General features: G+C 42.2%; 1 protein-coding gene and 6 long non-coding RNA genes across 15 annotated transcripts; 3 read left to right on the forward strand and 4 right to left on the reverse strand.

The window, feature by feature from the left end:
• Positions 1–1,539: 1,539 nt before the first annotated feature.
• On the forward strand, positions 1,540–3,373 carry LOC143482619 (uncharacterized). The gene is made up of 3 exons (XR_013122270.1): positions 1,540–1,660; positions 2,970–3,075; positions 3,237–3,373. It is a non-coding gene; the product is annotated as an uncharacterized LOC143482619 (long non-coding RNA).
• A 3,364-nt stretch (positions 3,374–6,737) lies between these two features.
• On the reverse strand, positions 6,738–16,658 carry LOC143483187 (uncharacterized). Of its 6 annotated transcripts, none has more exons than XR_013122434.1 (5): positions 15,334–16,658; positions 15,103–15,245; positions 8,261–15,014; positions 8,030–8,172; positions 6,738–7,588 (listed from the first exon to the last, which is right to left on the reverse strand). It is a non-coding gene; the product is annotated as an uncharacterized LOC143483187 (long non-coding RNA). The 6 variants fall into 6 exon arrangements; XR_013122433.1 differs by lacking the exon at positions 6,738–7,588 and adding an exon at positions 7,658–7,941; XR_013122435.1 differs by lacking the exon at positions 6,738–7,588 and having other exon boundaries at positions 7,949–8,172; positions 15,334–15,465; positions 15,539–16,658.
• Positions 16,659–21,101: 4,443 nt separating this feature from the next.
• LOC143483124 (uncharacterized) lies at positions 21,102–22,748 on the reverse strand. 3 transcript variants are annotated; one of them, XR_013122398.1, is made up of 3 exons: positions 22,404–22,748; positions 22,180–22,322; positions 21,102–21,737 (listed from the first exon to the last, which is right to left on the reverse strand). It is a non-coding gene; the product is annotated as an uncharacterized LOC143483124 (long non-coding RNA). The 3 variants fall into 3 exon arrangements; XR_013122397.1 differs by lacking the exon at positions 21,102–21,737 and adding an exon at positions 21,772–22,091; XR_013122399.1 differs by lacking the exon at positions 21,102–21,737 and having other exon boundaries at positions 22,099–22,322; positions 22,404–22,535; positions 22,609–22,706.
• A 2,023-nt stretch (positions 22,749–24,771) lies between these two features.
• On the reverse strand, positions 24,772–27,973 carry LOC143483241 (uncharacterized). Of its 2 annotated transcripts, none has more exons than XR_013122447.1 (3): positions 27,895–27,973; positions 27,441–27,522; positions 24,772–26,372 (listed from the first exon to the last, which is right to left on the reverse strand). It is a non-coding gene; the product is annotated as an uncharacterized LOC143483241 (long non-coding RNA). The 2 variants fall into 2 exon arrangements; XR_013122448.1 differs by lacking the exon at positions 24,772–26,372 and adding an exon at positions 26,422–26,796.
• Positions 27,974–37,360: 9,387 nt separating this feature from the next.
• On the reverse strand, positions 37,361–39,194 carry LOC143482632 (uncharacterized). The gene is made up of 3 exons (XR_013122272.1): positions 39,074–39,194; positions 37,659–37,764; positions 37,361–37,497 (listed from the first exon to the last, which is right to left on the reverse strand). It is a non-coding gene; the product is annotated as an uncharacterized LOC143482632 (long non-coding RNA).
• Positions 39,195–49,909: 10,715 nt separating this feature from the next.
• Positions 49,910–51,082, forward strand: LOC143483414 (uncharacterized). The gene is made up of 3 exons (XR_013122503.1): positions 49,910–50,049; positions 50,557–50,614; positions 50,796–51,082. It is a non-coding gene; the product is annotated as an uncharacterized LOC143483414 (long non-coding RNA).
• A 7,960-nt stretch (positions 51,083–59,042) lies between these two features.
• LOC143483372 (serine/threonine-protein kinase pim-3-like) lies at positions 59,043–60,576 on the forward strand. The gene is made up of 3 exons (XM_076982210.1): positions 59,043–59,412; positions 59,524–59,700; positions 60,446–60,576. Exons 1-3 carry the CDS (start codon positions 59,076–59,078, stop codon positions 60,574–60,576), a joined length of 645 nt encoding a protein of 214 aa, XP_076838325.1. The 5' UTR covers positions 59,043–59,075.
• Positions 60,577–62,480: the final 1,904 nt, after the last annotated feature.

The raw sequence follows: 62,480 nt of genomic DNA on the forward strand, positions 1-62,480 counted from the left end.
TACGTTAATTCTATTTTAGTTTATTATAAATCTTGGTTGCCTAATTGTCACACTGATATAACAAAGTTGGGGATTCACCTCACTTTAGTGATGCTAGTGAAATGCCAAATTATCCCCTTGAAAATTATAACCCTTGCAAATATAAATATATCTAGCTTTGGGATTATTAATAAGGCTAAATCGAGGTTAATGGTTATTGTAACTCTGTTAGTCCTCGACGACGTCTTGATGCTGATTCTAAATCAATATAACTATATAAAACACAAATATGGAATGGCGCTTTTAATTAATAGCGGTCCTTAAACTGTGGTGGTATAACGTTATATGCCATATCATATGATATAGGTAAATGACGGACGTAGTATGTTCGAGGTTATGAAAACTGCCCAGTCGCCTACTGAAAGAACGCACTGCTTTAAGATTTGAGCAGAACGTAATGCATTGAAATCTAATGCCTACTGCACGGCATTTCGGACGGAGCCACGGATCCTCCAACGTTAGAGCCTTAATATGAGGTTATCCGAATTGAGCATTTGGAACAGGTGAAGTGCACAGGTTTCTCCATGTAATCTGTCTGCGCAGTCCAAATACGATGTTAACGCAGTCTAGAACCGATATAGACCATAAAATCTACAGTATTAATGCTGGAAGCATGTTTGGACTAACATATGTTTGAACTTTACTGACCTTTTATTTGAAACTTGGAGGGACTTCTGAGATTTTGCCTCTGTGATTTGTTGAAGCTCTTTGGGTATGTCCCCTTTATCAGAAACAGGTATCGTGTCCCACTTCTCCTCAATTGCACGTTTAACTGAGTATCGCAGAAATGACTGCGATGAGTGCAAGCGTCATTACCATTTCATGGTTATTTACTTGTATTTAATAAAATTGATTCAAAATGTAAAATAGCCCAACTGAACGAACGTCGAAGTGCTATTTTCAAGGTCAGTCAACTAAAACCATTTAGGATGGAATGATAAAAGAGAGCACAGTTATTTACTGGCAAGGATAAAACAAACTGATTAGCAGACATTTGGAACCTCCACGTATTAGAAACAAAGCAGTAGTGATATTTCTCAGGTCTTTCCGAGGATATTCACAAAAATATTTAATAATTGTTGACAAAAAAGTAAATTGGCAAAATAAATGGACAGTCCTCATTGTGAATTCAAGAGAAAAAAATGCTGACAACGAAAAATTATAGGTGTACGTTGTACACTGACATGAAAATACCTAAGTAGGACATTCGATGGGTAGCACAGATTTTTATAACACCGGAGTGGATCTGATACACGTCCAGGGCCAGAGTGGGTGTGATAAATGTCCCAGCCCAAACTACTGAGATTAACATGGGCCAGCTCAATGTGATTTGCACTTGAAGACTCGGCCAATTAGTAGCTTTAGTTATTATCTAACTGTCACTATGACAACACGGCCAATTAGTAGTTTTAGTTATTATCTAACTGCGTCCCTACGACAACACGGCATATGAAGTCACAATGCAGGAGACCTATAAAAGTCGCCACAGACAGTGTTTAATTTAACCACAGATGGTTTGATCGTCACCGAGGTTGAAGTAGCTAGTAGAGCGGTTCAGCGATATCTTGTGCGAGTAAAGGAGTGAAGATTCCAAGTGATCATGTTTAAACAAATGATGAGGGTAAGTTCATGTTCCTTTGAGCTTTTTCCATAATCTCACTTTAGTCCGAGTAAGTTCGAGAGAGCCGCTTCTCAGTCTATTTATTGAAAATGACATTCCTCGTCGAGACAGTTCTCTAAAGTTGCTTTGTAGCAACAGTGATTGTAGAATATTGCACAAAAATAGAACTAAATTGCTTTCGACCACAAATGGCGACTCAGATTAACATTAATTATCCGGTTACATCCCAGTTACTTCATTTTACGGCCTCTTATCACATTTAAGATGTGTAACCAATTAATATTGGTTATTAACCATCTGAGGTCATTAAGATAGATCAATATTCTCTCCTTGAGAGTCCAGCGGTGTTGAGAAAAAAAAATCAAATTATGAAATGTTCGTATTCCCCCTATCCTGTCTGCGCGTATGTCCGCAGCCTGTATTTTCACAGAAACGTGTTTAATGCATAATGTAGCTTACTTTATAATTATTTCACTCGCCACTGGCGACAGCATTATTTTTTTATGGGTAAGGATTTTTTGTAATTGGAAAAATATCCATCCTTTTCTTTTGAGTTTGTATTTTAAAAGTTAAACGATAGACTCCAGCTCCCGCTCACGTGTTCGTCTCTGCCCATCAACAAATGCAGGAATCCGATCACCAGCATGACTCGCAAAACGGAGCTGAAACTTTAGCACTAAGCGTTGAAAATGGCCAAGCGAAAAATATCGCATTTTTTCCCACACAGTCTACATCTCTGTCGGACCCAAAGAGGACACACTTCTTTATAACTGTACATAATTTTAAATTAATTTTAATGGGATCAAAAGTCACTCGTATGCATACTAGGAAACTTCAGTAAAGTTTGTTTCACGTTCGAGTATTCGGAATTTTCTTCAATAACTAAGACAGTATTGGCAAAAGTGCTATAATAAAATTCTTGTTTCTGGCAACCAAGATAAACATCTACAACTTTATTTACGTCAGGAATAGACGTATTTTAAATGTGCAACTTTCACCACTGCAACGTCTAAGGCACCGTCTACAAATGACCTTAACACAGACGCAAGTGGCGGTCGTGAAGGCCCCAGAGCACTACACACTGTTTTTTGTAATAATTTCAATAGCTTATAAACGGTCCTTCATAAGACCACCAAACAAGTTGTATTACATAAAGTGCATGGTGTACGGCAACTGACAACTTTTTTAAAAAAGTGGGTCGCGACTTAATGACAATGGGGGGAAAAAGTGGGTCCCGGGCTGAGACCAGTTGAGAACCCCTGCGATAGTCATCATGAAACTCATTTTTTCTTCATTTTCTCTACTACAGTCTAAGAAAGCTGGGCCAGCAGAAGAGCTTCCTGAGGGCTGTGATGTGTCTGCCCCCAGCGTGAAAAACAAGCAGGCAAAGAAAGACCGTAGCAGATGGTTTTCAGGTGAGATTTAGCGTGATTACATGTTACCAAAACGTGATGCATTATGAGGTTATTTATTCATAACTATAATTTTCCACAATTTGTTTTTAGTGACATTTGCTTATGTGCATCATTAGTCTCTGCCTCATAGATGCTTAAAGTAAATGTTTCTTTCACCACAGCTATTTGCTGTACTAGAGTGGAGGAGGCAGTGATTGAGGATCTCAACACTCCTCCATGTGGGAAAAGTGGTGGAGTCGTATCCACCTCTGGGATTAATCCAGCTGTTCTAACTGAAGAGCTGAGGAATACACTGCCAAGCAATGTGAGTACGAATCTCTGTATCTGTCTTCCTATCTGCCTGTGTGTCTGAGTTACCATAGCAACATGAGCCTTTGGCCATGTCTGGTCAGACCTTCACAACAGTAGATGTTCTTTACATTAGCATTTTACTTCTTAAAGAAATAATCAGCTTAAGGTTAAAAAAAGTAATAATTAAAAATCATTAAGCTTTTGGATACTGATTAACTTTTTACACTTTCCTTTAACCTAACTAGATGAAAATGGAGGATTTGATTGAAGTGCTGGAAAAAATCTCAGCATGGGTCAAAGTGGCAGTGAAGGAGGTGGTTGCTCAGGACCTCATCCCTATAGTGAGGAACCTGATGCTGGAAAGGATTGCGGCTCTGGACCGAGTAAAGGCACAAATGAGCTGCAGGGAGACTCGGTCAGTGCTGTCTGACCTTTCTGAGGAGGCACTCCAGTCGGGCATCGTGAGGAGATTTGTGAAGACTGCTTCAGAAACTTTTCTCCAAGAACGCCTTGGGTTGACATCCTGGACCAAGCCTGACACTGATCACTACGGTTCTAGAAGCGCATCTGTGACGGAGGCTGACGTGGAAGTGAAGCTGTCACTACAGAGATGCTGCTCTGAGCTGTCAGCTCTGATTGCCCTCACTCTGTTCGGTGATGTCGCTGGCATCACCATCTCTCGGACAGAACAGGACCATACAGGCTCCGCTCTGCAGAGTGCAGCACAGACAGTGGACGTGGGGCTGGAGAAGAAATCTTGGTGGTTCAGGTTTCCAAGATTTCTGAAGCGGAGATTCAAGGTATCTGTTTTTAAAATGTATTTATTCCCAGTCACACCATTAGCTTTAGACTCTGCTCTTCTGAATGATTTTCAACCATACATTTATGCTACCATCAATCATATTTTGAATGATTTTTTAATATCAAATTGTCTGCTCTTTTTAAAGAAACGGACAAACTAAGTGCATGTTCACACGGAGGACCAGGTGGTGGACAAACATATTCCAGATGGTACGCATTTTAGTATTTCATGAAGTTTAATTCATGACAGTATTATTTATAAAGAACCGAGTCTTCCATGGTTTAGTAGTCTTCCATGGTTTAGTAGTCTTCCATGGTTTAGTAGTCTTTCCTGCTGCACAACTAATAGGGCATGAACAACAATAATGACAACAGCATGGAAGACTACACACAGCATCCCTCTCACGCCGTCTATTTGCTTTGACTTTGCAGGTTTCCAGTCTACCAGTGCTGAAGCACCATCCACCTCTGACAAGACCATCCCTAAGCTCAGGAGAAAGTCGATGCTGTCACGGTGAGGCGGCCCCCTACCGGCCGTCTCTGTCCACAGCGGCTGTTGTTGTTATTGTCTGGTGACGTCATGTGTGTCCCTCAGGTGGGCGGAGCCCGTGATCCGTCTCACCTGAGGGTCGTTTGTTTGCCTATATATGTCTTGTCTTTGTACCAGTTGACCGCTGGTCATTATATCCTTAATTTGGATCTATTGCACGGGTTTTAGGTTTTGCACACTTTATATTAAACCACCCTTTTTCCCTGAGACTTGGCGTGATCGCTTCCTTTTTGTTGCTCACACCTGCCCGTCACAGATGCGTTCCAGATTGGCAACGGCTTTCTCCAAGATCTGCAGAAAATGAGGGGAAAACACCTACTTGGGTGACATTGCTGGAAGTAGAAAATGTGTTATTCAATTAAAATGAAGAAAAAAAAGAGAACCAGACTGCTTCATTGTGATACCTGCATGACAGAAGGCAATATGCATTGTGTCCTGGTCCACAAATTGCATTACTCCTCTTCTCCTGGAAGTCTGGGTGAAGATCAGGTTGCACAGCTGTCTGTGGTCTCTACTCCAGGAAGAAGCACTGGAGACCTACATGATGGAGAGGAAGAAAGAGACAGAAAAGCAAAATAAAGACTTTGATGGGGTCAGAGACCTGACCCATCACCTGGACTGTGTATGTGTATATATAAGAGGAATAACTCACTAGAGGTCCTTCGTCCTCAGGGGAGGAGGGTCGTCTTCCAGGGCTTCCCTGGTGCTGGCCGGTAGAGCCCACGGTCATCGGCAGAAGGGGGGGAGGCAGGTCCTACTGAACCTGTAGGAGGAGGACAGGAAAAGTTGTAATGCTGAATGTGATGTTTAGCAAACAATAGCATACAGTTATGTTTGTGTATGTTGTACATGTTTCAATGGCGACGTATGTAGTCCTGCTCCAACGTAGGTGGTAGAGTCTAACAAAGTTGGGGCCGGGGCTACTCATTTAAATGCCGAGCATAGGATCTTTCAAGGGAGAACTTCACGGGGGCAGCGAGTGTGGCCAGACATGCCGCTAAGCTTTTACTGCACAGTTTTACCAATGTTTTATCCAGTTTAAGGGACTATGTTCATGTGTGTGCTGCACAAATTAAAAAACAATGGGTGAAGTCTATCGTTGGAGTTAAGTCATGTTTTCGGGGAAAACCCTGGCCTTTTCAGTGTATACATTGTTGTGAAGCCGCATCTTTTCTTCAGCTTACTTCTGACTCGCCATTTCTGTCTCTTCTCCGTTTGTGTCGTGTCACTGGAGTGCTTCGGCACGCGTGTAAAAACACTGGCTCTGATTGGCTACCATAACGCTGCCTTAGCCAATCGCTTACTGACTTGTTAAGTTAAACAGGTGTTACACCGAGAACTTGTGACCTATCGAGATCTGTTACTCCTCACTAGCCTGGGCAGCGGTCCGCTCGCATTACTGTTAGTATATCAATATATAGTAACGCACCGCTTTTAATGACCAGTAACGTCAACGGCGTTGTAACGACAGGAAAAGTAATTAATTATATTATCCCTTTACTGACAAAATGACGCCATTACCTAACACTGTTAAAAATAATGCATTATTATTATAATAATAATTATATTATAAATAATTATTGTTATTTGCAACACTGTATATGAATAACTGATGATTGATTGATTGATTGATTATTATTAGTTCCATGTAATTTTTTGTAATGAGTTTACTGGTCTGGCCCCCTTGAGGTCCGATTAAGTTGTATTCGGCCCCCAGACCAAAATGAGTTTTTTGCTACTTTGACGATGCAAAACCCATAAAATGCAGGTGGTGGAGGTGAAGCTTCAGCACAAGTCCATCTACAGTGGGTGGCAGAGTGAGCACTGGTGGGTGCTCAACAATTCTACTGGATAGATGCAGAGGTGAGTCATGGGAACAGGTTCACAATTTCAGTAAGAATGGACATGCTACTGTCAACGTCCCTTCAACCTAATCTTTTCTTTGTATTTGTAGCTTACCCTTCACCACTTTGCCAGCGCTAGTGCCGTGGCCTGCATCAAAGTAACGAAGAGTCTTGACTATAAGTATCAAGACCAGAGGACTTAACAACATCAAGAACTGATCGTCGGGATTATTAGAACAATCACCATTGTCAGTGTGCAAGGAACTGTGAGGAAAGCCAGAAAGAATCACCATCCGTGGACTATTCATCATCACCGTGGACAACCATCAGGATTTCAGATTCGACCGTTATGGGATTTTTGGTTATCAGCAGCTGATTATCAGTGCTCCTGTCACCCTCATCAGACCTCTACAACTAATTCAGAATGCTGCAGCATGACTGGTCTTCAATCTCCCCAAGTTCTCACATGTGACTCCTCTGCTACGCTCTCTTCACTGGCTTCCAGTAGCGGCACGCATCAGATATAAAACCTTGATGCTTGTGTGACCCTTGTTAAGGTGAGCTGTAAGCTCGACTACGCCACCTGGGGAGTTTCACCCCAGGAAATATAACCCAAAAGCACACAGGTTCATTTAAAGAAAAGGGCAGAGACGTAAAATTTGGTTCAGTGTACAACTTTTTACTTAAAGGTAAAATTGGAAATAACACTAAAATGCACAGCTTTATTAATAACTTGGTTTTAAGAAAATCACAATTTAGAATAAAGTAAAAATTGTTAAAATACCAACACAGGGGTACTGGCAGTGCTAGGTCTCATTGTAGTATTATCATACATATACTTAAAACTGGCTTCAGACCTTCAATGATTATCCTGGTAACGACTGTACCACACACACACACACACACACACAGCTTCCAAAAACCTCAAAAGGTGATGACTCCAACCACAGCAGACCAAGTGTAAAAGTGAATGATTATCCCCGAAGGGTAACCAGCCATCCAGGAAACACCCGTGCACAGAAGTATTCTGACGAACAGATAAAACACATGAATGATTAATACACTATTATAACTTTAAAACTCACTGCAGCCAGTATCCCTAATGTTAATTAAAAAAAAGAGAGATCAGGTTCACATAGAACAAAGAAAAGAAATCCAATACCGCTCAGGGGTTAATTCAAAAGAAACAAAATCAAGAGAACTAAACTAAATAAACAGAAGAATCACAAAAAGTTTAATTATAATCAAATAAACAAAATAACTGAAACATTATAACGCTGATTTAACCCCCACAAAACAACCAAGGCAAAACAGCAGAAGACTAGGGGAGGCTCTGCTCAGCGCCACCTAGGCCCTTCCCGTGGCGACACTCCAGAACTCCTAATTAAAAACGACATTTTAAGTAAATTAAAAATAAGCTATATTTAAACAAGTGATATGAAAAACCACATCTACTGAGCCCACATACCTTCAAGCTTGATTTACCATTACATAGGACCCCTTGCTCCAATTGCAATGCTTCCAGTGTCTGAGATAATAAAACCAGGATTCCCGTGCCTTACGACGCGGTTTTCTAAGCACACCCGTTTTCAAGCACGCCAAGGGATATACCTAAACATGACGTAACTCGCTGTAAGTTGTACATCCTATAATGGTTAAATCCCAAACAAATAGGTGGAAAGTAACTCCAAATGCCTACCTTTCAGCCAGTAGCACTCACATCAATGTAAACGGCCACTTTATACGCGACGTTCCACGTTTAGGCTGCAGCTAACGGCTAGCAGCGTGGTGCGACAACAGAGGGAGGACGCCTGCTTTCCGGCAGAATCCCCTATACATCAATGGGTTCGCGTCACTTTAAAAGCACATTAAACATATACAAGGCACGGAAACGACAGACATACCTTAGCACACCGTCTCAGCAGCAAGTCCCGCAGTAACACGGCCCAAATAATAAGGGAAGCACGAGCTTAGCCCAAAGCGTGCTCACTGGGTATATATACTGGTGCTAAATGACCAACCAACCCGCGCAACACAGAGGGGAGGGGGGAAGCCACTCCCTAACTACGGTGGCTGCCCAAGCCCAGAAACCACTAGGCAGCCCTGTGACAGCTCTGCCTGTTACATTCTGCCCCCACCTTTTGTGTCGGCGTCCCGTCGACAAAACACAGCCGAAAACTTAACACAAGGGACTAATCCCAAGGTCTAAAACAGGCTACTGCCATACTGTGTGAACCAGGTACCAAGGGTGTAGCGTTAGGAGCTACCTGCGCCGTGGACATAGGCAACCGATGAGGGTTCCTATGCTGCCCTGCTGTTACTCGAGCTGTTCGTCGCCTCGTGTCTAGCCCCAAATCACCAACTTCTACCTCCGATACAACAGGGGCCTCGAAACTAGTTTCGGCACTAGAGGAGGGAATGACTTCAACTGGGTTGTCCCCTGATGGAACAATAGGAAGGGAACCCTGAGACTGGGCTTGAGGAGCACCTACAACAAGCCACTGACCTGACTCTTCCTCCTGTTCTGCATCCCCCACCAGGCTTGGGATTTCTACTGGAGGAGAAGCTACAGAAGGGTTTGGAGGAGCTAGCTTTAACATTACTCTGTGTACCTGCCGGGTCTGTCCCAAATCTCGCAACGGGGCCACAGAATACACCACACCCCCAGGTTCAGGTGCCCTTACCACCCTGTAAATGACTGGACTCCAAGCATCCTGAATTTTCGTGCGTCCACGAACTGAATGATCCCGTAGATAAACCAGCTGGCCTACCTGCAACTGGTCAGCTAATAAGCCATGATCGTGACGTTCCTTACGGCGTTGTGCTGCAGCCAACAACCTCTCCCTTGCCCCTTTAAAAGCAACCTGAAGACGTCTCTGGTGTTCCTGAACCCAATCACCCACAGTTCTACCTTCAGTTTCCTGAACCCTACCCAACAGGAAATCCACTGGGAGGTGAGGCTCTTGCCCGAACAAAAGAAAATGTGGCGATTCCCCCGTAGACTGATGGATAGAGGAGTTGTAATTAAAGACTAGCTGCGGCAGATAATCTGGCCAACGGCTCTTCTGTTCCTGGGATAGTGTGCGCAGCAGATTATGCATGGTGCGATTAAATCGCTCACACTGGCCATTCCCTTGCGGGTGGTATGGGGTAGTTCGCGTCTTCTGTATCCCATACAGATCACAAAGCTGCCGAACCAGGGAACTCTCAAAGCTCGAACCACAGTCTGAGTGTAACCGTGCAGGAACACCAAACCGATAAAACCAGTGCTGAACCAACACCCTGGCCACTGTAGGAGCTCTTTGATCTCGAGTAGGGATCACCTGAGTAAACTTGGAGAACACATCGGTTATAACTAAAACCTGTTCAGTCCCATCCCTAGCAGGCTCCAAAAAAGTGAAATCAGTGGCTACTACCTCATTTGGTCTTGAGGCCAAAAGGTGTCCCATTGGAGCACGCAACTGCTTATGTGGGGGTTTAGCAAGGGTGCACCGTTCACATTGCTGGCACCACCGCTTGATATCATTTGCCATTCCAGGCCAATAACATCGCTCCCTTATTAATAATGTGGTCCGCTCTACACCTTGATGGCCGTGATGGTCATGCAGTTGTAGCAACACTTCCTCCTGCAGACATTCCGGAAGCAAAAATTGTAAGACCTCCTCCCCACCATCCGGCTTCAGGATTTTGCGATACAGCAGGCCATTACGCAGCACAATTCTATCCCACTGACGCAGGAACCCCTGAGTCCGGGCTGACAAGTCTTCCCTCTCATCCCGACTAGGTGGTCTGCCCCCCTGCCAAAAAGAATTAAAAGAATGAATGCTTGGGTCGGCTTCCTGTAAACACTTCAACTCCCCCGGCTCACGGGACGGAAAAGCAGCCATAGAAAGCTGGGCTACCGCTTGCATAGAGGTTTCTTTACTAGCTTGCTGCCGAAGGGCCAAAGGCAAGGTCACACCTGTCGATCCTGAACCCTGCAACTGCTCTGGAACGGAAATTCTCTGCCGAGATAAAGAATCAGCATTTTTATTTACACGACCTGGTCTGTAACGGATGGTATAATGGAACGCCGACAGTTGGGCAACCCAACGCTGTTCTGTAGCACCCAACTTGGCTGTGTCCAAATGACTCAACGGGTTATTGTCTGTCCAGACAATACACTCCTGGCCCCAAAGGTACTCACGAAATTTCTCCGTCATAGCCCACTTCAACCCCAAAAACTCCAACTTCATTGAGCTGTACAACTTCTCATTAGGGTTTAGACTACGACTCGCATAAGCAACGGGGCGCACTCGACCATCCTGCTCCTGGGACAATACAGCTCCCAAGCCCTGGTGACTGGCATCGACCTCCAAAATAAATGGGAGAGAGAAGTTAGCAAAAGCAAGTGTAGGTGCATCCACAAGCTTACGTTTCAGTGTCTGAAAACTGGTCTCACACTGTTCTACCCAGAGATCTAACAACCTAGGCCCATGACCTTTCCTAATCTTGGTCCCTCCCACTACAGCTACTAGGCGATGCAATGGGGCAGCCATCTTTGAAAAGCCCTGAATGAAACGCCGATAATAACTGGCGAAGCCAAGAAATGAACGTAGCTCAGAAACTGAAGTGGGACGGGGCCAGTTGGCCACAGCAGATACCTTCTCAGGATCGGTAGACACCCCTTTATCAGAGACCAGATGGCCCAGGTACCGAACTTGACGTCGAAAGAAACAGCATTTTTCCAACTTGGCCTTCAGGCCTGCTTGACCTAGTCGATTCAAAACCAACTCCAAACGGCTCAGGTGCTGATCCAGGTCTGAAGAAAATACAATGATGTCGTCAAGATATAACAACAATGATTGACAGTTTTGGTCCCCAAACATCCTTTCCATCAGTCTCTGGAAGGTACTAGGGGCATTACACAGCCCGAAAGGCATACGGTTGAACTGGAATAGGCCAAAGGGAGTACAGAAAGCTGTCTTTGGACGGTCAGCCTCATTAACTGGGATCTGGTTGTAGCCACTAGCCAAATCCATGGTTGAAAACCACTGGGCCCCTGATAGTGCATCCAAAGTCTCTTCAATCCTAGGCAGAGGGAATGCATCCTTCCTAGTTTTGTTGTTAAGTTGCCTATAATCAACGCACATGCGGAGGCTACCATCTTTTTTCTTAACCAGGACAATAGGTGAAGCATAAGGGCTACAACTCTCCTGAATAACCTGGCTCTCAAGCAGCTGGTGAATATGAGCCTTGACAGAGTCATAATCGGATGGAGGGATACGCCTGTACCTCTGTCTTATTGGTACATCATCCAACAAAGGAATGTCATGTGAAATTAACCCAGTACAACCGATATCACCTTCGAAGGAGGAAAACACTGCCGCATGCTTACAAAGAAGAGACCGTACCTTCTCCTGGTCTACTTGAGACAGCACAGACAGATCTAAAGCCTCAATCTGCTCCAGTATTGGACTGGACTGAACAGTATGGGCCTGAACTTGGGCAACCACCATAGAGGGTTCACTCACCTCCGTAACTCCAGCCGGCAGACTCACAACCTGTACACCGGTCAGTGATGCTAAGGGACAATGTGGAGGCAAAGAAACACTGGAGCAACCCACATTTACCAACGGTACATAGACGGTCCCTCGAACTACCTTAACCAAAGAGACAGCAACTAACAGACCATCAGGTAAGGCACCCAAAGTATCCGAGGGTTCAACTAGGACCCCTGTACTGCACTCACTGAGCTGACTGGAACACGTGGCTGCAACCATCTTAAACGTACCGGCTGGTATTCGAACAGGTCTCCGTCCCCTTACTCTAGCTACCCCTGTGTCTACAGTTGAGGGCCCATCAGAAGCCTGATGACAGTACTGCAGGGCTTGCTGCCAAGGTGAGGACGCATGTACAACTGGGGGAAGATCAAACAATGCAGGACCATGCTGGCAAAAGAGCTCCTGATAGCATTCTCTGATGACGTTCATACCCAAAACGCCCGGGACTATAGGTGACGTATTAGAACCTGGAGGATCCTTAACTACCAGCCAACCCCTTCTAGGAATGGACTTTCCAAGTACGTCCACAGTTAGCTCCACGTAGCCCACATAAGGTATCTCTAGCCCGTTAGCGGCACGAAGCTGTAACCACTGGCAGGAATGCAAGTCTCCCTGAATGTGCTGACGAAAGAAACTTTCAACTATGGTTGAAACCATCGACCCCGTGTCAAGCAAGCAATTAACCACCACTCCCCCCAACCGGATAGCCACTTTTGGACACTGTCCAACTAAGGATGGAGCGGTAAACTGAGGTGGAGAGTGCTGTGAGGCAGAGCCAGTACTGTCCCCTCCCAATGTGTGGCTCTGCACACTGGAGGGAGCTAGTTTTCCGCCGGCTGAGAGCTAGGGGCAACACGGCCCGGATGGAAAGCCCCTATTGGGTGCGCTGGAACACGCTCATTATCACAGTCTCTAGCATAGTGTCCGGACTTTTGACACCGCCTACAAATTACATTAGGCCGGCTGCTAGGACCAGTAGGCCGAGGAGAAGCATACAAGCTAGCAATACTCTGTGTTAACTGATTAATCTGTTCTTGTTGTTTGAGTAGCATAGCTCTTAATTCTGTCATCTCAGAAGATTTAAAATTATCTGCAGAACGTCGAACCCCATAAGTCTCCCTAGACATTTGCAGCGCACACATTGAGGGGACAGAATGGCTCCTACCTCTCCCATCATCTGGCCTACTCTCACGCTCCCATCGGATAGCCGCTGCCCGTATCTGTAGCATGGAAAGCTCTGGTGTCTGACGGACCAACTGCTTCAGTTCCCTACGGAGGGCAGAGTCATTAACATTCTCCACAAATTGGTCACGAACCAACACATCAGCATTAGGCACTACATAAGATGCACACTGCTTTATTTTATCCATGAGAGCCAAAAGGACATGCGAGTATTCCTGCAAAGACTCCCCTTCCAGTTGCTTACGGCAAAAGAAGCTCTCCTGCAAGGCAACATATGACCTTGAACACCCATATAGCTCTTGAAGTATAGATAAAATTTTCTGTGGGTCCTCCCTTTCCACCCTAGGCCTATACCTTATTTCATCCTTAGCTTCTCCTTCAAGATGATCTAGCATAAAATAGGCCTGGTCAAGGGGTGCCAAACGGCGTGCACGGATGCTAGCCTGTACCTCCTCACTCCACTCCTCGATACTTATACCAGCCCTGCCCCTAAACACTGGGCATTTACGCTCACGGGGAATATACAGCAACCTCTCAACTGGAACAGGGTTACTCACAGTCTCTTGAGACTCACCACCACTACCGGGGCCTGGCTGAGACTGGGAAGCAGCATTCTCCTGCAACAGGCGCTCATTATCTGCCTGCAGCCGTCTTACCAGCTCTCTCATTTCCTGGAGCTCACTGGCCATGGTAAAACAAAAAAAAGTGGAATAGAGAAGAGGTGGGAAATAATCACTGGGTTAGCTTTAAGGACCTCCCTACAGGTACCCAACTAAAATCCTTGGGACCAACACCAACTGCTGTTTTGCCTTTAAACCAAAATAACCAAAAGAAATACAACTGAACTCCCAAAAATACGTCTCTGTTTCAAATCCTGCCGACTATACGCCACAAATGTGACCCTTGTTAAGGTGAGCTGTAAGCTCGACTACGCCACCTGGGGAGTTTCACCCCAGGAAATATAACCCAAAAGCACACAGGTTCATTTAAAGAAAAGGGCAGAGACGTAAAATTTGGTTCAGTGTACAACTTTTTACTTAAAGGTAAAATTGGAAATAACACTAAAATGCACAGCTTTATTAATAACTTGGTTTTAAGAAAATCACAATTTAGAATAAAGTAAAAATTGTTAAAATACCAACACAGGGGTACTGGCAGTGCTAGGTCTCATTGTAGTATTATCATACATATACTTAAAACTGGCTTCAGACCTTCAATGATTATCCTGGTAACGACTGTACCACACACACACACACACAGCTTCCAAAAACCTCAAAAGGTGATGACTCCAACCACAGCAGACCAAGTGTAAAAGTGAATGATTATCCCCGAAGGGTAACCAGCCATCCAGGAAACACCCATGCACAGAAGTATTCTGACGAACAGATAAAAGACATGAATGATTAATACACTATTATAACTTTAAAACTCACTGCAGCCAGTATCCCTAATGTTAATTAAAAAAAAGAGAGATCAGGTTCACATAGAACAAAGAAAAGAAATCCAATACCGCTCAGGGGTTAATTCAAAAGAAACAAAATCAAGAGAACTAAACTAAATAAACAGAAGAATCACAAAAAGTTTAATTATAATCAAATAAACAAAATAACTGAAACATTATAACGCTGATTTAACCCCCACAAAACAACCAAGGCAAAACAGCAGAAGACTAGGGGAGGCTCTGCTCAGCGCCACCTAGGCCCTTCCCGTGGCGACACTCCAGAACTCCTAATTAAAAACGACATTTTAAGTAAATTAAAAATAAGCTATATTTAAACAAGTGATATGAAAAACCACATCTACTGAGCCCACATACCTTCAAGCTTGATTTACCATTACATAGGACCCCTTGCTCCAATTGCAATGCTTCCAGTGTCTGAGATAATAAAACCAGGATTCCCGTGCCTTACGACGCGGTTTTCTAAGCACACCCGTTTTCAAGCACGCCAAGGGATATACCTAAACATGACGTAACTCGCTGTAAGTTGTACATCCTATAATGGTTAAATCCCAAACAAATAGGTGGAAAGTAACTCCAAATGCCTACCTTTCAGCCAGTAGCACTCACATCAATGTAAACGGCCACTTTATACGCGACGTTCCACGTTTAGGCTGCAGCTAACGGCTAGCAGCGTGGTGCGACAACAGAGGGAGGACGCCTGCTTTCCGGCAGAATCCCCTATACATCAATGGGTTCGCGTCACTTTAAAAGCACATTAAACATATACAAGGCACGGAAACGACAGACATACCTTAGCACACCGTCTCAGCAGCAAGTCCCGCAGTAACACGGCCCAAATAATAAGGGAAGCACGAGCTTAGCCCAAAGCGTGCTCACTGGGTATATATACTGGTGCTAAATGACCAACCAACCCGCGCAACACAGAGGGGAGGGGGGAAGCCACTCCCTAACTACGGTGGCTGCCCAAGCCCAGAAACCACTAGGCAGCCCTGTGACAGCTCTGCCTGTTACATTCTGCCCCCACCTTTTGTGTCGGCGTCCCGTCGACAAAACACAGCCGAAAACTTAACACAAGGGACTAATCCCAAGGTCTAAAACAGGCTACTGCCATACTGTGTGAACCAGGTACCAAGGGTGTAGCGTTAGGAGCTACCTGCGCCGTGGACATAGGCAACCGATGAGGGTTCCTATGCTGCCCTGCTGTTACTCGAGCTGTTCGTCGCCTCGTGTCTAGCCCCAAATCACCAACTTCTACCTCCGATACAACAGGGGCCTCGAAACTAGTTTCGGCACTAGAGGAGGGAATGACTTCAACTGGGTTGTCCCCTGATGGAACAATAGGAAGGGAACCCTGAGACTGGGCTTGAGGAGCACCTACAACAAGCCACTGACCTGACTCTTCCTCCTGTTCTGCATCCCCCACCAGGCTTGGGATTTCTACTGGAGGAGAAGCTACAGAAGGGTTTGGAGGAGCTAGCTTTAACATTACTCTGTGTACCTGCCGGGTCTGTCCCAAATCTCGCAACGGGGCCACAGAATACACCACACCCCCAGGTTCAGGTGCCCTTACCACCCTGTAAATGACTGGACTCCAAGCATCCTGAATTTTCGTGCGTCCACGAACTGAATGATCCCGTAGATAAACCAGCTGGCCTACCTGCAACTGGTCAGCTAATAAGCCATGATCGTGACGTTCCTTACGGCGTTGTGCTGCAGCCAACAACCTCTCCCTTGCCCCTTTAAAAGCAACCTGAAGACGTCTCTGGTGTTCCTGAACCCAATCACCCACAGTTCTACCTTCAGTTTCCTGAACCCTACCCAACAGGAAATCCACTGGGAGGTGAGGCTCTTGCCCGAACAAAAGAAAATGTGGCGATTCCCCCATAGACTGATGGATAGAGGAGTTGTAATTAAAGACTAGCTGCGGCAGATAATCTGGCCAACGGCTCTTCTGTTCCTGGGATAGTGTGCGCAGCAGATTATGCATGGTGCGATTAAATCGCTCACACTGGCCATTCCCTTGCGGGTGGTATGGGGTAGTTCGCGTCTTCTGTATCCCATACAGATCACAAAGCTGCCGAACCAGGGAACTCTCAAAGCTCGAACCACAGTCTGAGTGTAACCGTGCAGGAACACCAAACCGATAAAACCAGTGCTGAACCAACACCCTGGCCACTGTAGGAGCTCTTTGATCTCGAGTAGGGATCACCTGAGTAAACTTGGAGAACACATCGGTTATAACTAAAACCTGTTCAGTCCCATCCCTAGCAGGCTCCAAAAAAGTGAAATCAATGGCTACTACCTCATTTGGTCTTGAGGCCAAAAGGTGTCCCATTGGAGCACGCAACTGCTTATGTGGGGGTTTAGCAAGGGTGCACCGTTCACATTGCTGGCACCACCGCTTGATATCATTTGCCATTCCAGGCCAATAACATCGCTCCCTTATTAATAATGTGGTCCGCTCTACACCTTGATGGCCGTGATGGTCATGCAGTTGTAGCAACACTTCCTCCTGCAGACATTCCGGAAGCAAAAATTGTAAGACCTCCTCCCCACCATCCGGCTTCAGGATTTTGCGATACAGCAGGCCATTACGCAGCACAATTCTATCCCACTGACGCAGGAACCCCTGAGTCCGGGCTGACAAGTCTTCCCTCTCATCCCGACTAGGTGGTCTGCCCCCCTGCCAAAAAGAATTAAAAGAATGAATGCTTGGGTCGGCTTCCTGTAAACACTTCAACTCCCCCGGCTCACGGGACGGAAAAGCAGCCATAGAAAGCTGGGCTACCGCTTGCATAGAGGTTTCTTTACTAGCTTGCTGCCGAAGGGCCAAAGGCAAGGTCACACCTGTCGATCCTGAACCCTGCAACTGCTCTGGAACGGAAATTCTCTGCCGAGATAAAGAATCAGCATTTTTATTTACACGACCTGGTCTGTAACGGATGGTATAATGGAACGCCGACAGTTGGGCAACCCAACGCTGTTCTGTAGCACCCAACTTGGCTGTGTCCAAATGACTCAACGGGTTATTGTCTGTCCAGACAATACACTCCTGGCCCCAAAGGTACTCACGAAATTTCTCCGTCATAGCCCACTTCAACCCCAAAAACTCCAACTTCATTGAGCTGTACAACTTCTCATTAGGGTTTAGACTACGACTCGCATAAGCAACGGGGCGCACTCGACCATCCTGCTCCTGGGACAATACAGCTCCCAAGCCCTGGTGACTGGCATCGACCTCCAAAATAAATGGGAGAGAGAAGTTAGCAAAAGCAAGTGTAGGTGCATCCACAAGCTTACGTTTCAGTGTCTGAAAACTGGTCTCACACTGTTCTACCCAGAGATCTAACAACCTAGGCCCATGACCTTTCCTAATCTTGGTCCCTCCCACTTCAGCTACTAGGCGATGCAATGGGGCAGCCATCTTTGAAAAGCCCTGAATGAAACGCCGATAATAACTGGCGAAGCCAAGAAATGAACGTAGCTCAGAAACTGAAGTGGGACGGGGCCAGTTGGCCACAGCAGATACCTTCTCAGGATCGGTAGACACCCCTTTATCAGAGACCAGATGGCCCAGGTACCGAACTTGACGTCGAAAGAAACAGCATTTTTCCAACTTGGCCTTCAGGCCTGCTTGACCTAGTCGATTCAAAACCAACTCCAAACGGCTCAGGTGCTGATCCAGGTCTGAAGAAAATACAATGATGTCGTCAAGATATAACAACAATGATTGACAGTTTTGGTCCCCAAACATCCTTTCCATCAGTCTCTGGAAGGTACTAGGGGCATTACACAGCCCGAAAGGCATACGGTTGAACTGGAATAGGCCAAAGGGAGTACAGAAAGCTGTCTTTGGACGGTCAGCCTCATTAACTGGGATCTGGTTGTAGCCACTAGCCAAATCCATGGTTGAAAACCACTGGGCCCCTGATAGTGCATCCAAAGTCTCTTCAATCCTAGGCAGAGGGAATGCATCCTTCCTAGTTTTGTTGTTAAGTTGCCTATAATCAACGCACATGCGGAGGCTACCATCTTTTTTCTTAACCAGGACAATAGGTGAAGCATAAGGGCTACAACTCTCCTGAATAACCTGGCTCTCAAGCAGCTGGTGAATATGAGCCTTGACAGAGTCATAATCGGATGGAGGGATACGCCTGTACCTCTGTCTTATTGGTACATCATCCAACAAAGGAATGTCATGTGAAATTAACCCAGTACAACCGATATCACCTTCGAAGGAGGAAAACACTGCCGCATGCTTACAAAGAAGAGACCGTACCTTCTCCTGGTCTACTTGAGACAGCACAGACAGATCTAAAGCCTCAATCTGCTCCAGTATTGGACTGGACTGAACAGTATGGGCCTGAACTTGGGCAACCACCATAGAGGGTTCACTCACCTCCGTAACTCCAGCCGGCAGACTCACAACCTGTACACCGGTCAGTGATGCTAAGGGACAATGTGGAGGCAAAGAAACACTGGAGCAACCCACATTTACCAACGGTACATAGACGGTCCCTCGAACTACCTTAACCAAAGAGACAGCAACTAACAGACCATCAGGTAAGGCACCCAAAGTATCCGAGGGTTCAACTAGGACCCCTGTACTGCACTCACTGAGCTGACTGGAACACGTGGCTGCAACCATCTTAAACGTACCGGCTGGTATTCGAACAGGTCTCCGTCCCCTTACTCTAGCTACCCCTGTGTCTACAGTTGAGGGCCCATCAGAAGCCTGATGACAGTACTGCAGGGCTTGCTGCCAAGGTGAGGACGCATGTACAACTGGGGGAAGATCAAACAATGCAGGACCATGCTGGCAAAAGAGCTCCTGATAGCATTCTCTGATGACGTTCATACCCAAAACGCCCGGGACTATAGGTGACGTATTAGAACCTGGAGGATCCTTAACTACCAGCCAACCCCTTCTAGGAATGGACTTTCCAAGTACGTCCACAGTTAGCTCCACGTAGCCCACATAAGGTATCTCTAGCCCGTTAGCGGCACGAAGCTGTAACCACTGGCAGGAATGCAAGTCTCCCTGAATGTGCTGACGAAAGAAACTTTCAACTATGGTTGAAACCATCGACCCCGTGTCAAGCAAGCAATTAACCACCACTCCCCCCAACCGGATAGCCACTTTTGGACACTGTCCAACTAAGGATGGAGCGGTAAACTGAGGTGGAGAGTGCTGTGAGGCAGAGCCAGTACTGTCCCCTCCCAATGTGTGGCTCTGCACACTGGAGGGAGCTAGTTTTCCGCCGGCTGAGAGCTAGGGGCAACACGGCCCGGATGGAAAGCCCCTATTGGGTGCGCTGGAACACGCTCATTATCACAGTCTCTAGCATAGTGTCCGGACTTTTGACACCGCCTACAAATTACATTAGGCCGGCTGCTAGGACCAGTAGGCCGAGGAGAAGCATACAAGCTAGCAATACTCTGTGTTAACTGATTAATCTGTTCTTGTTGTTTGAGTAGCATAGCTCTTAATTCTGTCATCTCAGAAGATTTAAAATTATCTGCAGAACGTCGAACCCCATAAGTCTCCCTAGACATTTGCAGCGCACACATTGAGGGGACAGAATGGCTCCTACCTCTCCCATCATCTGGCCTACTCTCACGCTCCCATCGGATAGCCGCTGCCCGTATCTGTAGCATGGAAAGCTCTGGTGTCTGACGGACCAACTGCTTCAGTTCCCTACGGAGGGCAGAGTCATTAACATTCTCCACAAATTGGTCACGAACCAACACATCAGCATTAGGCACTACATAAGATGCACACTGCTTTATTTTATCCATGAGAGCCAAAAGGACATGCGAGTATTCCTGCAAAGACTCCCCTTCCAGTTGCTTACGGCAAAAGAAGCTCTCCTGCAAGGCAACATATGACCTTGAACACCCATATAGCTCTTGAAGTATAGATAAAATTTTCTGTGGGTCCTCCCTTTCCACCCTAGGCCTATACCTTATTTCATCCTTAGCTTCTCCTTCAAGATGATCTAGCATAAAATAGGCCTGGTCAAGGGGTGCCAAACGGCGTGCACGGATGCTAGCCTGTACCTCCTCACTCCACTCCTCGATACTTATACCAGCCCTGCCCCTAAACACTGGGCATTTACGCTCACGGGGAATATACAGCAACCTCTCAACTGGAACAGGGTTACTCACAGTCTCTTGAGACTCACCACCACTACCGGGGCCTGGCTGAGACTGGGAAGCAGCATTCTCCTGCAACAGGCGCTCATTATCTGCCTGCAGCCGTCTTACCAGCTCTCTCATTTCCTGGAGCTCACTGGCCATGGTAAAACAAAAAAAAGTGGAATAGAGAAGAGGTGGGAAATAAAAATCACTGGGTTAGCTTTAAGGACCTCCCTACAGGTACCCAACTAAAATCCTTGGGACCAACACCAACTGCTGTTTTGCCTTTAAACCAAAATAACCAAAAGAAATACAACTGAACTCCCAAAAATACGTCTCTGTTTCAAATCCTGCCGACTATACGCCACAAATGTGACCCTTGTTAAGGTGAGCTGTAAGCTCGACTACGCCACCTGGGGAGTTTCACCCCAGGAAATATAACCCAAAAGCACACAGGTTCATTTAAAGAAAAGGGCAGAGACGTAAAATTTGGTTCAGTGTACAACTTTTTACTTAAAGGTAAAATTGGAAATAACACTAAAATGCACAGCTTTATTAATAACTTGGTTTTAAGAAAATCACAATTTAGAATAAAGTAAAAATTGTTAAAATACCAACACAGGGGTACTGGCAGTGCTAGGTCTCATTGTAGTATTATCATACATATACTTAAAACTGGCTTCAGACCTTCAATGATTATCCTGGTAACGACTGTACCACACACACACACACACAGCTTCCAAAAACCTCAAAAGGTGATGACTCCAACCACAGCAGACAAAGTGTAAAAGTGAATGATTATCCCCGAAGGGTAACCAGCCATCCAGGAAACACCCGTGCACAGAAGTATTCTGACGAACAGATAAAAGACATGAATGATTAATACACTATTATAACTTTAAAACTCACTGCAGCCAGTATCCCTAATGTTAATTAAAAAAAAAGAGAGATCAGGTTCACATAGAACAAAGAAAAGAAATCCAATACCGCTCAGGGGTTAATTCAAAAGAAACAAAATCAAGAGAACTAAACTAAATAAACAGAAGAATCACAAAAAGTTTAATTATAATCAAATAAACAAAATAACTGAAACATTATAACGCTGATTTAACCCCCACAAAACAACCAAGGCAAAACAGCAGAAGACTAGGGGAGGCTCTGCTCAGCGCCACCTAGGCCCTTCCCGTGGCGACACTCCAGAACTCCTAATTAAAAACGACATTTTAAGTAAATTAAAAATAAGCTATATTTAAACAAGTGATATGAAAAACCACATCTACTGAGCCCACATACCTTCAAGCTTGATTTACCATTACATAGGACCCCTTGCTCCAATTGCAATGCTTCCAGTGTCTGAGATAATAAAACCAGGATTCCCGTGCCTTACGACGCGGTTTTCTAAGCACACCCGTTTTCAAGCACGCCAAGGGATATACCTAAACATGACGTAACTCGCTGTACATCCTATAATGGTTAAATCCCAAACAAATAGGTGGAAAGTAACTCCAAATGCCTACCTTTCAGCCAGTAGCACTCACATCAATGTAAACGGCCACTTTATACGCGACGTTCCACGTTTAGGCTGCAGCTAACGGCTAGCAGCGTGGTGCGACAACAGAGGGAGGACGCCTGCTTTCCGGCAGAATCCCCTATACATCAATGGGTTCGCGTCACTTTAAAAGCACATTAAACATATACAAGGCACGGAAACGACAGACATACCTTAGCACACCGTCTCAGCAGCAAGTCCCGCAGTAACACGGCCCAAATAATAAGGGAAGCACGAGCTTAGCCCAAAGCGTGCTCACTGGGTATATATACTGGTGCTAAATGACCAACCAACCCGCGCAACACAGAGGGGAGGGGGGAAGCCACTCCCTAACTACGGTGGCTGCCCAAGCCCAGAAACCACTAGGCAGCCCTGTGACAGCTCTGCCTGTTACATTCGCTTACAAAGCCAAAAATGGACTGGCCCCTCCCTACATGATGTCCATGGTCAAAAGCCGATCCGTACAGCGAATACTCAGAAACTCAAGATGGCTCGACTTGAAACTCCATGCTTAAAGTCTCATGGAAGACAAAGCTCCAGACTATTCTCCGTCCTGGCTCCAAGATGGTGGAACAATATTCCATAAGCTGCTAGGACTGCAGAGTCTATTGCTATCTTCAAGCGTAGACTGAAGACCCACCTGTTTGTTGAGTTCTTACCAGAGCACTAACTCAGCTGATACCACTTGAGGTTGTTCTTTAAATGGTATGTCTGTCGATGGTTATTTGTGCTTCTTGGCAAATGTCTAACTTACAAAAACACTAGATAATGACATGGACTCCTGTAGTTTAGTAGTAGTCTGACTCAATGGTATCTTGAATCCTGCAGTGTCTACTGCAGGGGTCACCAACATTTTTGAAACTGGGAGCTACTTCTTGAATACCAATTATAGCGGAGGGCTACCAGATTGATACACATCAATGGAACGAAAGTTGTTGAGGGGGGGGTGGGGGGTCGATTGCTAAGCGGACATCCAGCTGCCAGATGCTCAGGTACCAGATCAGGAACAGAGGATTCACGTGTCTAACTGAACTGTTCAAATATGAGTGCTTAGGGAGGTGTTGTGATGCAGAGAGAAATAAACCACATTGGTCTCCCTGTTACCGTGCGTAGATGTTTTGCAGATTTGCAGCAAGGCAGGCTCACTAGTCGTAGCTCTTCACAGAAGAAGAAGCTCCTGAGAGCCCTGAATGCCTGTATTTCAGTCAGATGCCCTGCGTTTGGAGAGGACTACGAACAGGTTCAGTTAAACAACCTCTGAGCCATTCAGAACACATCAGAACCACATGCAGTAGTCTGCAGGAACTGCACACAACCTTCTTTATTTTCTCACTCTGTTGCTGCTGAAGTCCAGGAGCAATGCTCTTCTGATGTACTGTCTTCCACAGGATGCCCATGAGTTCCTGATGATGTGTTTGCTTCAGCTGAAAAAGGAGGGAGAGACACTCAGGGTTTCCTCCTTCTCTTACATCTGCCCTGTTGCAAATTTTTCAGTGGTGAGCAGTCTGACATTATCCACAAACATGCAGTAGAAACTAAAGTGACTAATGACATCTTGCCACCCTGACAAGGCACTACATCAGTGACGTAGCTGAGGAGAAAGGAGAAAGCTGGTTAACATTCAATGATTCAAAGGTTTCAAAAATGAATGAGCCAGCAATCCTTAAGCGCAGGGCAAGAACAGCCTACCTGCTCTTCTACATGCAAAGATAGGAGCTCACCTTCTCACTGAGGTATAGTAGGGGCAGTATCCCCCTAAACCCAACTCCATGCCAGGTCCAAGTGAAGATGACTGAAATGATGACTGACAGAATTTCCAGCATCCTGTCCTCTAAGCCCTGTTTGTCCTTTCAACCCCATTACCATCTTCAACCCCGTTACCCTAGTCTCAACCCCGTCACACCTACATTTTAATACATAATTTTAAAAAAATGCATTGAAAAGTAATTTAATGTTTGTTGACTTCTGTCTAAAATGTTGAGTTATTATAAGCTTATTGATTTTTGTGAAGATTCTTTAGTTGAACCACACTTTTAATGAAAAATGACAAGAGCGCTTTCATGAAAAGGGACATTTCAGACTTTAGTATTGCAAAAAAGTGAGATTCTATATCATTTTTGTATTCACAGTTATTGAATTAGTGTTGAGGATATCTGATGAATATGAAAATATTGATTTCTTCAGAAATGCATTTTATGATCATATTCAGAGAGCTTCCACTGTGTACGTAATGGGGTTGAAGAAAAACATTGCCCAGATCTTGAAAAAATGACCAATAATAATAAAGAGCTAATGCCTGAGATGAGGAAATGTGATTTTCTGATTGGTAAAAATATCCTTAATGCTGTGATGTATACAGAGAAATTATACATTTAAGCAAAAAATTTGAAAATGTCAAAGTCCAATTTGAACCATTATAGTGGAGTGACCCAGGTGTGTCGGAGTCCTGCCAAGCACTTAACGATTCGGTGAACGAATCTTTTGAAGGAATCTATTTAGTGAACTGATTCTAATGATTCAGTTCATCTAAAACACATATGTCAAAGTCAAGGCCCGCGAGGGTCCGCGCGGCGAAAATGACGTAATCGCAGTGGCTCTGCCTGTGCGCGAGGGTCTCGCGTGCTGTCGATTCTCGAGGTCGTGCACATCTCAAATTTTGTAACTTTGCGCGCGCCACGCCTCAACGCAATGAACAAAGTCATGTTTGCAGGGTTCATACACCTTTATAAGGTGGAATTAAAGCACTTGTACGTCACTTTAAAGGTCCATTTCAATATTTCCCAGCACGTTAAACTTAATTAAGTTAAATATTTATACATATACTCGAAATGGTTCGAAATAATTCGCTTTTTATCACATTATTTAATGGTTGTTTTTTATTTTCAAAACGCTCAATCTTAACGTCTTCATGATCTCTCATGTTTCGTCCTGGAATTACAAGAGGCTCGTATTTGTTAACGTAACGTAATACAGCAATTTGTTGTGAAACGAAGTAGTTACAATTTCAAGCATTTTCAAGTACTTTAGCCTAAATTCCAGCACTTTTCAAACCTGCAACACAAAGCAACATTAAAATTCGGAGTCGCGCACTATGGTCACTCGCGAAAGTATAAACCTAAATCAGCAGTCAAAGCAGACATCAACGTTCAGCTATCCCCCTCCTCAAAAATGGCTAAACGTAAGGTGGACACTGAGAACAGGGGTTTCAAGCCAGGTTGGAGGCAGAGTACATGTACTGCGATACTGAGAAATGTTCATAAGAAAGGCCTGTGATTATATTTTGTTGATTTACTACCCCCTTGTGGTCGGATTTGAGTTAGGTTTCGTTTTGGCGATGTCAGTCAGTCGAGCATGATTGCCTGTAGCACGGCAGAGAGACAGTGTTTCCAGCATTTTTAAACCTGCACCTGAGTGAGTGAGAAGACAACATGTTAAAAACACACACACACAAAATACCTCTGACACTATCAGATGTAAAGCCCCACCTTGATGAAGTAGCTGGTTCAAAGCACAAGCTGGGACATGAATAACATTGTAAAGTTTCAGGCATCACCTGTTACAGGGAGCAGGAAAAGCCAACCAACACTTGGGTTCATTGCACAATATCACCATCAGCACACAATATTGCACAATGATAATAAAGATTTTACAGTAGTCTACTAACTACAGTCACAGCTAAATTAAGAATACACCATACATAATAAACATACAAGATTGGGTTATATTTGAGTGTAGTGGAAATTCCCCCAAATGCTCATGATACAACCAAACAGACAGCCTGCCTGCACAAGCACATAAAGGAACACACACTCAGCAGCAAGGAGCTGTTCAAGTGGGACACGTGCAGGAAGGGGTTCCTCTAGTAAACGCCGCGGGCAGACCTTCGACAAGGGGGAGGAGCCGTCTTCCTGCCCATCATGCCTCTTCCTCTGAGACCCTGCTGATACACAAGGGTTTGCAGATCCACACTGAAATCCTTCAAGAAAAGTGGTGAATGACCGGCACACGTGGATTCTTTGCATTTTTTAATCATGTTTCATTTTCCCTCATTGTTGTTTAGCCAGACATCTGCACCCTGAAGGAAGAACCAACCAAGCTTGAGTGGTGGGTAAACACGTTAGTGAAGACAGGATTGTATCTGCAGGATTGTACGTGACTGTTCCACTTTTCATCCTGCTCTCCTCTGTCCTGGTCCTATGGAGGCCAGTAGGGGGCGTGTGCTGTGTCTTGGAGAAAGGGTTGGGTTCCTGTACACCATCTCTACTACTGCATCTGAGTCTTCTGCCTGAACAGAGCTCATCTTGGTTGGCTGTATGGGTTTTTGTTTTGATGCTTAACTCCTCAACCCTGCTTACCTACAACTAAAGATGGAAATAGGTGCAGATGAAGGACTAATGTGCATAATATGTAATAGCTTTGGTTAAGGTTTAAATAAAGGTTAAGGGAACTCACTTATCCAATAGCTCACTGTAGGTTACGGGATATAACTAACCAACTTCACAAAGTTCCTTGCTATAAACAGTAGCCTGCTTTGTCAGAGGTTTACTATACAGCTACAGTTACTAAGGGGTTGGCATATAAAACGTATGCAACAGATTAAGTATTTTATAGGGAATAGGTGTTATTATACATTTACCTTTATCTGATACTTATTAGGAGTTAATCTGGCCTGCTATGGATATAACTAAGAAAAGTTGGTTAAGCAATTAACTAGATTTATCTATTAACAACTAGATTAATTTATTATCAAACAGTACTATTCTAAATCAATGTATGAAAAGGTAGTTATTCTCATGGAAACAGTTATACAGACCAGTGCAGGGTGTCTCAATGTGCAAGAAAGCAGAGGGGAAGAGAGGAAAACAGAAGAGACCCTACACCAAACTCCTCTTCCTTTAACACCCAGCGCATATCAAAGGAACCGCAGTTATCAACAACAGGTTAATCTGTGGGAATTTGTTTGATGATATAACCAACATAGTACATTTACACACAGGACCCCCACCTCTGTGTCTCTACCTTCTTTCTGAACTGAAGACGTAGTCTTTCCCACTACACAACATGCTGCAAAATGAGTCCAAGCAAGCCTGGCAAATACACAGATAAACCAAAACACAAACGGTCAGTTTTAGCCCATTTCAATGGGGACTCCTTGAGTCACACTTCCCCCACTATGCCTATGTATGACCTCCAGGGAAAGACCACCCTCTGTTACCACTCATGGTTTAACACATCAAATCCTGCATCCCGCACAGAAACATAACATTCTGACACTTCTGCATGGCCTTGACCTGTTCGCCCTGTGAGTGACCGGCAGACAAGGCACAGGGTCTGGTTCAGGCAGGGTGTCAAGAAGTAGCATGTGTTTATTTAATCCCCATGTAGAGGCAAGAAAACTATTTACAGAAAAAAACCAAGACATAAAAAACCCAAAATGTGATAGTTCACAAGTTCCTCACATCAATTGTCACACTGCACAGTTCAAGCATCAAGATCATTTCTTACTTTCAGCATTACATACTCTCCCACCAAAAACATGCTCAAACAATTCTCATCAGGCCTTTTATAGTGCTACACAGGAAGTGGTGTGATGTCACTTCCTGGATTTTTGGTGGTAAAACCCAACCCATAAAAGCACTCTACACATAGTTGCCAGGTTCGCAGTTTTCACGCCAAATTGGGCTGGTTTGAAAATCCAGCCGCAGGTAAAAATTCTGGGGTTGCTGGCTGCAGTTTTTTGGGCAGGAGTTACAAATCAAAACTAAGAATCGATCCCGATATAATAGTCAATTTTAGTTTAGGCCCTTCAGAAGCCTAAACTAGCCCAAACCCTAAAGTTATTGACTGAAGGGCGGGTTTTACACTGAATTTGTGTAGGATATTTTTGTAGGACCTGGCAACCCTGACTCTACAGAACCCAATCTGTTTTCTCAACAAAACAACATGGCTGCCTTTCTCTGCATACCAGTCACCGGTATTGCTCAAATAAAATGAACATTTTTCATTACATACATTATATAACCTTTCCTTTTTTCTGTGCAGGTTCTCCCTTGGTAAGCTGATTAATATTACTCAATAAAAAGTAAATTGCATCCTATGTGTCTTCATTTAGTTATTAACTTACATAATGAAATCAATGTCAATACTTATGTTGTGTACATTGTGGTGAAGGGTAGCTCCATCACACGCCCCATTTGGGTGCCAGCAGGTTTCGTGCTTATGAGATTGTAGGTCAATGTCTAGGAAATGACCTGCAGAAGCTTCTTTTGTCAGGTTCTCAACAGCTTACTGGTCACCTGGAGAGGTGCAGCTACGGTGGTCTTATTTTATCCATGATTCTTTGGGTTTACAGTATGTCCTCTGAAAGAATGTTTTGAACACATCCAGCATTTGGCAAGGAACATTGTAGGAGTCCTCCTAGAAATAATGAAATCAGAGCTTGCTGAAATTATGCTGGCTGCTCCTGACTAGTTAGTTGATGTTTTGTTTTTTGTGTTTATATGTGACGTATTCCTTGAAACTTCTTACCTCAAGTCTGAAACGGCATGTTTTAGAAGTGGATGCTAGTTTTGCCTGCAATTTCCTCTTCTTTTCCACTGTACACAGTGTGGCATGTACTCATGTATTTAACCATTTAAATACATTTCTGCCCATATCAGAGTTGGCCTCAGTGGGAATATGCAGATATGTGGCCAGTTGGTCTTTTGCTGGTGAACCTACATCAGCATGTTCTATCTAGAGCCTTTCTCTGGCATATCTCTGCAAGGCATCATGGGTATATGAGGCCAGAGAAGCTTCTAGAGTTCTTTGTCATTGTAATCATGATCAAAGTTCCACAGCAAGCAAAAATGATCATTTGAGTAACCTGATTTTTAATTTTTACAAATTGATTGTCTTATGCACATAGTTGATTAGGGAAATTAAAGAGATGGTCACAAACTATAGTGGATGATTTCTGATAAATTGATGTCCTAATTCAGCCTATTTGATATGCGTGCTTTAATTCGCCTAAATGCATTATGAACCTAAAATAGATTTATGAGGAAATGGTACAGTGCAATCTGTGCAAACTTACTGTGATGATAGTTAAGGGTTCATACTCTCATGCAGCAGTCTTTTGGAATTATGGGAGATTTCTGAGAAACTGATAACCAATTTCTGATAAATTTATCTCCAAGCCCTAAGAACATATTAAGACTTCAATGTGGATTTTTGAAAAATGGTACAGCAGAATCTGTCTACATTTGCACCGGGGGATAAACAAAGACTACCCACTCTTGGGTGGTAGTAGAATTTTTTTGGCATCATGGGAAAATATATATATATATATATATATATATATATATATATATATATATATATATATATATTAGTGGTGGGACTTTAACGCGTTAATTTCGATTAATTAATTACAGGAAAATTAACGCACTAAAAAAATTAACGCATTTTAACGCATTTAACGGACGAGACACTTTTGCACCGTGGAATGTTTCTCAGTGCGCGAGTTCCGGGCATACAGATTATATGGACGCACAATAAGATGAGCATGATGGAAATGACTGAAGAGGCTACGCTGGTGGATGGGAAATTTAAATATAAACTTCCAGATGGAAGTACAAACATAGTGTTATTTACACTTTATGTAGGAAGGAGTTCGCTTATCACAGGAGCACTTCCACCCTTCATTACCACCTCAACGCAAAACATGTTGGGGCTAACGCTGGGCGTACACTGATATTTTAAATCGTGTACTCTGCTCCAGCTCAAACTGTACGACTAAATCGCAGGGAGAGTCGGCTCGTGGAGCTGCTTCAACAGTGCGATACTCTCACGAGGAGCGATTTGAATTTCAAACATGTTTGATATTCTTGCGACGCTGCGATTTCTGATCGGGAGTTGGTCGTGAGGTGTGAATCGCTCCTCGTTTACCTGTGTAAACTATACGATACACGACACGCGATTGAGCCGAAACGAGTGAAAAATCGGCTGAAAATGGGCCAAAAATCGCACAGTGTATGCCCAGCTTAACGTGCAGGTCAGTAATGATAACTTAGCTGCTAAATGTATTCCTAATACGATAGGGTGACCAAACGTCCGTAATTCACATCCTGTGAGGAAATGTCCTGGTTTTTAAATGACCTTCATTGGACCATTAAGACTGGATTAAACTTTCGCGAGTGGCCGTAGCGCGCGACTCCGCACGCGTTTATACATGACGCGTCACATTATTTGTGTTGTCCGCTCTCTGTGGTCGAAGATAAAGACTTACAAGAAGCGCTGCGAATTGCGTCAACTGATGCAAGTTACGAACTACCGTCCAGGGGTGAGTTTCCCAAAACGTTCTTAGCGCCAAGTACTTCTTAACCTCGTACGTAAGAATGAGGTAACGAAGTACTTGGCGCTAAGAACGTTTTGGGAAACTCACCCGAGAAAGACAATGTCGTAGAAAATCCAGCAGCTGTATGATGAGGAAAGAAGTAAAACAGGTTATTGTGAAGAGCGCCACAAATGTGGCTCTGACTGGGGATCACTGGACCTCTGTTAGCAACAAGAATTATCTTGGTGTGACAGCTCATATTATAGATGATGAATCTATAGATGATGAAGATCCAGTCATTTGCTTTGAGCATGCAGAAGACCACTTCTAGGCACTATGGAGATGCCTGTGGCAGAAGCCTGGGAAATTAAAGAAATTGCTAAAATGCTATTAAAAAACATCTTCTGATTTACTTCAATTCTTCCAATATCCTGAGCAAAACTCCCAAAATTAAACATTTTTGATCAGAATTTCCAATGTTCTGAACTGTTTTCTGCACACTACACATATATTGGTCTGTGTAGTAGACTGGTGGAAAAATAAACAAGATGTTGAAGTTTATGATTATGTTCATTGATTCATTCATCATTCAAACTTAAATTAATATTTAATATATAATATATATATATGTGTGTGTGTGTGTGTGTGTGTGTGTGTGTGTGTGCGTGTGTGTGTGTGTGTGTGTGTGTGTATAATATTTATATATATATATATTTTATTATTATGTATATACAGGGCAGTCATGGCCTGGTGGTAGGGAACTGGTCTTGTGACCGGAGGGTCGTGGGTTCGATTTACAGACCTGAGGCCATGACTGAGGTGCCCTTGAGCAAGGCACCTAACCCCAACTGCTCCCCGGACTAGGGCTGCTCACTGCTCTGGGCACATGTGATCCACAGCCCCCTAGTAATAACTAGTGTGTGTGTGTGTTCTAACTGCACAGATGGGTAAAATGCAGAGGACAAATTTCGATTGCGGTGAAAAATCACAATTGACAAAATATGGCACAATTACATTTTTATTTACATTTTATATATAATGTATGTATATGTACATACAACAAATATGTGACTATGACGGACTTGTATACAAAATGGGTTGTTGCTGAGCCTCTGCAATCTAAGATCACAAGTGAAGTGTCAGCTGCAATCATTAAGAAGCTGTACTTGTTCGGCATGGTCAAGAAAATTATTACTGACCAGGGAAGAGAGTTTGTTAATGAGGTTAATATTCAGTATAACTTAACTTTTATATTATCATATTTACCATATGACATTTTACATTTACATTTTTACTTTGATATTTACACAGCTGAACGAGAACATATTTGCAACTCGCAATGTTAAACATGCAGTTTCGAGTGCAGGTGATGAGGTGTTGATATTCCAAAACCCTAATAAAACACACAGAAAAGACTCCCTTGCAGACCGGCATCAAGGGCCTTTTTCTGTAGATACCATCACTGCTAAAGGTGTGACAACTGTGGTGAAAGACTAAGGGACTCGTTGCTGCATTAATGTCTCACGTCTTAGGCCTTTCTACCAATTGAAAAGTTTTGTCGTCATTGGTGTTCAAGATTATTGTATATTGGGAAATTTCTACTCTTAATAATATTCCTAATTTCTCTTGTCAGACTATGGACCAACCAGTTTCATGTCGCATCAGGACCATGAATACTGGACACCTAAAAATTATGAGCATTTATATGCTTTCTCTGTGGAGAAATGGGAAAAATACTTGGGTCCTATTGAAGAAAAACAGTTTCATCTAAACTCGTCATGTGAACTTCGCTTCCTCACATTATTTAACTCTCACTCTTACACTGTCAAGCACTGTCTCTCACACTCTAAATTAAGTAACTGATTATTATTATTAATTTCAGCTGAAATACATTTTGGACACTAGCCGTCCAGAAACAGAGCTTATCATTAAAGATGGTGATGTCTGTCTAACACGTGAGGACTTCTGGAGTCTCGGATTAAACCGATGCATGGAATCTACTGTATATATTATATATGTTGCAGAATGTTTACTCTAAGAAAAATCTAACTAAATTGATTTTGTTTGCATTTTACTCCGTTTTGTTTTTATAGATTGAGAATGCATGTTTTAAGCTCATCACTGCTGCTCGAAGACATGTAATCAAGAGTCAAATTATTGTTTTGTGGGTTTAATGTCCTTTTTTTGTATGGGTATTTTTATAGAGTTCCTAATTATTCTTAAATAGGGCAAAGATGTTCACATTGTGGACATGTATGTCATTCCCACGTGGAAGACATCAGATGTGGACCCACTGTCAAGCTTACCGGTAATATTGTTATAAGGCACTTATATAAGTCACACTCATGAATGCCCATAATTTTGTACAAAAACGAAGTAATCTTTTTATATGTATTTCTCTACAATACCAGGACAGTCAGTGCTCCAAGGATGCTATTTTGTTTCCTGCATGGAATAGGCAAAAGGATCAGGCATATCACTTTTTGCTATGCGTTGAGTTACAACTATTAAGATAGATATTTAGAGATTCTTTTCTGATTCTGATAGAACAAAATAATAAGTTGCCTATCTGGTCATTTTTAAATATGCCCAATGCAGGTTTTACTGGTAGCAGAGAAAGAGATCATTTTTCTAGACTCTTTACTGCCTGATGGTTTTGGAGATGAGGCCTACAGAACTAACTATATTTAGGTTAAGATAAAATAATATTTACTGAAGTAAAACTTAATTTACTTTATTGCCTCTATGGCTCCAGGTTTAAGTAAGAGCCTTGTTCTACGGCTCATGTCATGTCTTTCTCAAAACCTGCTGTGAACAGAAAGGTTAGCCATGAGCACAGACAATATCTTGAGAAGTGGGAGATAAACTACTTTTTCGTAGAGCTCAGGGGCATCCCGACATGTCTTATATGCTCAGATAAAGTTGCTGTGCACAAGGAGTACAATATCAGACGTCATTACACAACTAAACATGCTGAGGAATATGCAAAATATCAGGGAGAAGAGAGAAAGTGCTGTGCCACCAAGCTTAAAACATGTCTACTGCGGCAACAAGATTTTTTCAAGAAGGCAAGCAAAGAAAGTGATGCTGCTGTCGAAGTTTGCTGCGTGATGAGTCAGGTGATTGCTAAGGCTGGAAAGCCATTCAAAGATGGCGAGTTCATCAAAAAGTGCATGTTAAATGCTGCAAGTAGTCTGTCCAGAAAAGAAGGGTCAGTTTAGTAACATCAGCCTTTCAGCCAACACAGTGGCAGAGCGCATTTCTGACCTGTCAGGTAACATTTATGATCAACTGCGTGAGAAAACTAAACATTTCCATGCATACTCTGTTGCTCTTGATGAGAGCACAGACGTCACTGACACTGCGCAGCTCGCAATTTATGTCTGTGGTGTTGACGGTTGTTTTGAAGTAATGGAGGAGTTGCTCACAGTGATTCCAATGCATGGCCAGACCACTGCTCAGGAGATGTTTTGGAAGCTGTGTGATGCCATTGTGGATGCTGGCTTGCTATGGAAGAGTTTTGCTGGAATAACAACCGACAGAGCACCATCAACGACAGGGAGGAAGAATGGACTCGTGGGACTTGTTCAAAGAAAACTGGAGGAAGAAGGTGTGGAAGAGGCTATTGCTCTCCATTGCATTATCCATCAGCAGGCCCTTTGCAGCAAATGCCTGACGTTTGACAGTGTGATGTTTGATGTTGTGAAATGCATCAACCATATCAGAACCAGGGGCTTGAAGCACCGTCAGTTCCGTTTTGGGGGAAATAGACTCATCATATGAGGATGTGCTCTACTTCACAGAGATACGCTGGCTTAGCAGGGGAAACGTCTTGAAGAGGTTTTTTGAGTTGAGAGCAGAAGTGAAAGCCTTCATGGAGAAGGATGGGATGGCTGTTCCTGTACTTAGTGATCCCAAGTTGATCATGGACTTAGCTTTTCTGGTTGACATCACACCGGAGCTGAATGTACTGAACAAGAAGTTACAAGGCCAGGGGCAGCTTGTGAGTGTTGCCTATGACATCAGAGCATTCTCCACAAAACTTGGGTTGTGAAAAGCCCAGCTTTCTCAGACAAACCTCTGCCATTTCCCAGCATGCAAGGCACTCATGGATTCAGGCACACCATTCAGTGGTGAGAAGTATGCTGATGCCATTGTAAAGCTGCAGGAAGAATTTGATCACAGGTTTGCAGACTTCAAAACATTTTTACTGATCCCTTCTCCTTCGGTGTGAAAGATGCTCCTCCTGAGCTTCAAATGGAGCTAATTGACCTGCAGTGCAATTCTGAACTCAAAGCCAAGTTCAGGGAGGTGAGTGGAAAAGCAGAGAACCTTGGCAGGGTGTCTACAGGTTTGACCAAGGGAAAATTAAGACATTAAGACTTTTTAATACCGTTTTCCAAATAAAATTAAGACCAACTCGCAAGATCATACACGTTAAAATAAAGCACAAAAACCAACTGATTATTTACATTAATTAATCTAGCTGCTTGAAAACTTCAAATGTTAATGCACAAGACGGACAATACAAGACACAAACATTACATTTTTTTTCACTGTACAGTATACACAATGAAACTTTATACAAAACAAAATTCAAACACTGACAACAGCATCATACCACACACACACACACACTAGGCCATTTTCCTGTTTTTCTGATCCACACTCCAGCTCATGCTCAACCCCTTTCAGTTCTGCTACTTTTTCTCTGAAACTCTTTCTAAGGATGTTTGATTTTGTGATCACTTTGGCCATCAGGGTTCCTGCTTTCCCTTCGGCTTGTTCAGCAAGTAAATTATTATTATAACTGGTTTATACTTAACCTTGAAAGTGACGTACAAATGATTTAATTCCATCTTGTTAAGGTGTATGAACCCTGCAAACATGACTTGGTTAATTGCGCTGAAGCGCGGCGCGTGCGAAGTTTTTACAAATTTTCTACTTCCAGCAATGTCACCCAAGTAGGTGTTTTCCCCTCATTTTCTGCAGATCTTGGAGAAAGCCGTTGCCAATCTGGAACGCATCTGTGACGGGCAGGTGTGAGCAACAAAAAGGAAGCGATCACGCCAAGTCTCAGGGAAAAAGGGTGGTTTAATATAAAGTGTGCAAACCTAAAACCCGTGCACTATCTCCAAATTAAGGATATAATGACCAGCGGTCAACTGGTACAAAGACAAGACATATATAGGCAAACAAACGACCCTCAGGTGAGACGGATCACGGGCTCCGCCCACCTGAGGGACACACATGACGTCACCAGACAATAACAACAACAGCCGCTGTGGACAGAGACGGCCGGTAGGGGGCCGCCTCACCGTGACAGCATCGACTTTCTCCTGAGCTTAGGGATGGTCTTGTCAGAGGTGGATGGTGCTTCAGCACTGGTAGACTGGAAACCTGCAAAGTCAAAGCAAATAGACGGCGTGAGAGGGATGCTGTGTGTAGTCTTCCATGCTGTTGTCATTATTGTTGTTCATGCCCTATTAGTTGTGCAGCAGGAAAGACTACTAAACCATGGAAGACTACTAAACCATGGAAGACTCGGTTCTTTATAAATAATGCTGTCATGAATTAAACTTCATGAAATACTAAAATGCGTACCATCTGGAATATGTTTGTCCACCACCTGGTCCTCCGTGTGAACATGCACTTAGTTTGTCCGTTTCTTTAAAAAGAGCAGACAATTTGATATTAAAAAATCATTCAAAATATGATTGATGGTAGCATAAATGTATGGTTGAAAATCATTCAGAAGAGCAGAGTCTAAAGCTAATGGTGTGACTGGGAATAAATACATTTTAAAAACAGATACCTTGAATCTCCGCTTCAGAAATCTTGGAAACCTGAACCACCAAGATTTCTTCTCCAGCCCCACGTCCACTGTCTGTGCTGCACTCTGCAGAGCGGAGCCTGTATGGTCCTGTTCTGTCCGAGAGATGGTGATGCCAGCGACATCACCGAACAGAGTGAGGGCAATCAGAGCTGACAGCTCAGAGCAGCATCTCTGTAGTGACAGCTTCACTTCCACGTCAGCCTCCGTCACAGATGCGCTTCTAGAACCGTAGTGATCAGTGTCAGGCTTGGTCCAGGATGTCAACCCAAGGCGTTCTTGGAGAAAAGTTTCTGAAGCAGTCTTCACAAATCTCCTCACGATGCCCGACTGGAGTGCCTCCTCAGAAAGGTCAGACAGCACTGACCGAGTCTCCCTGCAGCTCATTTGTGCCTTTACTCGGTCCAGAGCCGCAATCCTTTCCAGCATCAGGTTCCTCACTATAGGGATGAGGTCCTGAGCAACCACCTCCTTCACTGCCACTTTGACCCATGCTGAGATTTTTTCCAGCACTTCAATCAAATCCTCCATTTTCATCTAGTTAGGTTAAAGGAAAGTGTAAAAAGTTAATCAGTATCCAAAAGCTTAATGATTTTTAATTATTACTTTTTTTAACCTTAAGCTGATTATTTCTTTAAGAAGTAAAATGCTAATGTAAAGAACATCTACTGTTGTGAAGGTCTGACCAGACATGGCCAAAGGCTCATGTTGCTATGGTAACTCAGACACACAGGCAGATAGGAAGACAGATACAGAGATTCGTACTCACATTGCTTGGCAGTGTATTCCTCAGCTCTTCAGTTAGAACAGCTGGATTAATCCCAGAGGTGGATACGACTCCACCACTTTTCCCACATGGAGGAGTGTTGAGATCCTCAATCACTGCCTCCTCCACTCTAGTACAGCAAATAGCTGTGGTGAAAGAAACATTTACTTTAAGCATCTATGAGGCAGAGACTAATGATGCACATAAGCAAATGTCACTAAAAACAAATTGTGGAAAATTATAGTTATGAATAAATAACCTCATAATGCATCACGTTTTGGTAACATGTAATCACGCTAAATCTCACCTGAAAACCATCTGCTACGGTCTTTCTTTGCCTGCTTGTTTTTCACGCTGGGGGCAGACACATCACAGCCCTCAGGAAGCTCTTCTGCTGGCCCAGCTTTCTTAGACTGTAGTAGAGAAAATGAAGAAAAAATGAGTTTCATGATGACTATCGCAGGGGTTCTCAACTGGTCTCAGCCCGGGACCCACTTTTTCCCCCCATTGTCATTAAGTCGCGACCCACTTTTTTAAAAAAGTTGTCAGTTGCCGTACACCATGCACTTTATGTAATACAACTTGTTTGGTGGTCTTATGAAGGACCGTTTATAAGCTATTGAAATTATTACAAAAAACAGTGTGTAGTGCTCTGGGGCCTTCACGACCGCCACTTGCGTCTGTGTTAAGGTCATTTGTAGACGGTGCCTTAGACGTTGCAGTGGTGAAAGTTGCACATTTAAAATACGTCTATTCCTGACGTAAATAAAGTTGTAGATGTTTATCTTGGTTGCCAGAAACAAGAATTTTATTATAGCACTTTTGCCAATACTGTCTTAGTTATTGAAGAAAATTCCGAATACTCGAACGTGAAACAAACTTTACTGAAGTTTCCTAGTATGCATACGAGTGACTTTTGATCCCATTAAAATTAATTTAAAATTATGTACAGTTATAAAGAAGTGTGTCCTCTTTGGGTCCGACAGAGATGTAGACTGTGTGGGAAAAAATGCGATATTTTTCGCTTGGCCATTTTCAACGCTTAGTGCTAAAGTTTCAGCTCCGTTTTGCGAGTCATGCTGGTGATCGGATTCCTGCATTTGTTGATGGGCAGAGACGAACACGTGAGCGGGAGCTGGAGTCTATCGTTTAACTTTTAAAATACAAACTCAAAAGAAAAGGATGGATATTTTTCCAATTACAAAAAATCCTTACCCATAAAAAAATAATGCTGTCGCCAGTGGCGAGTGAAATAATTATAAAGTAAGCTACATTATGCATTAAACACGTTTCTGTGAAAATACAGGCTGCGGACATACGCGCAGACAGGATAGGGGGAATACGAACATTTCATAATTTGATTTTTTTTTCTCAACACCGCTGGACTCTCAAGGAGAGAATATTGATCTATCTTAATGACCTCAGATGGTTAATAACCAATATTAATTGGTTACACATCTTAAATGTGATAAGAGGCCGTAAAATGAAGTAACTGGGATGTAACCGGATAATTAATGTTAATCTGAGTCGCCATTTGTGGTCGAAAGCAATTTAGTTCTATTTTTGTGCAATATTCTACAATCACTGTTGCTACAAAGCAACTTTAGAGAACTGTCTCGACGAGGAATGTCATTTTCAATAAATAGACTGAGAAGCGGCTCTCTCGAACTTACTCGGACTAAAGTGAGATTATGGAAAAAGCTCAAAGGAACATGAACTTACCCTCATCATTTGTTTAAACATGATCACTTGGAATCTTCACTCCTTTACTCGCACAAGATATCGCTGAACCGCTCTACTAGCTACTTCAACCTCGGTGACGATCAAACCATCTGTGGTTAAATTAAACACTGTCTGTGGCGACTTTTATAGGTCTCCTGCATTGTGACTTCATATGCCGTGTTGTCGTAGGGACGCAGTTAGATAATAACTAAAACTACTAATTGGCCGTGTTGTCATAGTGACAGTTAGATAATAACTAAAGCTACTAATTGGCCGAGTCTTCAAGTGCAAATCACATTGAGCTGGCCCATGTTAATCTCAGTAGTTTGGGCTGGGACATTTATCACACCCACTCTGGCCCTGGACGTGTATCAGATCCACTCCGGTGTTATAAAAATCTGTGCTACCCATCGAATGTCCTACTTAGGTATTTTCATGTCAGTGTACAACGTACACCTATAATTTTTCGTTGTCAGCATTTTTTTCTCTTGAATTCACAATGAGGACTGTCCATTTATTTTGCCAATTTACTTTTTTGTCAACAATTATTAAATATTTTTGTGAATATCCTCGGAAAGACCTGAGAAATATCACTACTGCTTTGTTTCTAATACGTGGAGGTTCCAAATGTCTGCTAATCAGTTTGTTTTATCCTTGCCAGTAAATAACTGTGCTCTCTTTTATCATTCCATCCTAAATGGTTTTAGTTGACTGACCTTGAAAATAGCACTTCGACGTTCGTTCAGTTGGGCTATTTTACATTTTGAATCAATTTTATTAAATACAAGTAAATAACCATGAAATGGTAATGACGCTTGCACTCATCGCAGTCATTTCTGCGATACTCAGTTAAACGTGCAATTGAGGAGAAGTGGGACACGATACCTGTTTCTGATAAAGGGGACATACCCAAAGAGCTTCAACAAATCACAGAGGCAAAATCTCAGAAGTCCCTCCAAGTTTCAAATAAAAGGTCAGTAAAGTTCAAACATATGTTAGTCCAAACATGCTTCCAGCATTAATACTGTAGATTTTATGGTCTATATCGGTTCTAGACTGCGTTAACATCGTATTTGGACTGCGCAGACAGATTACATGGAGAAACCTGTGCACTTCACCTGTTCCAAATGCTCAATTCGGATAACCTCATATTAAGGCTCTAACGTTGGAGGATCCGTGGCTCCGTCCGAAATGCCGTGCAGTAGGCATTAGATTTCAATGCATTACGTTCTGCTCAAATCTTAAAGCAGTGCGTTCTTTCAGTAGGCGACTGGGCAGTTTTCATAACCTCGAACATACTACGTCCGTCATTTACCTATATCATATGATATGGCATATAACGTTATACCACCACAGTTTAAGGACCGCTATTAATTAAAAGCGCCATTCCATATTTGTGTTTTATATAGTTATATTGATTTAGAATCAGCATCAAGACGTCGTCGAGGACTAACAGAGTTACAATAACCATTAACCTCGATTTAGCCTTATTAATAATCCCAAAGCTAGATATATTTATATTTGCAAGGGTTATAATTTTCAAGGGGATAATTTGGCATTTCACTAGCATCACTAAAGTGAGGTGAATCCCCAACTTTGTTATATCAGTGTGACAATTAGGCAACCAAGATTTATAATAAACTAAAATAGAATTAACGTAAAATAATTTGACATACAAACCACTTCTAAACCAAATAAAGTTGGTCAAATCTTTAAAATCAAATCTTTAAATCACAGAAAGTAAAAGTGTCTAAAATTGATGTAAGTGTCATCACCATTGTAGTTTTTATTTTGTGGTTGTACAGGGTGTCCGCCGGGTCTTAAAAAGTACTATAAGTTGATAAATCAATATTGGAAAAATGAAGGCCCTTAAAAAGTATTTAAAAGCCTTAGTCGCGATTTTGGAGTAGGGCCTACTGGATTTTCGTTGATATTTTAGCTTTGCAACAAAAAGTATGCAACTATTAAAAATAAGATGTCCCTTTTTTACATCCGGTTTATGTAAAAACTTTTGGGAATCATTTTCACTATCAGTTCGTTTTTAAATTCTCTATTAAGGCTTTATTTTATTATTTTATTTTTCATACAGAAAATAATTCTGGAAATATAATGTGTCGTTTTGCAAATATAACACACGGCAAAGTGAAGGAAAAAAACAATAAAATCCAGTCAGCTCGCGCTCTCCAAATACTTGATTAAAAAAACAAAAATGCTTTGGACGGAACGTACACGTACCATAAGGCCCGTTAGGCTTTTTAAAGGTAAAAATGAGTGGACTAAAGAAAAGAAAGTGGGAACTGAGTGCCGAGTGCTTAAAAAGTGTGTTGAGTGGACAACAAAATATTTTTCTCACTGAGCTTTGATCAACGGCTGTATGTGTGATATGCCAAGAAACGGTTGCAGTTTTCAAAGAGTACGAAATCAGCCGTCACTTTGCTACGATGCATGCAGACCATGCTAGCAAGCAGTCAACAGAAGGACGAACGGCTACTGCTCAGAGGTTGGCAGTTTCTCTACTGTGTTATGAAAAAAAAACATATGGAAAGTTTGGAGGAGCAATGTGCGCATTTACGCACAGCAGGGGTACAGTAGCTTCATTAACTCACCGTACATCGCTCTCAATTTAAAGAGCCCTTTCTAGTTTCTGCTGCTGGCAGGATATTTAATGCAGTCTGTCTCTCAGGACAATCCGTCCATGTTTTTGCGAGGTTTAAAACAATTAGAAATTATTGAGCTTACACTGTAAAAAAAAAAATCCTAATTTTATGTAAAATAACTGTAAATATTTAATGTATTTTAACATTTTTTCCAATTGTATGCAAAACTTTGTAAAATTACAGACATTTGTAATTTGACAAAATGTCTTTTATTTTAAGTATTATGACAATAATTACAAGTTACATGCTTTTCTCGTTTTTTTACGGAAATAATACAGTATTATTTATACGGTATTTTTCTGCTTTCTTAAATTATATACAGATTCATGTATAATTACAGCAATTATCTGCAATTAAACATTCGGTTGATTATATAAAGGTTTATGTCTGTAAGAACTAAAAAGTTTTTTTCTCTGTCATTTTAATCAAAATCTTATGTCTTTTGGCACTGCTGGTTTAAACATGATTTTCAATGTCAGAAATGAATGTGGCTTACATGTATCAATACTCGTATTTTGATTGTTAGGCGTCCTCGTAATTCAGAGGATCCATTGATGTTCAGGAGAAAAATGAACAAAATATATAGGTTCGGACATATTAATTTGCCACAGAACGTGATGGTAATTGAAAATAATTTCTGCAGTTGAAAATGCTCATTTTTATGATGCCTACAGAATGAAGAGTGACTTCCTAATGTCAGTTTAGACATTAGATTTTTACATTGGCATATCTAAAGTATGTAACTGTAGTAATGGCTGTAGGAGATTTCTGTTGATTGTTCCATCTCTATTGATGTCTGTTCTCATTTTAGTTCTTGTGCAGTCAATGGCAATAGAAAATGGCAGTTTGTTTGGGCGCTGGACTTTTAAAAGAAACATTTCTAAACACTGGGTCTATACTTGAACATAACCAAGGAAATAACCTGTAACACACTGAGAGACAGATGAACTGATATACTGGTAGACGTACATTGTAATGGAACAGGCTTTTAAACTTAAAAATGTGTGTGCCTATAGTTACACACTGGAATAAAAACACAAGTTGAACAAGCACTTAAATATAAATGTTATCTCTAGGCTAGGGGCATAAACGTGATTTGAGCTCATTGCTTTTAACCATAATTGGTTAATCTGACTGTCATTCAGGAAACTGGCCAATGACAACTGTTTGCGCCTCTCAGGTCATGTTTGAAAATTTCAGTGTGTGCTGATGGTCAGCCTACGAGCTGTGGTGGCTAGCTAGCTACCTGGATTATTTTACATCTACCTGCCAAATTATTATTTTGAGCGGATTATCGTTGGATGATTCAACAAAATAAGATGGAAACGGGGCACAGAGGAAGAAAATTTAAGTGAAGCATTATTGGTGACATCAGGTAAGAAAACGTCCTTACTTTATGTAAGCCAACGTTAGCTAGTTAACTAGCTAGTTAGCCCAGTTTAAAAACACATTTCACGTGAATGTTTCATTTGATAAAGATGAAAACAATAAAATATTAATATCTAATATTTTCCGATGCTTTAAAATACTTTAATTCGGTCACTGTTAAATACATAATGGGTTAAATAATGCTCTATGCGGTAATCAAGTCTTTGTTATAAGGTTCATTGAACATAACTAAATCTAGCGACAGCTAGTTCCTCAAATTCGGTCTCGGTCTCATCGGACGTAATTTCTACATTTTTAGCACTCTGGATCTGTATTTTGAGTGGCAGACATTAATGGGGTTTAAAAAATCCGCCTCCATCACGTTCTGCGTGGCTGAATATTGTACCGTCCGCCAATGGGCAGCGACGAGGGGTGGAGTCTACAGGCCTCCCAGCAGGACCCGCGGTGAGTTCCCTGTTTCCCTGGATGTGTGTTGTATGTGTTAGTGTTTCCCCTCCCTTTTCCCCTTAGAATCAGTGTATTTGGCACTTGTTTATGCTTTTAGCGTGTTGCTTATAAAATAACAGTTCGCTAACATTGGTGTCATGATTCATTCTGGTCCTTCTGACTCAACACCGTTACAATATGTAATGAATATGAATAGACTTAAAACTGCAGCATTTTTTTTGTCGAAACCTTTCCAGATTAATGGAGGAAATCCTATGCAATTAAAATTCATGTTGCTGCTGGACCACTTCTCAGTTAAGTTAATGCAGATCTGCACTGAAGAAAGAAAGGGTGAAGGAGACCAGGTATGGTTTGTGTAAAAAATTAAAACACCATTATTGGGATCATTGTGAAGATTTTGTCCATTGCATTTTTACCCTTAGGGAATAAATATGCTTTTCTCATATGTTAAATATGTAAAGCAAAAAAATTATATGCACCAAGTTTGGCCTACATTTTGTTTACTGTACAGAGCTAGAGCGCAACACAGCCCAGAGCAGGAGCGCAACACAGCCCAGAGCAGGAGCGCAACACAGCCCAGAGCAGGAGCGCAACACAGCCCAGAGCAGGAGCGCAACACAGCCCAGAGCAGGAGCGCAACACAGCCCAGAGCAGGAGCATCACAGCCCAGAGCAGGAGCATCACAGCCTAGCTCACAGTACAAATCAATCTGGCCATTATGTTGAGGTGAGTGACTCTCCCTGCTGCACCACTACACTGGATCTTCAGGATCTGCCACCTCCTGAATCCCTCTTCACTGTTTATGTGTTTTCCAAGATTAAGTGCTATCATTGTCATGATTCAACATAACACAGAAGTGTGATCCCTTTTTGAAATGGCTTTGCTATATATTTGTACTATAATATTTGTAATGTTATTGGCACAAAATTAACAGCAGCTAACTTTGGATTTTGTCTGCAACTTTTTAACAGGCAGACTTCAGCTTTTCACTTCTGAGAGGCCAATGACCAGATCCTGCAGATTTCTTCTCTGCAACATACGGAGAATACAACCCTTTCTTTCACAGGAAGCTACCCAGGTGCTTTTACAGTCTCTCATCATCTCAAAGCTGGACTACTGCAACTGCTTACTTACGGATCTTTCTCTATGGGTCATCAGACCTCTACAAACTGATCCAGAATGCAGCTGCATGACTGGTCTTCAATCTCCCCAAGTTCACATGTCACTCCAGTGCTGCATTCTCTTTACTGCCTTCCAGTAGCTGCATACATCAGATCTAAAACCTCGATGCTTGCTTGCAAAGCCAAAAATGGACCAACCCCTCCCTACATGATGGCCATGGTCAAAGCCCCATCCAAACCTTGAGTACTTTGAACCTCAAGTACGGCTTGGCTTAAAACGCCATGCTTAAAGTCTCACGGAAAACAAACTTCAAGACCTGTCCTGGCTCCGAGATAGTGGAATGAGCTTCCATTGACTGTCCAGACTGCAGAGTCCTTAGCAGTCTTCAAATGACTGAAGACTCATCTGTAGAACAGACTAAATCTCTAGCACTTGTCATAGTTGTTTCCGTTGTATGATATAGTACCTATGTGAGTTTGCATTTCTTGTAGGTATCCATTTTAATTTCTGTAGTTTAGCAATATTCAGCCTATGTTTTTGTGTACTTCTAGGTATTTGCATTGATTTCTGTAGTTTAGTAGTATTCTGGTTCGAGGGTATCTTGAATTTTGACCTATCTATGTACTATTTAGAATTAATTCTGTGAACAGATGGCAAAGCACTTCGTAAGGCGCTCTGGATAAGAGTGTCTGCTAAATGTCCTACATGTAAATGAGAAGGAGTGTATCTTTCATGTCACATCAGTGTTATGTGTTTGTAGTTGTGTTCAGGCTACTGATATTGGTGATGGAGAAAGACACTGAGTACAGTCCTGGGGATTTAAATGATTAAAAGTGATGATAGAGGACATTGAGGTGCTCAACATTGGTATAATATACTTTTTCATTTGTATAAAATAACTTTGCAGTTTGCATTCCACATTTGAGTTTGTCCTGGAAGTCACGATGAATATGGACAGGAAAAATCTGTAAAATTACGGTACTTCTCTGCAGAACTTTTTGTGCTGTCACTTTATTGAAAGTGCTTAATTGTACTAATTCAGGGAAAAGTTGTAAAATAAAGGTATTTCTCTGCAAAACTATTAGTGCTGTCACTTTATTGAAAGTGCTTAATTGTAATAATTTAGGGAAAAGTTGTAAAATAAAGGTATTTCTCTGCAAAACTTTTAGTACTGTCACTTTATTGAAAGTGCTTAATTGTAATAATTCAGGGAAAAGTTGTAAAATAACAATATTTCTCTGCAAAAATATTAGTGCTGTCACTTTATTAAAAGTGCTAAATCATAATAATCCAGGAAAAATCTGTAAAATAACGGTATTTCTGCAGAATGTTTAATGAATTTTTCTGTAAATTTATTGTTTTTCCACTTAATTTAAATCAGGGTTTTTTACTTTAAAATTAAAGTTTTTGTTTGGCAGCCGCTGCTGCCAGTCGTTTACCGTTTTTTTACGATTTTTTTTTTAGTGTACTGTGCTCCGTTGGTAGTATTGCCAGTGAAATGATATGCCACTACTTGCTTCCACCGTGTTTGTGCTTCCAGCCAGCATAAAGACACAAGCATGCTACTCCTGTGTGACCTGGCAAAGTCACATCACCGTAGAGTTTGCCGGTAAGCATATGCAACTCCACACTTGGTGTGATTGCCATTTCATCCAAGGTCAACACACATTCCCGTTCAATCTCTGTCAACCCATCTACCTTCAGTTTAAGGAAATCAAACACCTCTGTCAGCACACCAGGCTCAAATCTAACGCATTGCATCCTTCTCTGTAGGGTTCTTATTCCTGGCAGGGGAATTTGCAGTTCCTGCAGGGTCTTGTAACCTGTCCCACCAGCAGTAAAGCCAATTTTCAACGCCTTCTTAATTGTCTCATTGCTCTATTTCATCCCTTTTGTGGTTAGTCTGCCTAATGCTTTCATTTGATCTTTTGAAAACGTTTTCTTAAGTTTTGTGTCCCTAACTTTCAGTGTCTCTTGAGAGTGGCATTTTCCTTCCTTATTTTTTGTAGTGCTGCCTTTGTTTTCCTCATGATTCTTTCTTGTCTCTTAAATTTTTTCAATAGCTCTGATTGGCTGGCTTCTGGCTGATGGTTATGCTGACTGGCTGCTGGCTCACTGGGTTGTATTAGCTCTCCCTGTCTCTCCTCACTAGCCATGTTCTCTCTTTGTTCAATCTCACTTTCCCTTCTCTCTGTATCCTCATCCCTTATTTCCTCAGTTTTTGAAACTGCTGGATATAAAAGACATATACTATTTACTGTGATTACCTTTTAAATATTCTATCACTTAAAGAAATAATATAATTATTAGGAGTTCATACTTATTATACCTGGGTCACTTCTAACACTATAGCTATGATCAGCAGCTGTGGGCCCTGTCTTTACAGGTCCAGTGGTGCATCGTAGTGCAGGGGGCTTCCTCTTTCTGAGTGCGGGGCGATGCACAAAAATGGTGGGAACAGCATCTGCTCTCAGCCTGGTCTTGCCCTGTTTGGTTCTGATGAACTGCTCTGCCTCAAAATGTGCCTGCAGAGTGATGTGAGTTTACTCCTCACGTATGACAACTCAGTTTTGTCTACCCATATACATATCCCATAGTGGGTGAATACACAGTATTAGAGAACACTTACTGGATATGTATACACTCATTACACGTATAAAAAACAACCAAGGCTGTGCAACAAGTTCAAATTCATATCACATCAATACTCATAATAATCATTTTCTCCTGTCTTTTTCTCCTCTCTCTCTTTAAGCCAAAGAACCACAGGGGATTCAATGGAGCCTGCAACTAGATAGCACCCTCACCCTGCACCCGAGTCTGTCTGGAGTTTTTGATTTTTTTTGTTCACTATTCTGTATTTTAATAAATCAGGCATTAAGCTTTCCAATAGTGTGTTTATTGTGAAAAGTGCCAATGGAGTGTTTGATGATTACCTCAAATTTTTTTTTTGCTATTCTAATCTTTAGTGAGGGTAAAATTGCTCGTGGTGAGTTGAGCCAACCATTTTTTTCTCCTCTCAGTATCAGTGGGGAAACCATACATTTTTGCTCCTTTCTCGGATCGATTGGAGCATCCCCATGCAGCACAGGAAACCATGGTGGACACTACACTAACAACACGGAGGAAAGGACACACAAAAACTGCTTGACATGATATTCATATTTGAGATTATTAGAGATTTATTTCATGAATTCATTGCTGTAAATAAGTGTGTATTAAAAAGACAAGCTATATATAATTTATCAATGTATTTTAACATGTCATATACCGTCTGGATGTAAATGTAATGTGTTTTAATGTACCCTTTTAAAGCAGATTTCTGCACAATGAAGTCAAAGAATTTCCTTCTGTCGTATCTGAAAGTCAGAAAATGTACGTTAGTCATTTAGATTACTTGGGTCCCCAATACCACGGGATTACAGAAATCACCATGATTTAAAGATATGTTAATGTTGGAAAATTAATCTGATCTGAATTTCTCACCCCTTCCTGTCCCTCTAAATATATAAATGAAAGTAATATATAACAATTATAAAACAATCAAAGCATTAAACAGCAATGTGCTCTCACATTAGCCTAAATTTGCTCGCTATAAGGTCACAATCCTCAAATCGTGATTCTGTCTCTGGGTTTATACGCTCAGATTGAACTTCCTGGAACTATCAGAAGCCTCCGTGAATCACGTGACCATCAAGCTGCCCCCGACTTGCTCAGTACAGTAGTGACTCTCCAGTGGCTCACAAACTGTATCTGATGTCCGTGTGCATTGTGTCTTTACTCTTACACCAGATCCTGGGGAAACACACACACACACACAACATTGCTCACATAAAGCACCATAACACAGTCTGACTCCATTATCAGTGTGTGATGTTCATACATGCAGCTCTAATCCTGTATTTGGCTTGTTGAGGCAGCTCTAGTGACTGTGTTGTTTAAGTCAGTACATGGCCCTCCTCTATCTAGCCAATCAATGCACAGCATGAATACTACCTGGCCAATCACAGTTGTAAGAAGTGACTGATTATTCTCGCAGTGATTCTGGAGCTAAAAAGGTCTGAATTTTGTTAAACTCATATCCAGTATTTTTGTTCAGAAGCTCACCTTTTTAGATAACTTTAAAGCAGCTACATTGACATTGTAAAACAGTCAGTCAAACTCATTTTTGCGCCTTAATGTGACAGCTCTGCTTTTTTGGGGGATGTGTGGACACACAAATCCTATCTTGTCAAAGCAAATTTGAGTCACTTTTGTTTGTGCTCTAGATCAGATTTCTACCAGCCAACACGGGCTTGAAATCATTGAGCACAGTGTACAAAAGTGCACAGCCTGGAGTTTTGTGGTAGCTAAAAACGAATGAAACAAAGTATCCCATGATGATAAGGCCCAATGTGGAGATTACAATTGCGCATTGTAGTAGAAATAACGGTTAGATGCCACCACAAGCAAGGTGGCATCTAACCATGTGTTGCAGGTCACTGGGAGCTCATACCTTCAATCCCATTCCTTCTGAAGGGAGCACACAGCCAGCGCTTCCCTGCAACATGGTTGATGAAGGCCATTTGTACATTATATATAGCACTGGAAATTCATATATGTCTCGATGATGGTATGCCAAAAAGTATATTAACCTAAATATATTTAGGAAACAGAATAGTTCTATATTACATATATATATTTTAGTTCTACATTAACTGTTTAAACATTATTCCATTTTTTCCCTGTGCAAAATAAGATTTCGGTACCACAATGCATTACTATTTTGCATAGTGAGGCTACTAAACCAATCAGCTTGAAGTCGGCATATTACGCCCTCTGACGTTTCTAGGAAGTAAACAGGAAACTAACGAGCTAACTGTGATGTTTCAAATGACAGCAAAACTGACCAATCATCTCTTCCATCTTAATGGGCGGGCTTAACTGTAGCCCGCTGTGGCGACGCTAGCTGTCATTAGCGTACCACCGCTAGCTAGTTCCGATTCAGTCCTTTGATGGCGTCGTGCGTGTTGTTTACATATTCCGCTCCCGAGGAACACGGAGCTGTGAACCTTATTTTGTTGGAACCTTATTTTTGCTTAAGACGTTATCTAGTACATATGTTACTGGTTTATTGCGTTTTTAAAGCTGTAATGTCGTCTCAATCTCAATCTTTTTCCGGGGGGGGGGGGGGGGGGGTGAGCGGGCCCAGCAGAGCCATATAGAGAGAGAGTCACGTCAACTCCGTTCACTCCAATGGAGCAGTTTTTTTTACAGCAATGGCAGATCGTGGAGCCTGTCAATAGTTCCCGGAAGTTAGCAGCAAATACGAGCAGCGCAGTCAAACTGGAGCAGTGGACCATCTGTGATACACTTTTACAGGTTAGTACGCTTAAAAAATCAGATTGTGTATTATAAGGACATCAGAATCAAATTAACATGTGCATTAAAATATTTTAGTGAATTATCCACCTCTTAATAAGCAGATTTAGGGAACTAAATGTATGCTAAGGCAACGTGAATACGGTTAGCGAGATTTCACATTAACCACTGACAGCCTATTAATTGTAAATTCCACTCTTAATGCCATTTCACCTAAACGCGATGTTTTTTGCGGGGCAGCTAAGTATTGGTTAAATATAACATTTGAGTGTGATTGTAGAGTGTGTTGGGTCGAGGAGCTGAAATGAGGATATCCATTTTGGAGTACCAGCTAACGTTAAGCTAACGCACAATAAGTAGGAGAGCCATTCTTGTGATACATCACTGCTGATATTGATTAGAATGCATATTTAAGACTTCTAAATAGTACACAACAGTGTAATTTATAGATCAAGTGTTTGTAGATTTTGTTATTCTGTTGACTATTATCTGTATTATGCTCAGCAGACTTTGGATTGATGGCAAAGGGAGAGGGAAGGTCATCAAGAGAGATTGAAAACACAAGGTAAGTTGAAACTAGGGTGGCACTTTTGATCAATGAATCTTACAAGACTAAAGAGGAATACAACATACTAAAATGTTATAGTACAGTATGATATATGTAATCATATGTAACCATACTAGACTTGTATTCTATTATTGTATTATTTATGTTGTATTTAATTTATCTTGTTGGTGTATATTAGTTGCCTGCTGTGGGATAATTGGGTGCTGACCATGATGAGATTGAAAACACAACAAGGTAAGTTTCAAATAGCAATAAGAAATCAATGTTTATTACACTGCCGTATGTTGGCTGTAGGAGTGTAGGAGTAGTGATGTTGGCTGGGGGGGTTGTAGGAGCAATGATTAGTCCAAATGTTTCTGTTGGAGTGACTAATGGGCTTGATGGCACATTTGGAGCTGTTTAGGGGTTGCCGGATTTTGAAGCTTGGCACCTGGAGTTGTTTTTCAACTTTCTGGATTGGCTCTTGCTTCCAAAATGACCATCTTTTAACTGTTTCTTCTTTCTGTCATTTGGTATTGTTGCCGCCTCAATTCTCAACCTTAGCCGTATGAATCTTTTCATGATTTTGTCTTGTACTTCACAGCAAGCTGGAAGCTTACTGTAAAGTGCCTGAGCTTGTTTCTCCAAGACCCTCACTGCATCAGGGAGTTCCATGAGGCAGGAACCAGTCTTGGTCCTAAATAGTTCCTCAATTTGGTGAATGAAATCATATGCGTCTTGGGAAGGATGACAAAGAGCACCTGCCTTGAACTCTTTTAAGTTCAATAAGATGCAATAATAAGCAAAGTCCACATAATCATAATTTCATTGTTTAATAATATTAGTCAAATTAATAATTCTTATAATAACCACACACGACACCTATCACCCGCGCGCCAACCCGCCCTCCCCCGCGTGCTCTGCGCACCTCGTTACTGTTTCTCTGTACACCACAGAATGAGTGACATCTCCCTGTAAAGACCTCAAAAAGGCAGAAAAACAGGTAGTAGTTTTTTTTTTTTTATTTTAAATTTATTATTAATATTTAAAAGTTGTTCTCTGCACTACGTTATGTAAAATAGTTTTAAAATATTTTTTGTGCAACACCTTTATATTTATTGCTTGTTATATGGTAATATTTAAGTCATTTGCTTTTTATTTGTTTCTTTAATAGTGACACAATCAACACAATGATTGATGATGCAGGGGGCACCAACCAAAATCTCGCCTAGGGCACCACATTGGTCAGGGCCGGCTCTGGACATCAGGCATGAAATAAAGTTGTCTGTCTGGTGTTGATGGATGTGGCCCAGATGTTTTATTGAGGTTGACCCCAAAGGATCTCCACATGGCCTGCTTAGGGCTACCCATGTCAGTGGTGACGTTGAACACATGTAGCCCTATGGATGCTGCCCTTTGTATTAATTCAATAATTATTGGCCTGTACTGTGCTCTGTTGGTAGTATTGCCAGTGAAATGATATGCCACTACTTGCTTCCACCGTGTTTGTGCTTCCAGCCAGCATAAAGACACAAGCATGTGTTGCTACTCCTGTGTGACCTGGCAAAGTCACATCACCGTAGAGTTTGCCGGTAAGCATATGCAACTCCACACTTGGTGTGATTGCCATTTCATCCAAGGTCAACACACATTCCCGTTCAATCTCTGTCAACCCATCTACCTTCAGTTTAAGGAAATCAAACACCTCTGTCAGCACACCAGGCTCAAATCTAACGCATTGTATCCTTCTCTGTAGGGTTCTTATTCCTGGCAGGGGAATTTGCAGTTCCTGCAGGGTCTTGTAACCTGTCCCACCAGCAGTAAAGCCAATTTTCAACGCCTTCTTAATTGTCTCATTGCTCAATTTCATCCCTTTTGTGGTTAGTCTGCCTAATGCTTTCATTTGATCTTTTGAAAACGTTTTCTTAAGTTTTGTGTCCCTAACTTTCTGTGTCTCTTGAGAGTGGCATTTTCCTTCCTTATTTTTTGTAGTGCTGCCTTTGTTTTCCTCATGATTCTTTCTTGTCTCTTAAATTTTTTCAATAGCTCTGATTGGCTGGCTTCTGGCTGATGGTTATGCTGACTGGCTGCTGGCTCACTGGGTTGTATTAGCTCTCCCTGTCTCTCCTCACTAGCCATGTTCTCTCTTTGTTCAATCTCACTTTCCCTTCTCTATGTATCCTCATCCCTTATTTCCTCAGTTTTTGAAACTGCTGGATATAAAAGACATATACTATTTACTGTGATTACCTTTTAAATATTCTATCACTTAAAGAAATAATATAATTATTAGGAGTTCATACTTATTATACACTGCTCAAAAAAATAAAGGGAACACTCAAATAACACATCCTAGATCTGAATGAATGAAATATTCTCATTGAATACTTTGTTCTGTACAAAGTTGAATGTGCTGACAACAAAATCACACAAAAATCATCAATGGAAATCACATTTATTAACCAATGGAGGCCGTCATTTGGAGCCACACACAAAATTAAAGTGGAAAAACACACTACAGGCTGATCCAACTTTGATGTAATGTCCTTAAAACAAGTCAAAATGAGGCTCAGTATTGTGTGTGGCCTCCACATGCCTGTATGACCTCCCTACAACGCCTGGGCATGCTCCTGATGAAGTGGCGGATGGTCTCCTGAGGGATCACCTCCCAGACCTGGACTAAAGCATCCGCCAACTCCTGGACAGTCTGTGGTGCAACGTGACGTTGGTGGATGGAGTGAGACATGATGTCCCAGATGTGCTCAATCAGGTCTGGGGAACGGGCGGGCCAGTCCATAGCTTCAATGCCTTCACATTGCAGGAACTGCTGACACACTCCAGCCACATGAGGTCTAACATTGTCCTGCATTAGGAGGAACCCAGGGCCAACCGCACCAGCATATGGTCTCACAAGGGGTCTGAGGATCTCATCTCGGTACCTAATGGCAGTCAGGCTACCTCTGGTGAGCACATGGAGGGCTGTGTGGCCCTCCAATGAAATGCCACCCCACACCATTACTGACCCACTGCCAAACCGGTCATGCTGAAGGATGTTGCAGGCAGCATATCGCTCTCCACGGCGTCTCCAGACTCTGTTATGTCTGTCACGTGCTCAGTGTGAACCTGTTTTCATCTGTGAAGAGCACAAGGTGCCAGTGGCGAATTTGCCAATCCTGGTGTTCTCTGGCAAATGCCAAGCGTGCTGCACGGTGTTGGGCTGTGAGCACAACCCCCCATTTGTGGACGTCGGTCTCTCATACCATCCTCATGGAGTCGGTTTCTAACCGCTTGTGCAGACACATGCACATTTGTGGCCTGCTGGAGGTCATTTTGCAGGGCTCTGGCAGTGTTCCTCCTGTTCCTGCTTGCACAAAGGCGGAGGTAGTGGTCCTGCTGCTGGGTTGTTGCCCTCCTACGGCCTCCTCCACGTCTCCTGGTGTACTGGCCTGTCTCCTGGTAGCGCCTCCAGCCTCTGGACACTACGCTGACAGACATAGCAAACCTTCTTGCCACAGCTCGCATTGATGTGCCATCCTGGATGAGCTGCACTACCTGAGCCACTCGTGTGGGTTGTAGAGTCCGTCTCATGCTACCACGAGTGTGAAAGGACCACCAACATTCAAAAGTGACCAAAACATCAGCCAGAAAGCATAGGTACTGAGAAGTGGTCTGTGGTCCCCACCTGCAGAACCACTCCTTTATGGGGGGGTCTTGCTAATTGCCTCTCATTTCTACCTGTTGTCTATTCCATTTGCACAACAGCAGGTTAAATTGATTCACAATCAGTGTTGCTTCCTAACTGAACAGGTTGGTTTCACAGAAGTGTGGTTGACTTGGAATTATATTGTGTTGTTTAAGGGTTCCCTTTATTTTTTTGAGCAGTGTATATTTGTAACCCCGTTTTGTCCCTTGTCTCAAGAATCACTGATTTGTAATTACACCTAAGCTGTAAGGTACTGGAAAATATTGAAAATAGAAATTGAAAGAAAATAGACATTGAAAGTGCCTGACTTTGACCAGGGAAAAGGTGTATGAAAGGTGTATACAAGCCAGGCTGCATCAGGTTATTGTAGCAGCCTGGCTGATTTGGTGTTTTGGTTAAAAAATTGGAAGTTGTGATATTACATGTGCTACTCAACTTTGGAATGTTTGGTTTAGAATGTTTGGTTGGGAAGGTGGAATGTTTTGATTTCAATTTTGATGCTGAAAAGCTCAGAATTGGTTGTATGAGATTTTGCTCTGTGACTTACAACCCTTACAAATCTTACAAATAAGATCTGATTTACTTTCTATTTTTTGTAGATCTTTCTATCTTTCTATCCTTTCTATTTTTCACCTTGAGAATGAGTTTTTACCCCTGCAGAATTGACCAGCCAAGGCCTGGGCAGGAACAAAACAACTTCATAGACACACCAGGTTGTACCACTCATGGTGAGAAAAATACATTTTCATATACTGTACATAATTTTATACTTCTATGTAAGACAGTATATTTAGTTCTTATGAGTATGGATTTCCATAGGCTTATTCATAATAATAAAAAATTAAATATACACATTTATGTAGTAGGTTTCTAAGGTTCAGAAAAATAACATGTATATTTATTCTATTGATGACTGTCAAGCTCTTTATTTCATGTGTACAGGATAATATAATTAATGGAGCATGGGTTATTTCTTTGATTTCTTTGACTCAGCACAATTTTCATAAATCCCACCATGTTACATATATGTGTTAACATTGTCCATGTGGCCATGAATAAAGCAAATAAAAATAAACATTTTTAAAAAGAAACAGATTTCTAACATCACAAATTCTTAAGCATTCTCCCCACATTCTAATGACATCACATGGCACCATAGCCCTTCTTATAATTACTTGTTCATTGGGAAACACTTACAAGGCATTTGAGCCTCACTGTGAGGCGTGCTGGGGTTCACTTTACCTGCTGTGGGATTTTCAGGTGTGTCCTACAACCCCCAAGAGCCAGTGATCCACGGCGGAAGTACGGCCGGACCCTTAAATGTCAGCCATGTTAGCATGCCTGTAGAAGGACCATCTATATGGGACATCCACCAGCCCACAGGTCCACTCCACACTGGTACTGTGCAACACTGAAGATTACATGCATATTCAACAAACCAAACAACCATGCATGATAAAGTAGAAAAAAAAACATTTATTTGTTTGTAAGGTCTGGCAGAGGTGCAGAACCATCAGCTTTCTGCACATGACCTGACCAGTAAAACATCAGTTTTATCAGAAAATGAGACATCACATAGTCTTCAACATTGTAATGAATTCACATGGCACTGTAGCCCTTCTTATAGACCTGATGATCTTAACAGTACACGCTCATGCATCCTCTGTGCCCTGGGTTGGTGTTTTGCATTTAGGCCCTGACATGGAGAGGCAGAGACACCTTGCTCAACCCCATGTTCAAGGCGAGGTTCTGAGGCAGATCCTCTTCTTTCATATAGACATTGATAAGATATTTTTACTAGGCACGCGTACTGTTTTTACAAACATTTGTGAATGGGTCGCTCTCAGGAGCTCAGTGCTTTCCAGCGTGGAACTGTGACAATATGCCACCTGTGCAACAAATCCAGTCATGAAATTTCCTTGCTCCTAAACATTCGACAGTCAGCTGTATTATAAGGAAATGTGAATAACAACAACTCAGCCATGACTGCCAAGTGACCATGACTACATATTTGTATTATGAAACATGTGGACAGTATTTATTAGAAACAGGGGAAGACAAATGAACGAACCAGATGGACCAGAGGAAGACAAATGAATTTGAATGTATTTCATTTTCCATTCATTACTTTGCTGTGATATGTTTGGTGTAGAGTAGAGCACTTTAGAGTGGGCACCTTGACGACCCACATACAGTGTGGGTGTACTGTGACACTCGTTATCTGCTAGGTGGGTGTGTTTAGTCTAAGGTGATAATGCTTCGAATCATTGTTATACCAGCATAGTATAATACTGATAATACGGGTAATACTGATAATATGGATTACAGATGTCATTTTTCACTATTTTAGTACACCCCCAAACAATCTAAACAAAACATTGTCATGCTGCTTTGCTGGCTTCTGATACCTCATCTGGACTGCTGCCAAAGCATATATCTATTAATCTTTGTAATCTATGTAACATGGCTTATTTAAGTATTGGGTATCACCTGGCCAGTTTTAAACAATGCAGCAGCAGTCTGTGTGATATAAGGAGTTTGTGCTTTGTACCCACTTCTGTGGGCAAGGACAATGTGAGCTTACAAGCAAGACTAGACTTGAATGTTTTATTGCAGTCAGTTGATTGTGCCGGACCTCCGTGAAAAAATATTTTGTTTTCCACTCTTTTTTAGACACTCGGCACTCCGTGTCCACTTTTCTTTTCTTTTCTTTGCTCCTCTCATTTTTACCGAAGGGCAAAACGGCAGCAGGAAAGTTACACTCCAACGGAGGTCAATGTGTCTGGATTAATGCGCCATCTATTGGGGAGACGATGGTATTGCAGATGAAAGGGTGAAAAGGGGAAATTAATGACGTTCTTACTATCATTTAGACAGGTTTGGCAGGTTGGATTAAAAAGCCTAAGGGGCCGTAGTTTGCCTGTGTATGGCCTATACAAACTAAATTGTGTTGGGTAATTTCCACTTCCACTGATCTAACACATCCTACCTTGCATGTATCTTGCGATCGGAATTACTACTACAAATAACGATACACACACTATATTTGCTCATATATATAATTCTCAGATATAATTATCGGGTGTGTTAGTAATGAAAGGCGTGGGAGTTTAAAATAAACTCTAGCTTCCGAACAAAGGCCTTATTCAACAAAATTCCACACTAGAGCCAACGGATGGGACTATTAACTTTTTTTAATCCACCTCGCAAGTAGGAGCAATCCACCGAACACAACGCGAGCTGTAATCTCGCCACTCCACAAAACACAAACCCCCCAAATGTCAAAATAAAAGACCCCCAATATAAATGATGCATTAACACAAAATGGTCTCTAAAATTACAACTAAAATAACTAAAAGAAAGATGAAATTGTATTTACAGTGCATATAGTACATATACATTTTCTTCAAGCACACGAGTTACATTTTCTTCAAAGAAATGATTTAGAAATGATTGAGGATGAGAAAGAGAGGATGCAGAAAAACATGGGGAAACAGCAGTGATTAATATTTCAACTAGCATTTCTATTTCAATTAAATTTATTTGTATTTGATTATATTCTGTTTGAAATGTGGAATATGTTTTTTTTTTTTTACTTGTATAATTCAGCTGTGTCAACCATTGGCTAATGTTAAAATAATTCTAATGTTACTTAAAGCTTACATAAACATTGTGTTCTCTTCATTTTAGCTGAGCGCAAGGTGAGCAGAAGCTGCAAGTTGTCTGCAAAGCGAGGGCGAGAAGAGGAACCTCTGAGGCGGAGTAGGAAGAGGAAAGGGGATGCTCCTCAAGACTTGACACCCCACCCCATGGAGACGCGGGCAAAGAAGAAGAAGAGAGAGAAGAGAGAGGAGGAGTGCAAAGGTCTGTCTAGAGTAACACCCTCAACACTACCAGCATTTTACACCTGCTGAATTTATTTTTGACTGAATCTTATGTTATACAATGATGTAACTTGTTTTTGTTTCATGTAGTGAGCTTCAATTCACGCTACACTGTGGGGGATCTCCTGGGCACAGGAGGATATGGCTCAGTGTATGCAGGAGTCCGCAAGGCTGATGGAAAACAGGTGAGCATAAGCACACAATACAAGAATGATTGTGGGACTTAATTTCTGTTTTAGATTGTGATTAGAACTTTGAAAGGAGCTATGAGTTTTCCCTAGAGAGCCTTTCTTATTCACATGGCAATCAAGTGGTCAAATCTAATGTGCCTTGACCTTTTTCCACTTTTTGAACACAAAGATCCTGATTATACAATGAGATAAGCTTGACAATCTGTGGATGAGTATTTATCAGACTCCAGATTTATGAGTTACATGAGAAGCTGTGGCTACCATCTGCAAGCCCTTAGATATATGTTAAATGTACTGACTGTTTTGTGTAAACAACTTCACTTGCTGTGTTTTTTATGTGACCAGATCGCCATTAAATTTGTGCCGAAGCATCACACAGAACGGTTCATCACTGTTGTAAGTTCAATATCTTTACTTATGTAATATTGGAACAATGTCTGGAACTTTTTAGATGGGTAAAACTGCAAAGGGACTATAAACGCAAAGCTGTTAATATTCCATTCAGTGACTCCTCCCAACACGAATGGAAAACAGTTCACTTTTTAGATTCAGGTTTCATCTAATGATTGGTACCAATCCAGATCCCTTTCATGTTAACCTGCTAACCATAATTCCACTATAAAACTTCAAACCCATACTAACCATGTGTTCCCTAATTTTTGCCCGGCGAAACTCGCAGTCTCCCCCTAGAGGTGGCTTTAATGGAGATGGTGTGCAAGCCACCTCGTTGTCAGCATATTGTGGAGCTGCTAGAATGGTTTGATTGCGACTGCTTCATCTTGATTCTGGAGCGACCCATCCCCTGCATGGACCTGTTTGATTTCTTGGACTTGCACCAATACCAACTACCTGAGCCACTGGCACGATTGATCATGCGTCAGGTGGTTCAGGCTGTCCTTCACTGCCGTGACCGTGGAGTTCTGCATAGAGACGTCAAGGAAGAAAACCTTCTGGTCAACACCGACACCCTTGACGTCAAGTTGATCGACTTTGGTTGTGGCGATCTGCTTAAGACCGAACCCTACAGGCGCTTTGAAGGTTATTCACCATAGGAATGAAATGTGCACCTCAAGTTAAAAAATGGGATCAAATTAGAGACTATTATAAACTTGTTATTTTGTTACTGATGATTCTCTCTCGTTGTCTTAGGCACCAAGGTATACCGCCCACCTGAATGGCTGATTGACAGGACGTATGAGGGCCGTCAAGCCACCATCTGGAGTCTGGGTGTGCTCCTCTACAGCATTATCTGTGGAGATGTGCCCTTTGAGAAGGAGGAGGACATTGTTGAGGCACACCTCTGCTTCAAGGGAAACCCATCCAGAGGTGAAAAGGCAGAAGCATCTTCAAGATAACTAGAAATTCTAAATTGCAAAATGATCATTTATGTAATTATTTCATCTGGTAATGTAATACACAACCACAGATTGATAAAATGTACTAATGAAGAATGGAGAATTGGCAATACAACATTTTGTAACCGTCTTAAAATTATAAAAAAAGACTTCTTCAGTCTTTTTAGTTTTTGTTAGTGATGGAGGTTTCTGTACAGTTCTGTCATTTAAAAACTTTGAATAAGCCATTAGAACAGTCAGATCAGAGGTTTCAGATGGTAACTGATTTTCTTTCTCAACTAATCCCGTTGCTACACACACAGACTGCCGCCATCTGCTAACATGGTGTCTGCAAAAGGACCCTGAAAAACGTCCTGTGCTCGAGGATGTTCTGGCACATCAGTGGTTTTCAGAAGGCCTTCAGAACTAAGTCAGGTTAGTAAATGGAACTGGGCATGAGACTAGAGGACAGCCACCAAATTACATAGTCTGGGCCACTGATATTGAGTAATAAGCAAGGTGCAATGTAATATTGGATGAGCTTATCAAGTTGTTGCTTATGGACCAGAAAAATCTGGGGTCAGGCATAGTGTACTATATAACAATTGAATGCTCTAAGTGGTATATGCTTATATGTACTACTTTATTAATCAAAAATGCAATTTAGGATTGTTCTATCTGTACTGTTCCTCTATTTATTCTGAGTTCTAAATTGATTTTTCCCCCCTATTCCATAGATTCAGTTTTGAGGGCAGCAGACGGAGGCAGTAAAGGTGTGCCAAACACACTAGCTGCCCTAATGATGCCTTGCTGGCTGTGTCAGGGCTGGCTTGGATGCCACACCTTCTACCTCCATAAGAGGCACTGAGTCAGTCCTAGTGCATTCCCGTGTGAATGTTTCTCTCCACCTTACTCTCTTTCTCTTGTTCTCTCTCTCTACCTTTTACTTTTACTTATTCGAGTATCTACCTCCTGCGCCACTTCTGGCCCATCTCAAGTTTTCCTCCAGTCTTATCTCTTCCTGTCAGTTACTCTTTTATTTTGGGAAGGGTTTTGTTTTGTTGCGGCGTTCGCCTGTTGCCGGTCACTTCCCCTGGCGTCCTTGGTTTCGTTTTACGCGTTGAGTTTCTTCCACGTTCTTTTCGTTGCCTTTGTTATTTTCCTCCCGTGTCTATACGGTTTAGTTTTGCCTTTTCACATGTTGAGTATTTCATGTTGTTTTCCATTCTACGGTTGTGCTTTATTTTTACGCGTTGAGTTTTCCGCATCCTTTTGAGTTGCGTTTTGCCACTGTGTGTATGCATAGTGGTTTTATGCTGTGCTTTCTGTTTGTTCGCGTGTGTTTTATTTCATACACACAGTCCCAGTGATAAGCATTCATCCTTATTGGCTTCTAACGGCATTTGGGTTCAATTCTCCCTTCATTTTCTTACGGTGTGTACCGGTCTGTACACTACGGTGGCCGTGAAGTGCCAACCACAACGATACTTACTAAGCACAATTACAAATGACAAAAACACAATGTCATTAACAAAAACACAACGACATTAACTAAACACAATTACAAATTACAAAAACCCAACGACATTAACAAAATCACAACATTAACTAAGCACAATTACAAAGTACAAAAACACAGCGACATTAACTAAGCCCAATTACAAATTACAAAAACACAACATTAACAAAAACACGACATTAACAAACCGGAAAAGGTAGGTCCCAGTGGGAAAGCCTGGGAAGTTGTTGATTGGACAACGCCACAACCCTGTGGTCCCTGATCCGTACACTCTGCCCGATCCGTACCGAGCTTGCGTGAGAAAATGTGCGCACGTGTACGTGTTGCGATTGCCATGCCACCACATTGGATTTGAAATGAAATGCAGATTGTAACGTTTAATTTGAAGGGTTGAACAAAAATATCTGATAGAAAATGTAGGAGTTGTACACATTTCTTTACAAACACTCCACATTTTAGGAGCTCAAAAGTAGTTGGACAAATAAACATAACCCAAACAAAAGATTTTTATTTTCAATATTTTGTTGCGAATCCTTTGGAGGCAATCACTGCCTTAAGTCTGGAACCCATGGACATCACCAAACGCTGGGTTTCCTCCAATGCTTTGCCAGGCCTTTACAGCTGCAGCCTTCAGGTCTTGCTTGTTTGTGGGTCTTTCCGTCTTAAGTCTGGATTTGAGCAAGTGAAATGCATGCTCAATTGGGTTAAGATCTGGTGATTGACTTGGCCATTGCAGAATGTTCCACTTTTTTGCACTCATGAACTCCTGGGTAGCTTTGGCTGTATGCTTGGGGTCATTGTCCATCTGTACTATGAAGCGCCGTCCGATCAACTTTGCAGCATTTGGCTGAATCTGGGCTGAAAGTATATCCCGGTACACTTCAGAATTCATCCGGCTACTCTTGTCTGCTGTTATGTCATCAATAAACACAAGTGACCCAGTGCCATTGAAAGCCATGCATGTCCATGCCATCACGTTGCCTCCACCATGTTTTACAGAGGATGTGGTGTGCCTTGGATCATGTGCCGTTCCCTTTCTTCTCCAAACTTTTTTCTTCCCATCATTCTGGTACAGGTTGATCTTTGTCTCATCTGTCCATAGAATACTTTTCCAGAACTGAGCTGGCTTCTTGGGGTGTTTTTCGGCAAATTTAACTCTGGCCTGTCTATTTTTGGAATTGATGAATGGTTTGCATCTAGATGTGAACCCTTTGTATTTACTTTCATGGAGTCTTCTCTTTACTGTTGACTTA

This window comes from Brachyhypopomus gauderio, chromosome 19 (genome assembly GCF_052324685.1).
Source record: "Brachyhypopomus gauderio isolate BG-103 chromosome 19, BGAUD_0.2, whole genome shotgun sequence".
Taxonomy (NCBI): Eukaryota; Metazoa; Chordata; class Actinopteri; order Gymnotiformes; family Hypopomidae; genus Brachyhypopomus; species Brachyhypopomus gauderio.

Excerpts from the sequence above, each read along its gene's own strand:
- LOC143483372 (XM_076982210.1), top strand. The coding sequence starts at position 59,076 with ATGGAGATGGTGTGCAAGCCACCTCGTTGTCAGCATATTGTGGAGCTG. Across the intron at positions 59,413-59,523 it reads ACCCTACAGGCGCTTTGAAG|GCACCAAGGTATACCGCCCA; the intron begins GTTATTCACCAT and ends TCGTTGTCTTAG. Across the intron at positions 59,701-60,445 it reads CAAGGGAAACCCATCCAGAG|ATTCAGTTTTGAGGGCAGCA; the intron begins GTGAAAAGGCAG and ends CCTATTCCATAG.